Source organism: Cervus elaphus, chromosome 1, assembly GCF_910594005.1.
Source record: "Cervus elaphus chromosome 1, mCerEla1.1, whole genome shotgun sequence".
NCBI lineage: Eukaryota > Metazoa > Chordata > Mammalia > Artiodactyla > Cervidae > Cervus > Cervus elaphus.
In genome coordinates, this window is record NC_057815.1 from 61,192,982 (window position 1) to 61,260,422 (window position 67,441).

The 67,441-nt window shown below is 40.2% G+C and overlaps 1 pseudogene; it reads left to right on the forward strand.

Annotated features, from left to right (window-relative positions):
• The first annotated feature begins 16,973 nt into the window (after positions 1-16,973).
• LOC122694934 lies at positions 16,974-59,461 on the forward strand (annotated as a pseudogene).
• The last annotated feature ends 7,980 nt before the right edge of the window (positions 59,462-67,441 follow it).

The following is a 67,441-nucleotide window of genomic DNA, read 5'->3' on the forward strand; positions in this document are numbered from 1 at the left end:
GAATGACACTTTGGAAGCTTGGTCATACATTCTGTACAATTTACAGAGCACCTATTATGGACAGTGTACTCTGACAGATACAATGTCAGAGTACACTGTCTATGAACTACCACTATTAGTTTCCTATTGCTACTGTAACAAATTGCCACAGATTTGGTGACTTAAAACAACAGGTTATTTCTCTTATAGTTCTAGAGGTGATATGTCTAAAATTGGGTCTTATGGGGCTAAACACAAACTATTGGCAAAGCTGTATTCCTTTTGGAGGCTCTAAAGGAAAGTCTGTTTTCTTGCCTTTTCCAGCATCTAGAGGCTGCCCTTCTTCCTAGGCTCAGAATCTCCTTCCATATTCAAAGCTGTCAGTGACCAGTCAAGTTGTCCCCATGCAACATCACTCTACCTCTGATCCCCACACCTCCCTCTCATAAGGACCCTTCTGATTACATTCGTCACAACCAGATAACCCATAATAATCTCCCAATCTCACTGTCTTAGTCACATCTCAAAGTTCTTTTTGCGATGTAAAGCAATATATTCACAGGTTCTGGGGATTAGAAAATGGATATCTTTTGGGGGAGGGTCCTTTATTTGTTATATCACACCTACTCATAGAATAAAAGAGAAATAACTCTTGGAGAGTCAGGGGGCTATAAAAGTTGTGATTTCTTTAAATCTATTTTTAACTGAAAGACAAGATTTATACTACCAAGACAAACAAACAAACAACAAAACTAATTACACATGAACAGCTCATAGAATTATTCCATAACAAAACACATCAATTTAACCACCATGGAGGAAAAGTTACAGAACATCACCCACCTCCTAGAACTGCCTTCCTCACAACATGTCCTCTTCTAATAAGTATACCCTCTCTATTCCAGAGGTTCAACACTACAGATGAGTTCTGTATTTAAATAGGCAAATTGAATGATTCAGTGTAATTTTTTTGTGTCTGACTTTCATTCACTCAACAATGTTTAGAAAATTTATCTGTTACTAAATGGAGCTACAGTTGGGTTTTTCATCATTGCACAATATTCCATTATATATCACAATTCATTTATCCATTATACTACTGCAAACATTTGAATTTTCTTCAGCTTGTGCTTATTTAAATACTGCTGCTCTAAGAATTCTTGCACATGTCTTTTGTTGCATTTACTCACACATTTCCATTAGGTATATACCAGGAGAATAATTTTTGGGTCATAGTTTATCTACATATCTAGATATCTCTTTAACTTTAGGAGAGAATACCAGTCAATTTTAAAAGTAGCTGTACAAATTTATAACCTTACTAACAATATATGAGTGTTTCCATTGCTTTTCATGTTTATTAACACTATTATCACTCGTTTAAATTTTAGCCAATCTGGACTATGTAGTACTAATAACTCACTATAGTTTGCATTTCCCTGATTAGTGCTGAGACTGTAACTCCTTGTGACTATTTGAATATTCACTTATATAAACTGCCTGCTCAAGTCTTTCATCCATATTCATTTTGTGGTGATTTTATAGTTCTTTCCATATTCTGCATGTAGGCACTTTATCAGATATATGTGTTGCATAATCACTTCTCTACCAAAAAGAAGTACATAAAATTGATATTTGAATGTCAATTGATTTCTTAGGGATCCAGCTCTTATTTCCAAGCTTGTAACTATCAATTCACCCAATACAGGTGCCCCCTAAGCACATAAAGCAAATATTAACAGGCATAAAGGTAGAAATGAATAGTAATACAATAAAAGTACAGGCATTTAAAAGCCCATTTACAAAAAAAATACAAAAAAATAAAAAATAAAAACAAACAAACAAACAAACAAAAAAAGCCCATTTACATCCCTGGACAGATGATCCAGGCAGATAATCAATAAAGAAATATGGGCCTTAAACAATGCATTTGATCAGGTTGACTTTTTAGATATACAAAAAAAATATTTCATTCAAATAAAACAGAATACATATTCTTTTCAAGTGCCCAAGGAACATTCTCAACAATAAATCATATGCAACTCCACAAAACAAGTCTTAATATAATTAAGAAAACTAAAATTACATCAACTATCTTTTCTGACCACAACAGGAGAAAACAAGAATATAACCAAAGAAAAAAAACTTGAAAAACCATAAACTTGTGGTCTAAACAACATGCAGCTAAACAACAAATGGTTCCTTGAAGAAATCAAAGATAAAATTTAAAAAACAATCACAAGACAACTTAAAATGAAAACACAATGCTCCAAAACCTATGAGGCATAACAAAAGAAACTCTAACAGGCAGTGTATAGTAATATAGGCCTACCTAAGGAAAACTCCGGGAGTTGGTGATGGACAGGAAGGTCTGGCATGCTGCGATTCACGGGGTCGCAAAGAGTCGACACGACTGAGCAACTGAGCTGAACTGAACTGAAAGAAAACAAACAAACAAAACAGTCTCAAATAAACAAACTAACCTTATCCCTAGAGGAATGAGAATAAAAAGTACAAGCAAAACCTGAAGTTCATAGAAGAAAAATAATAAGCTTAGAGAAGAAATAATTGAAATAGAGACTGAAAAGCAAGTGAAAAGATCAATGAAACTAAGCTAGTTCTTTGATGAGATAAAATTGATAAACCTCTAGTGAAACACATCAAGGAAGAAAAAGAGAGACAAGAAATCAGTAAAGAAAGAGAAGCTATTAATAATTGTGGTTTTGCATTGCTCAACTTTGCTGTTTTTAGATATTGGAATACATTCTTAAATAAATGTGGTTATATTGCACATCATTTTAAAGTGCATTTCTCACTTTATGTTATTTTGCTAATGATATTACTTTCTGTGTATTTTTTATTTATTTTAGACTATGGAAATTATATTAGACAAAAAGCAAATTCTAGCAATTTTCTTATTCAAATTCAAAATGGGTTATAAAGCAGTGGAGACAACTTGCAATATCAACGCATTTGGCCGAGGAACTGCTAACAAATGTACAGTGCAGCAGTATTTCAAGAAGTTTTGCAAAGGAGACAAGAGACTTGAAGGTAAGGAGAGTAGTGGCTGGCCATTGGAAGTTGACAATGACCAGTTGAGAGCCATCATCAAAGTTGATCCTCTTACAACTACGCAGGAAGTTGCTAAAGAACTCAATATTGACCATTCTATGGTTGACTGGCATTTGAAGCAAATTGGAAAGGTGAAAAAGCTCAATAAATGGGTGCCTCGTAAGCTGACCAAAATCTTAAAAAATCATTGTTGTGATGTGTCATCTTCTCTTATTCTACACAATAACAACAAACCATTTCTCAATCAGATTGTGATGTGCAATGACAAGTGGATTTTATACAACAACCAGTGATGACCAGCTCAGTGGTCAGACTGAGAAGAAGCTCCAAAGCACTTCCCAAAGCCAAACCTGTGCCAAAAAACGGTCATGGTCACTGTTTGGTGGTCTGATCCATGACAGCTTTCTGAATCCTAGTGAAACCATTAAAAAATCTGAGAAATATGCTCAGCAAATTGATGAGATGCACCGAAAACCTGAAAACCTCAATGCCTGCAGCCAGCATTGGTCATTAGAAAGGGACCAATTCTTCTACAGACAATGCCCAACCGCAAGTCACATGCCAGCACTTCAACTGCTGAAAGAATTGCACTACAAAGTTTTGCCTCATCCTCCATATTCACCTGTGTGTGCTCAGTCGTGTCTCTTTGTGACCTCATGGACTTAGCCCACCTGTGGGCTGTCCATATGATTTTCCATGCAAAAATACTGAAGTGAGTTGCCATTTCCTACTCCAGGGGATCCTCCCAACTCAGGAATTGAACCTGCGTCTCTTGCATTGGCAGGCAGATTCTACACCACTGGACCACCTGAGAAGCCCAATATTCACCTGAACTCCTGCCAACTGACTATCACTTCTTCAAGCATCTCAACAACTTCTTGCAGAGAAAAGACTTCCACAACCAGCAGAGACGGAAAAATCTTTCCAAGAGTTTGTCAAAACTTGAAGCATGCATTTTTATCCCACAGGAATAAATAAACTTATTTTTCTCTGGCAAAAACTTGTTCATTGTAGTGGTTACTATTTTGAATAAAGATGTGTTTGAGCCTACTTACAATGGTTTAAAATTCACAATCTGAAACCACAATTATGTTGCACCAACCTAATAATATTGGACAGTTTCCTAAAAGACTATTTATATTCCCTAAGAATTTATTTTATATGTGTATTTTTTCCCAGTGGCTCCCACCCACATCTCCTGCATTGCAGACAAGTCCTTTACCATCTGAGCCACCGTGGAAGCCCATAATATTGGGGAATTTCCTAAAGTTATTTCTTTCCCTAAAAATTTATTTTATATAAACTTTTTCCCTTGTGGAAATATGACCACAATGGATAACTGGCAAGCTTAATGCCTTTTGAAGAATTCCCAGATTTTGTTATGACAGATTTTACTTTCTCCTTAGAACAAAGCCAGACATATTGCTTTGGCCTTTGATAGCACTAATTTGTAAAATTCATTTTGTCATCTTATCACATCCCACCCCTCTATGTCATCAGAGACCACTAGGTTGAGCTTCCTGTGTTATATAAAATAGCAGCTTCTATTTTACACTTGGTGATGTACATATATCTGTGCTACTCTCTTAATTCACCTCTCCCTCTCCTTCCCCGCATGTGTCCACAAGTCCATTCTCTACATCTGCATCTTTATTTCTATCCTGCAAATAGCTTCATCAGGACAGTTTTTCTAAACTACATATATATATGTGTGTGTTACTATATTTGCTTTTCTCTTTCAGACTTACTTCAGAAGGTGTGATACCTATACAAAATGGAATACTACTTGGCCAATTTTTTGCTCTTTAATCTGTGTACCTGCCTGTTGAAGTGATCTTCAGTCTTTACTGTACAGTTGTCTTTCCTGTTGGGATTTTTCTTTTCCTATGACTCTTACTTCTTTTCCCTTGAGAGAAGACCCTTCAGCATTTGTTTCAGAGTAGGTCTATTATTCTAGAATTACTTTAGTTTTGCTTGTCTAAGTTCTTTATCTCTCCTAGTCTAAATGACAGTATTACTGGATAGAGTACCCTGGGTTGCAGGGTTTTCCCTTACACCACTTTGAATATATCATGCCATTTGCTTCTGGCCTGCAAAATTTCTCCAGAGAAATCAGATGCTAGCTTTAGAGAGGTTCCCTTGTATAAAACTTTTTCTCTTGCTGCCTTTAGAATTCTCTTTAATTACTTCCATTATAATTATGATATACCTTGCTGTGGGTCTGTTTGGGTTTATCTTGTTTGGGACCCTCTGTGCTTCCTATACCTGAATATGTTTTCTTCTTCAGGTTTGGGTTGTTTTCAGGCATAATTTCTTCAAATATACTTTCCATTTTCTTCTCTCTCTTCTTCTTCTGGAACATCTATAATGTGAATGTTGGCACATTTAATGCTTTCTCAGAGATTTCATAGATTCCTTACATTTTTTTTAATTTGAATTTTTTTCTGCTGTTCTGATTAGGTGATTTCCATTACTCTGTCTTCCAGATCATGTATGTGTTCTGAACCACTTAGTCTGCTATTCATTCCTTCTAGTGTTTTTTTTTTAATCTCAGATATTGAATTATCTATTTTTGATTGGGTCTTTTAATATAATTTAATTCCTTATTGAAATGATCAATATTTAGATCAATCATCTTCCCTTATTCAGTTAACATTTTCCTACCAATTTCTGAAATCTTTATCTGGTAAATTGTTTATTCATTTTGTTGTTGTTGTTGTTGTTTTCCTGGAGTTGTGTCTTCCTCTTTCATTTGAGAGTAGTTCTTCTGCTTTCTTATTTTTGCTTAATATTCTCTGCCTCTGTCAATTTAGGTGAAACAGTTACTGTGGTCCTGAAGGGGTATTCTTTTGTGGAAGAACTTCTATACATATTAAATGTGTCCAGTGCCTTTGGTGAGGAGCTGAATTTGACATGGGCATCCGCCACCTTTCCTCAGCGTGCACTGGCAGCTATCACCTTGGTAGAGGAGGGACTAGATATGGTGGAGCTACAGCCTACGGTCTTTCTGCAGGCTATAAGAACTTCCTCTCTGCCTGTGGGACTTCTCTCTACTCAGTGGCCATACCACCCTTTCAAGGGTGGGGTCTGATCCCAAGTTGCTGATGTGGAAGTGCTTAGGGCCTGTCTTGTGTTTGCTCTGTTCCCTTAAAGTTATGTTTTCTTTCTCCCTGTTCCAGAACCTTTGCCACAAAGGAAGGGAATGAGGAAGCAAGTGGGGTTTCTGCGCCTACGAGGTCCTATGCTCTGCCTTTGGAGGCATCAGTGTATCCATGCAGATACAGCCCATGGTTACCTTTTCCCCTGTCCTAGCTACCCCAGATCTAATGCAATGTGTAAAGTGTAGAGTAAGTGGATGGAGAGTTTGCTTGGAACGAGGATGCACAATGAGACAGTCATGAGAATCCTGGCAGCTGCACTGCAATCGGAAGTCTGGGCTGCTTGTGGGGCACTCCCTGAGTAAGGGCCAGCAATGGCTGACACCACCCACTTGTGCTCTGCCCTGGGAATGGGTGGCCTCTGCATTCCAAGGTTGAGTATTTTCCCTGGTCCTGGAAGCCCTAGGTTCTGTGCCACCCTGTGAAGGAAAATGCACGGGGCCAGGGTGTTCACTCCAATTGGGGCTGAGGAGTATGGTGAGGCAGCTGCTAGGGTGGATGTCTCTCTACCCTGAGAGAGGAATTGTTCATGAGTGGAACTGAGGTTTCTGTAGCCTTTTTATCTGTTCTTCAATGTTCTCCAAACAGCCAATGGGGCTTGCCCCCTATGCATAGGACCTCGAGACTAGGATGGCAAGTCTGTGACTCAACCTCCTCATGACCCAGAGTGGATGCCCACCTGTGGGCTCTCCCTTTTCCACTGAGTTCCATTCTAAGGGCACAGGTCCCAACACAATCATTTCTCTTCCCAACCTACCTGATAACATGAGATCTTTCTAAGAGCCTTGATTGTATAAGATTCCTTCAGCCAGTTTCACGTTATGTTTTAGTGAGAATTATTCCACATGTACATGAATTTCTGATGTGTTCAATGGGAACAGTGAGCTCCACACCCTCCTGCTCCACATCCTCCTACTCTGCCATCTTGATCTCTCCCAGAATATATTTCATGATAGATCAAATAATTGCTTGAATTGGATATGTAAACAATAAACCAGATTCAAAAATGATCCCCTAAAATTGTATCTCAAATGACATCAAATCCAAATCTCTATTTGACTAAACTAACAAAATCTTGGACCTGTTTCTCCCTCAAATATGACCCCAAGTCCCAGGAGTACCTTTAGTGATTAACAATCTCTTCTAATGCTCTCAATATTCACTGGTGTTACCAGAATGCAAGTGAATCCCCTGCAGAGTCAGCAAAGTCCACAGTGGCTGCCATATTACTGGAAGCGCTTCCCTAAGTCCATCCCCACCACTACCCTGGGGGCTACTTTTTGAGTTAGTCTCCTGACTCAATTGCCCTTTGTCCTTTACCCAGCCATTCTGAAAATTCCTCAGGATCCTCCACAATGGGGGCCATCCTAAATCCCCATTCACTGCAAGTTCTCTACATTGACACTTCCAGATCCTTATTGTTGAATACTGATCCTGGATCCTAGAGTGCTCAATACCATCTATTATAGGAAATTATAGGCTTCCCTGGTGGCTCAGATGGTAAAGAATCCACCTGCAATGTGGGACACCTGGGTTCGATCCCTGGGTTAGGAAGATCCCTTGGAGAAGGAAATGGCAACCCACTCCAGTATTCTTGCTTGAAGAATCCCCATGGACTGAGAAGCCTGGTGGCCTACAGTTCATGGGGTCACCAAGAGTTGGACACAATTTAGCACAGCACAGCATGATGTCTAGAAACGTCTAAGAGGTTTCCCCCTTGGCTTGGTGGGGGAAGTTTCCTTGTATTCCATCTTCTATTTTACGTCCCCACAGGAGGCTGAGATGGAATTTACACTGGAGGGTCCTTTAACCAAGATTTAAATGGGAAGAAGGGATGGAAAGAATTAAATTTTTGAGTCCCTACTTCAGGTAACGCACTGATATTATCTCATTTGATTTACCCAATTTAAAGTGGTAAGAGGAAAGAAAAACTGAAAGATGAAATACAAGATCACAGAGTTAGAAAGTAGTGAGAAAAGAGTGTGGACTAATGATAATAGCTATCTCTTAACTGGACAAATCAGCCCAAATTTTCAGATCCCTGTCATTGGCAAGCATAATGCCACCTGATAATTTCCTCAGAACTCCATGTTTTCTGAAGTGAGTAGGATGGAGGTATGATCAGACAGCAGAAACAGGAAAAATTCAGGGTTCACAGGAGAAGAGGATGCTCTTCCTTTCTACCTCCTCCAGCAAGCAAAGCCCTACTGTTTGCAGCCTGGCACTGCCCTGAGAGGGAGAGACGGCCACTGAAGGTGGGATCTGATGCCTGTGTCTTTCCCTGGTGTGGTATTGTGATTTATAATAAGAAATGTATATTTATTCTCGTTCCTGACACAGGGCTCCTCAAATCCTTTACTAATCACTGAACAAACATTTATGTTAAAAATATTTGTGGGACTTTGACATCTGACTAAGAAATAAAACCAAAAGTCCATTCTCAACATTGGGAGTGGCCCGAGTAACAAGCAGCAGCTATGTGGTGAAATAAACTTGTTGTGAATCTGATTTTCAGTTCAAAGGATTGCTTTACCCCCTAGTTAATTTATCATTTCCTGAAATCTTATCACATATAGAAAATGTGCTCACGTTGTGAGAATCTAAGGTACCTCAGACACAGACTCTATGATCTCTCCACAGCACAGCAATAGAGACGACACAGGCTGATACAAGGCCCAGTACTGAGTACAAAAAAGAAAAAAAAACTCCACTCATAGAAATACTCAGGTTCAAAGTAAACACTGAAGGAACACTGCAGCTGAAGACACTCTATTTGATATCTCTTGTTCGGACACATTTGATCTTCAAACAAATTATGTGCTGGGGGAGAAAAGGATTCATTTTGAATACCAGCTTCAGGTCAAGCACTGGGTGGGACTGACCTATCTCATTTATCCTCATTAATGTTATGTGAGGTAGCTACTGCCACTGGAAAATCATTCCATAGTTGGACTGTTTCTTACTTAGGTAGCCCCCCACACCTAAATAAATAAAGTTATAACTACTAGATCCTGGACGAACTGAAGCAGCACATGTTTTAGGACTCAACAAAGCATATATTCTAACATACCTGAGATATCAGATTGAGGGTTCAAAAAGATTCCCCTAAAATGGTATCTCAAATTACATAAACTCCAAGTCTCTATTTGACCAAATTAGCAAAAATCGTGGATCTGCTTCCCCCTCATTCAGTTCAGATCAGTTCAGTCGCTCAGTCATGTCCAACTCTTTGCGACCCCATGAATCGCAGCACGCCAGGCCTCCCTGTCCATCACCAACTCCCAGAGTTTACCCAAACTCAGGCCCATCAAGTCGGTGATGCCATCCGGGCATCTCATCCTCTGTCATCCCCTTCTCCTCCTGCCCCCAAACCCTCCCAGCGTCAGGGTCTTTTCCAATGAGTCAAATCTTCCCATGAGGTGGCCAAAGTATTGGAGTTTCAGCTTCAGCATCAGTCCTTCCAATGAACACCCAGGACTGATCTCCTTTAGGATGGACTGGTTGGATCTCCTTACAGTTCAAAGGACTCTCAAGAGTCTTCTCCAACACCACAGTTCAAAAGCAACAATTCTTCGGTGCTCAGCTTTCTTCACAGTCCAGCTCTCACATCCATACATGACCACTGGAAAAACCATAGCCTTGACTACATGGACTTTTCTTGGCAAAGTAATGTCTCTGCTTTTTAATATGCTACCTAGGTAGGTCATACTTTCCTTCCAAGGAGTAAGCATCTTTTAATTTCATGGCTGCAGTCACCATCTGCAGTGATTTTGGAGCCCAAAAAATAAAGTCTGACACTGTTTCCACTGTTTCCCCATCTATTTCCCATGAAGTGATGGGACCAGATGCCATAATCTTAGTTTTCTGAATGTTTAGCTTTAAGCCAACTTTTTCACTCTCCTCTTTCCCTTTCATCAAGAGGCTTTTCAGTGCCTCTTCACTTTCTGCCATAAAGGTGGTGTCATCTGCATATCTGAGGTTATTGTTATTTCCCCCAGCAATCTTGATTCCAGCTTGTGCTTCTTCCAGCCCAGCGTTTCTCATGATGTACTCTGCATATAAGTGAAATAAACAGGGTGACAATATACAGCTTTGATGTATATTGTCCTAGTTGGAACCAGTCTGTTGTTCCATGTCCAGTTCTAACTATTGCTTCCTGACCTGCATATACATTTCTCAAGAGGCAGGTCAGGTGGTCTGGTATTCCCGTCTCTTTCAGAATTTTCCACAGTTTATTGTGATCCACATAGTCAAAGGCTTTGGCATAGTCAATAAAGCACAAATAGATGTTTTTCTGGAACTCTCTTGTTTTTTCAATGATCCAGTGGATGTTGGCAATTTGATCTCTGGTTCCTCTGCCTTTTCCAAAACCAGCTGTAACATCTGGAAGTTCACAGTTCACGTATTGCTGAAGCCTGGCTTGGAGAATGTTGAGCATTACTTTACCAGCATGTGAGCATTACTTTACTAGGTTCCCCCTCATATCTGACCCCAAACCCAAGGGATATCTTTAGTAATTAGTAATCTCTTCTAAGGTTTTCAATATTCATGAGTGGTACCAGAATGCAACTGAATCCCTTTCAGAGCCAGCAAAATCCACAACTGCTCCCATATTACTGGGATCTCTTCCCTAAGTTCATTCTTCCATTCTGGACACTCTAAATTAAGCTTCTGACTTAATTTCCCTTTGCATGCTTCCTGGCTATTCTGAAAATCCCTCAAGTTCTTCTGAAATGGGGGCCACCCGATATCCCCAACCACTACAAATTTTCTACATTTGCTCTTCTAGATTCATATTGATGAATATTTACCCTGGTTTCTAAAGTATTTCAATATCATCAATTAAAAAACCTATCATAATGTCTAGAAAGGCATAGTAAGCTCTCCCCTTGGCTTGGTGATGGAAGTGTCCGTGAATTCCATCTTCTGTTTCACACAGTGTGAAAGTGAAAGTTAGTTGCTCACTCATGTCCAACTCTTTGCAACCACATGGACTGTATGTAGCCTGCCAGGCTCCTTTGTCAATGGAATTCTCCAGGCAAGAATACTGGAGTAGGTAGCCATTCCCTTCTCCAGGGATCTTCCTGACCCAGGGATCAAACCCAGGACTCCTGCACTGCAACTGGATTTTTTACTGTCTGAGACCCCTTCAGTTTTGCAGAATTAGTTTCAGTATCTCTGTCTGAGACTGAGATGGAGTTTACACTGGAGATTCCTTTAAGCAGAATTTAAATGGGAAGAAGAGGTGGAAAGAATTAATATTTTGAGCCCCTACCTCAGGTTAAGCCCTGTAATTCTCATTTCATTAACACAATGAAAAGTTACAAGAAGAAATGTTACTGAACCTTTACAATCATGGCCATTAGCACGTGTAATGCCAATCTACTGACACCAAGTTTTGGTGAAGGAAAGTGAAAGTGAAAGTCACTCAGTCCTATCCGACTCTGCAGACTACACCCAGGGACTATATGGTCTATGGAATTCTCTAGGCCAGAATACTGGAGTGGGTAGCCGTTCACTTCTCCAGGGGATCTTCCCAACCCAGGGATGGAACCCAGGTCTCCCACATTGCAGGCTGATTCTTTACTAGATGAGCCACCAGAGAAGCCCAAGAATACTGGAGTGGGTCACCTATCCCTTCTCCTGGGGATCTTCCCTACCCAGGAATCGAACCGGGGTCTCCCACACTGCAGGCAGATTCTTCACCAGCTGAACTGTGAAACATGCTGCATTTAATACAGAGCCATACAAGGAGTCATATGGGCTCAACAGGTCCAGATTCCCCAGTAGATTTCAGAAAAGGCTTTTTTTTTTTTTCTTAAGGCAAAGTGAGGGAAAGAATCACAGGTGTGTGATCAGCTTGTGCATAATTCTATGATTAGCTGATGGTGATATAACTAGTTGGGGTCATAGGGGTTAATACCATCAATCCTCAGACTCCCATTAGTCTGGGGGCCATGTTCTCATAGTCATGATGCAGTTAACTTCTTACATCTGGTGGAGGTTTTCTAGAATTTGCAAAACAACTCAGGAAGTTGTATCAGACACCATTATCTATGTACTTCTGGAAGGAACTAAAGATCCTGTGACTGCTATATTGCTGATCTGTTGTTTAAATTGTTACCATTTCTCGTGACCCATCTGCTATTTTTTGTTACTACAAATTCAGTCTTTAAATCAAGCCTTGAACCAGCATTTTGTGACTCAGGGGAGACCTGGGAGACTAAAGCTTTTCTACAAAGAGGCAGATGGAGCACAAGGGAGGGTGGGCCATTTGGTTTTGGGAAAGCCCTACAGGGTCCACCTTTGTTACTGACAAACTGAGAGAGATTAAATGAGTGATCAAAGTCTGCATAATTAAAAAGTAACAACAATGGAGTTCAGGTCCACCCTCCATGTAAATACATACCTTTAAGGAGACTAGTACTGATAGCCATCCCTAAACTTGACAAATCAGCCCAAATTTTTATATCCCTGTCATCTGCAGGCATAATGCCACCTAAATATTTGCTTAGAAATTCATGTTTTCTAACGGGAGTAGACTGGAAGTAGGATCAGACAGCAGAAGCAGGAAAATCTCAGGGTTCACAGGAGAAGAGGACGCTCTTCCTTTCTACCTCTACCTAGGGCTAACAATGCCCTACTGCTTTCAGCTGGGCACTGCCCTGAGAGGTAGGGGAGAAGCCCACTGAAGGCAGGATCCGATGCCTCTGTGTTTTTCCCTGTGAAATATTGTTATTTATAATAAGAAAAGCATAAGTAATCCTTGTCACAGTTCATAAAACAGGGTTGTTGAAATGCTTATAAATTCCTAAGTAGTAAGAATGGTGGAAGTACTTTTGTTCTAATGAGGCAAGTCTGGGTGGGCCCCTGGATGGGAGATGGTCACCAGAAAGACAAAGCCATGATTAGAAATTTCATATTTTCAGGTGTTCACTTCCCACTGATAGGGGCTGGAAATTAGCTTAATAATAAATAAATCCTATGTGAGAAAGCCTACATTAAATCCCAAGAGCATGGGGTTTGGAGAGCTTTCAGTTTGGTGAACACATCCACGTGTACCAAGAGAGGGATGGACCCCTACTCCACAGGGACAGAAGCCACCCAGCCCTCAACCTATGTATCTCTTCATCTGTCTGTTCATCTGTATCCTTTATCACATTCTTTACTCAACTAGTAAACATAAGTCTTTGCTGAGTTTTAGAAGTTGCTCTAGCAAGTACATCACACCTGAAGGGGCAGCATTCGGGAACTTCTGATTTATAACAGAGGCATACAGAAGTTGAGAGTAATCTGGGGACCTACTGCCTGAAATTGACAGGTGAAGCCAGTGGTAGTCTCCTGAGACTGAGCCCTTAAACTGTGGGACCTGACAGTACATTCAGAAAGATACATAGTGTCAGAATCAAGTTAAATTGTAAGACACCCAGGTAGTGCTGCAGAATTGCTTGTTGTGGGGAAAGCCCCACACACATCTGGTGTTGAAAGAAAGGAAAACTGTTGTTTGTTTGTTTTTTTAAACACCTAGGTTGTCTGATTTTTTCTTCCTCTTATTCCTCTCTTTGATGGGACACAGTGCAGGTGACCCAACATGTGCCACTTCGGTGTGTAGATTATTTCAACATGAAGGTAAGGAAGTTCCAAAAGACTCAGAAAGAAACTTTGAATCTCTACCTAACTGCCTAAGAGAACAGAATATAGAGCCTGTTCCAGGAGGGAGATACCACCATAGATAACTATACAACACTGTATATCACTATAATATACTATGAACTAGGTGTGCTAAACAGGGAGGAACTTAGCAAGGCCAGTTTGATGGAAGTCCTCTCTGTGTCCTATTCTCTCTAGATTGACCAGCGAACATTTCTTTAACAAACATTAAATCTCTACGTTTTCCTGTGAATTACTTTACTTCCCTTTGAAGTCACAGACTCGACCTCTTTCTCCTTAGTCTAGTATGATATAGAAGTGTACCTCACCTTGCCTTAGTATCTTTCAAATTTCTCATGCCTCCATTAATTCTCCAGACATACGTATTAAACTTATTTTCTACTGTGAATGTCTTATGTCATTTTAATTATTTGACTAGCCAAAAGAAATAAAAGGGGAAAAAGGAAAATACCACCACCCCTTTTTTGTTGGCAAGTATCACCCACCTGATTTCAAAAGAGGCCAACGGAGTCCCTTAACGGACATATTCTTTTAGTCAAAGAAGAGCCAATTAGAAGGAAAGAATCAGGAGGAAATATCAGACAAGAGAGACCCAGTGATCTCAGCTGCCCTGTTCTCTGCAATCAATGGGTTGGAGATGGATTGGTTCATGCCAGGATTTTTAGCTGAAGCTAAAAGGGCTGAAATTCGGGTGAAGCAAGTGAGGCACCCAGACCACAAAATTCAAATCTCTCTCACTCGCAAGTTCCCTTGTACCCTAAACTCTTGCCTCACCCTAGTTCCAGCCCTGGATGCTGGGCTCTCTCTGTTATCACTGTGGAGGACTGGGTGATTTCCTTTTTGCTCAGTTTATTCAGAATAAGACTATAATCTTTCAAAGAGAACTTAAGTTAAAAACTGGCAATAAAAAAAGAAACAAAAAAGTCCAGAGAAAACATCTTTCAAAAAACATTTACTAGTCATTTAAAAGAAGTTCATGTTAAAAACAAACATTTCCTGGAATTGAGAGAAAAGTGAAAAAGATAGCAAAAGTCTGTTTTCTGTATTGGGCATTGACATGGAGTAATGGGAGGTAAATGTGTGGTGAAATAAACTTGTCTTCAAATCAGAATTTATTCTAAGTGATTGCTTTTACTCCTTCATTAATTTATACATTTACTGAAATCTTACCAGGTACAGAAAATTTACTCACTCTGTGAGAGAATCTTAGGTGCATCAGACAGACTCTATGATCTCTAGACCAAAAGCATAGCAACAGAGCAGACACGGGCACTGACGCAAAGCCCAGCACAAGAATCGCAAAGACACGCACGTGACAGAAATACTCTAGGTGCAGGATGAACAGTGAGGGAACTCCGCCGCTACAGACACTTCCCTTGATATTTCTTGTTCTGACAGATTTGATCATCAAACAAATTGTGTGCTGAGGAAAAGAATTCATACGTGAACGTCTACTTCAGTCCAAGCACTGGGTGAGATTAACCTACCTCATTTTATCCTCAATAATAATATGCAAGTGGATGGTGCTACTGACACAAATTCATTCCACTGTTCGATGGCTTCTCATTACTTAGGTCACCCTCTTCACACTCATAAGCAAATATAGCTAGGAACTGCTGGATCCTGGACTCAAACTAATGGCTGACATTTAAACTCTGGCCTACTAGAAAACACTTTCATTCCTATTCTAAGAGTAGGAAAAGGGAAGTCTTATTGGAAGGGTTCCATTCCAGCCCTTCTTATCCCTTCCTTGTGTCTCATGTCACTCACTGAAATAGCTGTTAATATTCTCACATATAACTGAAGATACAGGCTCAAACAGACCAATCATTTTGTTACTCAATCATGACATTTTGTTCATCTATATGGTTCATGCACTATGTGTGGGATACAAAGATGAATAAGACAGATCCCCCACACCTGGGAGGAAGACAGGGAGGGGGGAGGTCTGCGGTTGGGGGAGACGTGAGTGGACAAGCACAGTGAGAGAGCAGCGCACTGACAGGAGCGTCGGCAGTGGGGTCAGCGCTCTGGGCGCACACCCGGCCAGCTCAGTGAGGTCCCGGCAGGGGAGACGCACAGGTGCCCTGGGGGTGGAAGGGGAAATATGAGATGGCGTGGGGAGACCTTCTAGAGGTCCTGGGAAAATGAGTATGAGGTTCTCCTCCAGGAAGACATGTGCAGACACATACAGCTTGAAACAGAGGAACAATGAAGCAGGCAGTATTGTTTACAAGCAAAATCATAATGAATTAAATCATGGGGTAAGATAATAATGAAACAAAATGCTTTACATGAGATGTGTAAGAGAAAACAGATTTTTAACATTATTCAAAAGCTCTGCTTCCCTTGTAGCTCAGTCAACGAATCCATCTGTAATGCAGGAGACCTGGGTTCAATTCCTTGGTTGGGAAGATCTCCTGGAGAAGGAAATGGGGGGTCTTGCCTGGAGAACCCCATGGACAGAGGAGCCTGGCAGGCTACAGTCCATGGGGTTGCAAAAGTCGGACACGACTTAGCAACTGAACTACTACAAAAGCTCTAATATAAAATTAGAGAACAGTAAAATTCTCTTTCTCACTATAAACACACAGTATGCTTTTAAGAATTTAGCTCATGGTAGTGTTGAATCATCCACATCAGCTAATACAATTTTGAAATTTTGTTAATTTTCAAATCAATCACACAGCGAGAACAGTAAAGCAGTTAAAGCAAGTTCCCTGAGGAAGACATTCTAATGCGCCCTTGTCTCTTTTCTGAAATTCTTTCCCTATCCTGTTTCTCCCATGTTCTTTATCTGGTGCTCACCCCAGGCCACCATAAATAAACATGCACACACACCACTCCCCCCGAACATTAGTCTTCTGTTTGCAATAACCATATCATCCAGGAATCACAATGTAAACACAATTATAAATCACAATTATCTAATCATAATTATATAAATAAATATAAATCACAATTATAAATGAATGAATGAACAAATAAATAAATGAGTAGGATTCCTTAAAATCAGCTGATCTTTTAAAAGAGGGGAAAAAAAAACCTAAAGTGAAACCAGTTTTTCACTTCCTGCTTGCCCTTTTACCACAGAAGGAGCTGAAGTCTAGGCTGCAGATTTCAATAAGCAGACTGCCAGACTCAGGGAAGGAACCTGCTCTGCTTTCTCGTTCATCTCTCTGGAGCAAACTGAAGACAGGAGCTTGGCCTCAAGGAGACAGGTAAGTGGAGGAAAAGGAGAGAAATGGGTAGACAGAGAGATACAAGCACATACTCAGAGACTAAAATAAAAACAGAAATGGATAGAAACGGGAATAGGGACACACAGAGATCAAAGCAGATTAAGGCATGATGAAAACACAAATATGAATCTAACATTCTCATTCTTCCAATAAACAGCTTCAAATCCGAGGGAAAGGGAGGACATTATCAAAAGAGACAAACAATTTGGTAACTTCTATACTCAAATAAAAATAAATCTACACTGACATAAAAAGAGACTTCATTTGAAAGGATTATTGCAATAAAGGGAAAGAGACTATTGTACTAGAGAAAACAATTCAAACAGAACTGCAAGCATCTCAAAGGACAGGCAGAAAGGAATTTTCTTTTGTAGGGAAGGGTCAACAGGCTAGAAAGAACACAGAATAGAGGGTGTATATAAAAGGAAATATTTTTATTCTTAGGAGAGATCATTAAGGAGGGGTTGTATGCTGGATCAGAACGAGGATGGGTCAACCTTAAGGGGGCTAAAAAGGAGAGAAGTTTAATTAATGTTTAGTTTCAAATACTCCAATTGATCAGGGGGACGAACAGCTCAGTGAAAGTTTCATGAGGCAAAGAATGGAATTTAAAGGGTCTTTGTCTAATGGTATATTTCAAATACATAACCAAGAAAGATTGACTGTATGGCAGTAAAGAAAGAAAGAAAGAAAAGCAGTTAATTTTTAAAAAGGGGGTCTGTGTCTGGCCTCCTTATAAGTAATAGGGGAACACAAAAATGAGTCGTACCTAAGTCATATGCAAAAAAGCGGCTCTTTGCAGTAAGTTAATTCTCAGAACACAAAAGGTTGCATGGATTTCTTTTAACCATCACTGCTTTCCAAGAGCAAAGGACTCATGAAAAGTTGAACTTTATTATGACTCACGTAAGCAAGAGGTGCTATGGTAAATACAGAGTAGAAGGGAACTGACCTGGAAGAATAAAGGAAGGCTTCACAAATAAGGAGAATTGGGTTAGGAGTATAGTGTCCGGGGAAATGCTCATCTAATATAATATTTTGCTGATCTAATATTTGAATTGATATAAAACATTAACAGGACAAAGTTAAGTTTAATTACATACTTACAGAATCCCCACCAAGACTCAGAGATTGTCTGGCAATTGAGGCATATATACCATCTCAAGCTAAGGAGAAGGCAGTAGGGGTCTGGGGCTTCAAAGAGGAGGGAGACAATTAAGAAGATGGGAAGAGCAAATGATTGGTAAGCAAATGTTTGGGATGCCGTGCAAATATGTCTTTCTGATAAAAAAGCTGTCTCTGGTAATAGCTCTGTCTGGTACAGTGTTAGTCGCTCAGTCCCTCCAACTCTTTGCTACCCCACGGACTGTAGCCCACCAGGCTCCTCTGTCCATGGGGTTCTCCAGGCAAGAATACTGGAGTGGGTTGCCATTTCCTTCTCTAAGACTTTCTGGTACAGGCCCTCTATATAATTCTTTTAGGCAGCTCAAGGAGAGGTGAAAAAGCTTTTCCTGAGTCTGCTGGGTCTTAATTGCCTTCTGCTCTGAGCAATCCACATGTCAAAGTGGCAGATTTGGAGGTGGCATATTCTGCTCCACCTCAACATACAGGGTTAAAAAAAATATCAGACTGAGGAAAGCTTTTAAGGGAAGAAAGTGAACCAGAAGTTTGGAAAAGGAAAAAGAGTGATTGTAAAAAGAATTGGGTTGGTACATCCCTGGCAGTCCAGTGGTTAAGACTTCGCTTTTTGAGGTTTGATCCCCAGTGGGGGAGCTAAGATGCCACCTGCCTTGCAGCCAGGAAACCAAACCATAAAACAGAAGTAATATTATAACAAAAGGTTCAGACGGTAAAGTGTCTGCCTACAACGCTGGAGACCCGGGTTCAATCCCTGGGTCGGGAAAATCCTCTGGAGAAGGAAATGGCAACCCACTCCAGTACTCTTGCCTGGATAATCCCATGGACAGAGAAGCCTGGTAGACTACAGTCCACGGGATCACAGAGTCAGACACAACTGAGTGACTTCACTTCATTTCACTTCAAAGAAGAAAAGGGGGGACTGGGTTGATTTTTGCCAGATTGTGAGGGGGATTGAATGCTAGGGCCAAGTAATTTGATCATATCATAAACCAATGAGGACTTTTCAAGTTTTGTAAACAAGTAAATGACTTACCTATGAGTTTCAGGCTGCACTGTGAAAGGTGGAACATACAAGGATAGAGATACAGATTCAAGAGCTCATACAGAGCTGTCTAATAGCGCAAGCTAATGCCTGGCATTTAGTAGGTAACTAACAGGGACATAGTTTAGGTGAAGAAGTAGTTAAAAATGGCTTCCAAGAAATAAAAGGTACCCACATCACCATTTGCCCATCAAAATGGAATCATACCCCCAAAGGGCCAGAGTTAGGAATTCAAAATCAGTTTCTAACTGGATAAGCCATTCAACACCATAAATCCAAGTCCAAAGAGGAGCTACAGAAATAGTAAAATCTACAATAGGAGGTAGAGATTAAGAGGCAAGCTAACATTTTGTTACGTTTTTCTTTTTTATTGAGATATAATTCACATGTAATATTAAACTATGCAACATGATTCCATATGTGTATATATTGCAAAATGATAACACACAGCAAGCCTAGTAAACATCCATCACCACACAGTTATAGTCTACTTTTCCTTATGATGAAAAATGTTAAGGTCTTCTTAGCAACTTTCAAATCACAATACTGTATTATCAACTATAGTCATCATGCTGCACATAACATTCCCAGGACTCATTCTTTTTATAACTGGAAATTTCAGCATTTGTACCTCCTTCACCCATTATCTGTCCTTCTCCCCCAAACTCTGGCAACCACCAACCTGTTCTCTGTATCATTTAGCTTGTTTTTGGTTATGTTATGTTTCATTTTAGCTTCCATATGTAAGTGAGATCATATGGTATTTATCTTTGTCTGACATTTTACTTAACATAATGCCCTCAAGGTCAAACCATGTTGTCACAAATGGCAGGATTTCTTTCTCTCTCTCTCTCTTTTTTATTTTTTGCTGAATAATATTCCATTAGAAATATACCACACTTTCTTTATCCATTCATCCATCAATGAACATTTATGTTGCTTTCAACCTTCATTATTGTAAATAATGCTGGAATGAACCTGGGTAGGGGTGGGGAGGATCTTTTCAAATTAGTATTTTCTTTTCCTGTAAATAAATATCCAATGGTGTCACTGGTGGATCACGATATTTTATAGAAACTGGAAAAGGCTAGACACTGCATAAAGAGCCTAAAGCAGCTCACGATTAGCAGCAGAGTCTTTGAACACGTGTTCTCTAACTACATGATCAAAAGCAGTCTCAGGTTACTCTCCAACCAATTATCTGATTGTTTCTTTGCTAACACTTAACCTGAAATTATTTTCCTTCTCCAAATATTTTTAAGTTTATGGTCTGCTTCCCTCAGGTAGAGGTAAACACTGTAAAGGCAGGGATCTAACCTGCCTTATTCATTAGTCAACACTCAGTACCTAAAACGTTTCCCAGCACGCTGAAAGTCCTCAATAAATACATGCGAAATAAATGCTGACATTTAAAAAATCTTTACCAAACTTCCAATCAATGGTATTTGTATGATCTCATTCACTCAGAGGCACATTATCATCATGGGTACAAGAGAGGAGAGATGGTCAACAAAGAGGAGCTTCCAGATTTAACAGGATAGAAAGCTGGAAAGGCTCCCTGGACTGGATAATTAGAATGTGAATATCAGGCTTCTAGACAACTTCTTCTAGAAAAAGGTGAGGGCACAAGTGAAACTAAATAATAATAAGTGGATAGGATGTATTCGGCAATTTATTTCATCAACAAACATTTACTGAGCCAGAAGTGCTAAATTTGAAATTCCTTTTTGAGAAATCTGGCAATAAAGAAATACAAAGAAAAGGTTATGGAGGAGGCAAGATCCACTCTATATTTAAACAAAATGGGAAGATGTATGTATTTTTATTCAAAGTGAAGCAACCACAAAATTAAAATACCCAAGATATTTTAGACCTAAGATAAAGAAAAAGGTGAGTAGCAGCAGGATTTAGAGGACAGAGTTAGTACTGCAGAGGTTAGGGATGCCTCTTCCTTAGGGACCAGAGGGAAGAACACAAGAATGGATCATAGAGTGTTAATTTGAACATGACAACCTTTGAAGATGAGGAAGGTTTGACCACATAGCTTCTACACAAAGGGAGGCCAACAAATGTGAGAGGAGCCTCAATTGATGCTCTCTTTGATGTAATCTTTCCTGCATTCATAGACCCCTCTCAATGCTTCTGGACTATCATTTCAAAGAAACTTCTCAGCCTTTTTCTTATTTATCTCTCTAACCGCATTTGTCTTGAAAAGTGCCTGGCACTTAGGAGTAGACCAGTAAGTGCAAATTATATGTAAAATTATGAAGATGAGTTGTTTGATTGTGGGAAGTGAAGAAGAGAATGAAGAAGAATCAAACTAGACTTTTTGGAGGCCTGAGACACTGGAAAGATGGCAATAGAATGGATGCATTGAGAAAACAAAAGGCAGAAAGAGGTTTAAACAAGTTACTGGGTGCAAGTTGGGATGCACTTATAGTCCACCTCAAGGGTCTCACCTGCTAGTAAGAAGTACAGCTCTGTCCTAGGCTGTTCCCATGCTGCTTTCACATTCCCTTGGGCCGCCAGGGATTCAAATTGTTTCTTCAGTCTCCTCAGTTATCCAAAAACATCCTCTACACACTTGGCTGCTCCTGGTTCAAGTCCCAGTTCAGTTTCTTTCTGTCCTCAAGACAATGCCTCATGTTTCAACTATAGCTAAGGCATTTGCTACTAATAGCTAGGTACATGAAGACAAAAATGTAAAAACCAAGGAAAGGGAAAAGATTTTCTCTTGCTATGTGGTTTTAGAATGCTCCCAGAAGCCTCACTAGTCTAAAAGCAGATTAGAATATGGGAATAAAATGGTCTCAAGGAAGTCATGTCTAAGTGTAAGCGTACACTCCCACATAAATGGGCCCTATGTTCTCGCACTTGAAAGGTCCCACAGAAGATGGAATCATGTGGCTTCCTCTATTCTAATTTAAAATTATTTTCTTATTTTTATGTCAACTTTACTGAGAAAAAACCTAGCACCAAAAAATGCATCCATTTAAGGTATAGATTTGATGAATTTTGCTAAGTTGAAACTACTAAACTATTCAAACAATCAAGACATAAAATATTTTCATGATCCCCAAAAATTTACAGTGCCCCTTTGCAGTCTTTGCCCCTCCCTCTGCTCCCGTCCCGGGCAACCACTGATGTGCTTCGGCTCACTATAAATTAGTTTGCATTTTATATAAATGGAATAATACAATAAGTATTCTTTCATTGATGGCTTCTTTCACACAGCATAATATATTTTAAATTCAATCACGTTGTTGCTTGCATGAGTAGTTATACATTTCTATTACTAACCAGTATTTTATTGTATAGCATGTTTTGTTTAGCTATTGGCTTGGCCAGAAAGTTCATTCAGGGCATGTTACACAAAAACCCAAAAGAACTTTTTTGCCAACCCTGTATCTACCTATTTATGGACATCTTGAGTATTTCCAGTTTTTAGCTATTATGCAAAAATCTCCTATGAACTTCTATACACGAATCATTGTGTGGACAAGAATTTTTCATTCTTTTGGATAGATACCTAGAAGTGAAATGTCTGAGTCATATGGTGTGTGCATGTTTCACAAGTGCCTAACAAGTTTCTAGAATGGTTACTACCAATAATGAGGCACGTTCTAGCTGCTCTATGTCCTCTCTGACACTTGATATTCTTGATCTTCTTAATTTTAGCCTTTCTAATGAGTTTGTTCTGTTTTCTCATTGCAGTTTTAATTTGAATTTCCCCAGTGACTAATGATGTTGACCATCTTTTCATGCACTTACTGACCACTCAATATCTTCTTTTATGAAATCAGCTATTCAAACACTTTGCTCTGTTCTTACTGCATTCTCTTACATATTATTAAACTGTATGAGTCTTTATATAATTTGGATACCAGCTTTTTGTCAGATATATTCATTGAAAATATTTTCTTCCATTCTTTAGTTTGACCTTTAATTGTATTAATGTAATTTTCAGAGAGCCAAATTTTTCATTCTGATTGTCTAACTGATCAGTTTTTTATGGCTCATGATTTTAGTGTCCTAAGAAAGTTTTGCCCACTGCAAGGCCATGAATATTAATATTTTACACTCTTCTTTCATCCAGAAGTTTAATAGGTTAATTTTTACATTTAAGTTTTCATCTATTTTGAGTTATTTTGGGGGTGGTGTGATGAGCTATTTTGGGTGTGGTATAAAGCAGGATGAATGATCATGTTTTTTCCACATGGATATCCAATTGTCCCAGCACTATTTGTTGAATAGACTTTCCATTCCTCTTTGCAAATTGGTGTAGCATATATGTACAAGTGTATTTCTAGATCCTCTGTACTCTTCCATTTCCATTGACCTATATCTATCTTCATTAATACCATCTTGTTCTTGATAGCTGTTTGTAAGCCTTAAAATGAGACAATGTAATGACCTCTTTCTTTTTTACATACACACCCAAACCACATATACATGTGCAATTTACTTAGGACAAAAGAGTCACAAAAATTCCTATTTCTGAGAGAAGACATCTTGAGTTTGAATAGCTCAAAGCTTCTTGACAATCTCAGCAAATTGGAACTAATAGTATTCGTGAACTTTAACAAGCTAGAGATCAATATAGATTAGAAAAATGAACAAATATCTGAACTTTTATAACACATATGTCGTCAACTATATCCCTTCTGCTGAATTTCTGATAAATATGGCTGAGAGGCCTATTCTCCACAGTGTTCCTCTTTAGAACCTGAGGTGTAATAGAAAGGAAACTTTGAGTTAGGAGATGTCAGAGAATAAATCTGAATACAAGTTACCTGACATTATTTTTCTGTCACAGAGTTCCTGTTGTTATTTTTTCTGATCTTTCTGTTCCTGATGTTATTTTTCTGGTGTTATTTTCTATTTAGATGTCCACACAAATTTATCTGTGTTTTTCTTAGACAACAGGAAATTAAACAAAGAATTATGCTCTCCTTTTTTACAGGGGACAAGTCATTTAAATATAAGCCTAAGTTTACCTGCTCGTCTCTGAAAATCTCCGTTTCCCAGTGACCTGACCCTTACCCTAAAGAACTACAAGTCTTTCTCTAGTCCTGTCCAACTATAGCCTCAAATCTGTCTCAGACTGACCACATTCAGGCTTTTTAGCTCAAGAAAAAAGAAACAGGTTCTCAGGGGTTTTTCCATATAAGGTCTGAGATTTTCTGCTTTCTGTTTATGTGACGATGAAAGATTTGAGCCCAATAACCATAAAACATGTGCCTGTGACTTTACCCTAATTAGGAACAACACAGATTAACTTGACAGTCCTCCTGGGATGGGACAAAGACTGCTTTGGTCTTTTCTCCTGGTCTCTTTGATCCTTTTTCCACTGACCAATGACTTCTCAAACCATAGAGAAGATCATGCATTGAGATTAGAGTCTACCAAAATGTACAGTTTAATGAAGTATCACAAATTGACCACATAAGCATGCCCAGATGGAGTATTAGAACACTGCCCATATTCCCGAACAATCTCTGATACACTTAACTACTTCTTATCATTAATCTCTCTACTTCCTAACAGTTTACACTAGTAATTACTCAGACTTGTGATATAATAAATTCATTATGGCAGGTATTTATCTTTCTTTATATGGAATCATATTATATGTATTCTTTTGTATTTGGCTCATTTCAAAACTTAAAATTGTGAGATTTGCCCATATTGTTGTGTATCACCATGATATTGTTTTTATTATTGTATGAATATGTCACTTTTTATTTACCATGTGACTGTGAAAGGACATCAGGATTGTTTTCAATTTTTTACTTTTATGAATAGTGGTGCTATGAACATTCTGATGGATATGTCTTGATGTATGTTTACACACAGTTCTACTGGCATATGCATAAGGATGAAAAACTTGACTTATTCCTGTCACCCATAATTTCTTCTTTAGAATTTTTTCTTATCTACTTTTGTGATATCACCTGAGATTTCTTTATTTCATTATTTCATTAGTTAAGATGATGGACAGAGAAGTCTGGGGGACTACATTCCATGTGGTCACAAAAAGTTGGACATGACTGAGCATGCACACACAGAGAGAGAAAGGAATCACCCTTTTATGTCATTACTAACTTTCATTCTTATCTGTCGCATTCAAAAATAAATTTTTACCACCTTGGTACATTTTCACTCTCACTATCACCAAACACACACACACACATACACACAAAGTATCCTCACCTATTCCACATCATCCTGTATTGAGCTAACTGGAATTTTTAAAGTTTTTATTGACATATAGTTGCTTTATAATATTGTGTTAGTTGCTACTGTGCAACAAAGTTAATCAGCTATACAAATACTTACATCCTCTCTTTTTTGGATTTCCTCCCCATTTAGGTTACCACAGAGCACTGAGTACAGTTTGCTGTGCTATACAGTAGGCTCTCATTTGTTATCTACTTTATACAGAGTATGTGTATGTCAGTGCCAACCTCCCAATTTATCCCATCCCCCTTTCCCCCTTGATATCTATATATTTGTTCTCTACATCTGTGTCACTATTTCTACTTTATAAATAAGATCATCTATACCAATTCTTTCAAATTCCACATATATATATTAACATATGATATTTGTTTTTCTTTTTTTTATTTAATTCACTCTGTATAAAAGATCTCTACAAATGACCCATTTCATTCCTTTTTATGACTGAGTAATATTCCATTGTGTGTATGTACCACTTCTTTATCCATTTCTCTGCTAATGGACATTTAGGTTGTTTCCACATCCTGGTTATCGTAAATGGTGCTGCAATGAACATAGGGGTGCATGTGTCATTTTGACATATGGTTTTCTTTGGGTAACTGCCCAGTAGTGGGATTGCTGGATCACATTTTAGTTCTATTTTTACTTTTTTAAGGAATATTTATACCGTTCTCCTTAATAGCTGTATTAATTCACATTCCCACCAATGGCGCAAGGGGTTTCCCTTTTCTCCATACCCTCTTAAGCGTTCATTGCTTGTATGAAATAGCAAGAATTTTCATTATAACTGTTTTTAATTTTTACCTTATACAATAAAAATCATTTACACTAGTAGCTTTACTTTTTCCTTTACTAATTTCATTGACAGATAATCTTAGTATCCAAATCATATTCCTTAAGAATATTAAAAATAGTTATTTTTAATATTGAAAAATTATGCAGCAATACCATGCTGCTACTGGGAACTCTGACATCTGTCTGCTTTTATTAATAATGTATCTGTAAATAACCAAGATTGTTCATTTGTTTAATATGCAAACTCTTTACTATCTATTCTATGAATAGGAGAGCATTTCCAGAATCTATTAAACAGAGTTGTTTCTGTTGATTTTGTTAAATTCATACAACATTTGATCTAAATTTTCATTATGGACAATCAGACCTACTACAGCTCTGGGAAATATTCTATTTTTTTCTTTGACAATTTCTGAAATTATCAGAAATTTCAGGTAATTTTTCTGACCATATTAGACTCAGTCATATGTCAGCAGCATTTCTGGATCTAGCCTACCTGTCTCCTTAAAAAGCTTTATAGCTCTGCACAGGCCTTTCCATTTCTTTATCCTTTGAAGTTAAAGTCTTAAAAAATTTAACTCAGTTGAACATTCCAGCACAGTAGTTGAATTTTCATGTGTATTCATTCAAATACTGAGACAGAAAGAGTACCTCAACTGGAAACTAAGAAGTAAAGACAGTCAAATGATACATCATCATGTTCAGGCCAACAGAAATGGCAAATTTATTTTTTACACTCCCACCTTCTCTCCACTAAAAAATGTTTTCTTAGAATAGAGTTTTTTTTCAATATGTGATTTATTACCACTTGGCAGCATTTGTAAAATGAAACTTGAGGTGTTTATAAAAACCATACTTCCTGAGCAATTAGCTAGACCCTCCATGTCAGATTCTCTGTAAGTGGGGCTGGGAATCCACATTTTTAGGATTCCCCCAGGTAATCATTGTGCAATATAAAGTCTGAGGGCAACTACTTTGAAAGATTAACTCATGTTTTTAACTTTAAATTGGTTTAAAAGCAAGTCAAGTTCAATCAGACAGAAAAGTGAGGACATTACAATCCTTAACACATGCATTAATTTGCTGTAATTTCTGCCTTTTTGAATAGATTTCGGCCTTCTTTAAATCTGTCTCTATAATGTGGCACTCAAATAGACCAAAACTATATACTTCCCTGATGACGCAAACGGTAAAGAAACTGCCTGAAATGCAGGAGACCTGGGTTTGATCCCTGGGTTTGGAAGACTCCCTGGAGAAGGGAATAGCAACCCACTCCACTATTTTTTCCGGGAGAATTCCATGGACAGAGGAACCTGGCGGGCTACAGTCCATGGGGTCACTAAGAGTCAGACACAACTAAGAGACTAACACTTTCACTTCATTTTCATACGATAAGCAAGGTAGAGAAATCATTGATAAAACCTTTCCAGCACCACGAAGAATGGGTAAATAATCTACCTCTAGCCCAAAAGTCCTTCACTGTAGGCAACAGCAAAGTAGACAAGAACTAAAAGAATCTTTTCTTCTCCTCAACCTTCTTCCTACTACACATACCTCTAATTCTCTTTCATTGACACAACACCAGTACTAGCTCTGAGGCACACAAAGCTACAAAGAATGACTCACTGACATTGGAAACTATCAGAACAAGTGCCTTATATACAAGTGCTCAGATATACAAACTGTTTTATATGTATTTTTCTTAGAGAATAAGTCAGTGAAAGACAAAACAGGATCTTCAACAATGATATAGTTCTATGACTATGACTAGATCCTTGCTGGAACTGACAAACTTGATTTTTATGTGACTTCAAAGGATTTCTTCCCAGACACTCTAGTCAGAGGTGGAAAGGAGGGATCCTGGTATACAATTTAATTGTAAAACTGATTTACTCTTGAGGAAAATACTAGTGTGTTCTGGACCTACATACACCTAGTAAAGGCCTCGGCATTCATCTTCAGCAGAGATCATTTTGTTAGGTTACAACAGATACCAAGGATTCAGTCTTTAGCAAGAATTAAATATATGGATTGATTTCCACATGACACTTTCTGTAGTCAATCTAAAATCTTACTTTTACCATGCTGCTTGGTGATCAAAGGTTGTGTCCATTGGGGTAAAAACCAATGCTCTCAAATCACAGGCAGATCATCTCCTAATGTGGGGCTATATCCATAGTGTGCCAGTTCCCTTCAGGGAAGGTAATCTTGAAAAATTCTGACACATTCAACTCCTACCCAACACTCAGCACAGTTACTCACACAGAATGAAGAATTACAGGAGCCTGACAGTATAACAGGACAGACAGACTCCCCAACTTTCCAGTGTCACAACAATATCTGTCCAAATCTGAACCAGACCGTCCAGTGGAGACAATCATTGAGAAGTCTACCCTCCTCCCTATGTGTCTTTGTCTGTGCCCTCGAACTGACAGCTCTGAGAATTCTAGGTCAGTAGGCTTAGCCTTAAAGTCTCAGAAGGAAAAAGCAGCTACACCTACCGTCCTACATTTGTTTTTCCTTCCCAACCTGTGTGGAGGTCAATGACTATGGGATTTCAAATGCTGAAGAGGCCTTCTTTGGGTTACAATCTCTCACATCTCCTAAAGGAAAGCATCTCCCCATTGTGAGACAACAAGAAAATGAGAGAATTGCTAAAACATTAGCAGAAAAGACACACAGCATCTCCATTAACTTTCAGTCTATACCAAAATGTTGAAAGTTATTTTCCATGTTGCAGCAATTTCCATAACTAATATTTCCTATTATCTCATGGCAGAAGCTTCAGGAGATGGGAAGACACTTTTGAAAGAAAACCTACAGGATCAGTGTTCCTGACTGCAGTTGTGGTATGTAGTTTCTAGTTAAAGTAAAAATCAAACAAAAAAATCCTTGGTCTTAATTTAGACCCTTAAGTCCTGATCTTTCCTTTCATTCTCTAATGTATGTAAGCTTCCCAATCTTTATTGGACATGACATGTTATCATTAAACCCTATATTTAGTCTCCCTGGAGTGGTGGGTCTGACATTCTACTTTCAGTCTTCATGGTTTCCTGGAGACTGGAAGCTGCTTCTCCTTGGAGAGCTTCCCTTTTTCCTACATTTCCATTCTTGGTCTCATAGGATCCTCTAGTCCTTGGAATTTATTCATCCCATTCTAACAGCCTTTTCTCTTTTCTTGATATTTTCCCTGATACACTTGCCACTTTTCAGGTTACTTTAGTTCATAGGCCAATCTTAACTGAATATCATCTCTTAAAATTTGCCTCTACCACCTGGAATAGGTATAGGCACCAAATGTATTCCATGTATAGAATAGCTCAGTTATAATCCTAAGCTACCTAAACTCCAAGTTCCTTTGGTCAACTAAAAGGATATCTTGAAGGTTATATGCATCTCCATATAACAGCCATCTTACTTGTTTGGATGGCATACACTCCCTGGGCTATGCTTCTCTCTTAATTCCTTTCTATACTCTACCTTGATGCACTAAAAAATTCCCTGGAACCTAATCTGCATATGTATTCCCTCCAAGTTCTCTGGTTTAGGTCTTCAAGTCTCCACTAACAGTTCCTCTCTCCAGATTTTTGTAAACTGTGAAGCATGCTCTCATAAGAAAGAGAATCCGATTCTCCTTTGGCTAGGTGGTGGCAAACTCCTTTAGATCCTCCTCCCCTTCAGTGGGATTTACCTCATTGAGTCCCACATCCCTCTGGGCACTGAGACTGCGGTTCCAACAGAAACTTTAGAAAAATCGAAAGATAGGAGGTGTTAACATTTATTGAGCTCCTAGTCTGTGTCACACACTGGACTGAGGACCTCACACACGTTAGTTACCACTTGGCAGGCAGATGAGGGCAGCTCCGTGATTCCAGGCCCACCTGATGGCCTCCCTTTGCTGCTAAACAATAGAATGTAGCATAGATGAGGGAATTTTCAGATAAAATGAAGGACCCAAACTAATTGATTTTGCTTTAATCAAAAGGAAGATTATCCTGGATAGGCTCAACTTAGTCAGGCAAAAGGCCTTAAAGAGACACTCAGCCCTTCTTTAGAGATAATTTTCCCTCCTGCTGACTTACAGAAGTAAGCTATCATGTTGAGGGAAAGCCTATGGAAAAGATAATGTGGCCAGGAATTGTGAACAGTCCTAAAATCCCAAGAAAATTAATTCTGTCAATATGTATAAGCTAAAAGCAGCTTTTCTAGTTGAAACTTTAGATGAAAATACAGCTCAGTCAACACCTGGAGTGCTGCCTTATAAAACCTCGAGTACAGCACCCAGCTAAGTCATGCCAGACTCCTGACAGAAACTGGGCTATATCTGTGTTTTGAGATACTAAGTCTGTGGTAATCCATTATAAAACAATATAAAAATAATACAGATTTTGATGCCTAGAAGTGGTACCTAAAAACTTGGAAATAGCTCTGAAATCAGTCAAGTGAGCAGAGACTAGAAGAACTTTGAGAGAAAGCCTATGTTTTCAACAGACTGTTGGTACAAATCTAATCTTTAAGTGTGCCACAGTGAGAGTTCAGAAGAAATTGAGGAACATGTTATTAGAAACAGAAGGAAGATTCTTGTTACAAGGTAACAGAAAGATTAGCAAAATTATATCCTGTAGTTATGTTCAAGAAAATACTTAAAAGTTGGCTTTATACTTAGGGAGACTTCCAAGTAAAGAGTTAAAAGTGACTCTTGAATTCTTTTTTCTATTGATGATAATATGTGAGAGGAGAATGATAAATTGAGGAAAGAGCTGTTAAACAAAAAGAAACCAAGACCTTACGATTTTAAAATTTCTCACCATCTGTAAGAATTAAAGAGATTCACAGTCTTAATCTCTGTTTAGTATGATTATACAACTTTTTCCTAAAACTTCAGAAAGATTAAAAGGTGAAAGAATCAGGCACAAAAACAGGCCTTCCGATCATTTTAAGGATAAAGTTTCCTTATAAAACTAGAAATAAAACTACCATATGGCCCAACAATCCTACTACTGGGCTATATATACCCTGAGAAAACTGTAATTGAAAGAGACACCCATACCCCAATATTCACTGCACCACTATTTATAATAGCTAGGGTATGGAAGCAAACTGGATGTCTATTGAAAGATGAATGGATAGAGAAGCTATGGTATATGTATACAACAGAATATTAGTCAGCCATAAAAAGGAATGCATTTGAGCCAGTTCTATGGGGTGTATGAACTTAGAGCCTATTATATGGAGTGAAGTTAAGTCAGAAAATTAAAAATAAATATGGTATAACACATATATATATGGAATCTAGAAAGACAGTATTGGTGAACCTATTTACAGGGCAGCAGTGGAAACAATCCTAAAAGATGATGCTATGAAAGTGCTGCACTCAGTATGCCAGCAAATTTGGAAAACACAGCAGTGGCCACAGGACTAGAAAAGGTTAGTTTTCATTCAAATCCCAAAAAAGGTAGTACCAAAGAATGCTCAAACTACTGCCCAATTGCACTCATCTCACACACTAGCAAAGTAATGCTGAAAATTCTTGAAGCTAGACTTCAACAGTACATGAACTGCGAACTTCGAGATGTTCAAGGTGGTTTTAGTAAAGGCAGAGGAACCAGAGATCAAATTGCCAACATCCATTGGATCATCAAAAAAGCAAGAGAGTTCCAGAAAAACATCTACTTCTGCTTTATTGACTATACCAAAGCCTTTGACTGTGTGGATCACAACAAACTGTGGAAAATTCTGAAAGAGATGGGAAAACCAGACCACATGACCTGCCTCTGGAGAAATCTGTATGCAGGTCAAGAAGCAACAGTTAGAACTGAACGTTGAGAATGGACAGGTTCAAAATTGGCAAAGGAGTACGTCAAGGCTGTATATTGTCACCTTGCTTATTTAAATTATATGCAGAGTACATCATGCTAAATGCCAGGCTGGATGAAGCACAAGCTGGAACTAAGACTGCCGGGAGTAATATCAGTAACTTCAGATATGCAGATGACACCACCATTATGGCAGAAAGTGAAGAAGAACTAAAGAGCCTCTTGATGAAAGTGAAAGAGGAGAGTGAAAAAGCTGGCTTAAAACTCAACATTCAGAAAGCTAACATCATGGCATCTGGTCCTATCACTTCAAGACAAATATATGGGGAAACAGTGGGAACAGTGACAGACTTTTATTTTGGTGGGCTCCAAAATCACTGCAGATGGTGATTGCAGCCATGAAATTAAAAGACGCTTGCTCCTTGGAAGAAAAGTTATGACCAACCTAGACAGCATATTAAAAAGCAGAGACATTACTTTGCTAAGAAAAATCCATCTAGTCAAAGCTATGGGTTTTCCAGTAGTCATGCATGGATTGAGAGTTGGATTATCAAGAAAGCTGAGTGCTGAAGAATTGATGCTTTAAACTGTGGTGTTGGAGAAGACTCTTGAGAGTCCCTTGGATTGCAAGGAGATCCAACCAGTCCATCCTAAAGGAAATCAGTCCTGAATATTCATTACAAGGACTGATGCTGAAGCTGAAACTCCAATACTTTGGCCACCTGATGCAAAAAGCTGACTTGTTAGAAAAGAGCCTGATGCTGGGGAAGATTGAAGGCAGGAGGAGAAGGGGATGACAGAGGATGAGATGGTTGGATGGCACCACCAACTGAATGGACATGAGTTTGAGTAAGCTCCGGGAGTTGGTGATGGACAGGGAGGCCTAGCGTGTTGCAGTCCGTGGGGTCTCAAAGAGTTGGACACGACTGAGCAACTGAACTGAACTGAATGGAAACACAGACATAGAGTACAGATTTGTGGACACAGTAGGGGAAGGAGAGGTTGAGATGAATTCAGAGAGTAGCATGAAAACACACATTACCATATGTAAAACAGATAGCCAATGGGAATTTTCTATATGATGCAGGGAGCTCAACCATATGTAAAATAGATAGCCAATGGGAATTTTCTATATGATGCAGGGAGCTCAACCCAATTCTGTGACAACCTAGAGGGGTGGGATGGTAGGTTGGAGGGAGGTCCAAGAGGGAGGAGACATATGTATACTTGGCTGATTCATGTTTATGTATGGCAGAAACCAACACAATACTGTAAAGCAATTATCCCCCAATTAATAATAATAAATTTAAAAAATTCATTTTAACCACACCCTCCCCAAAAAAGAGGATAAGGGTTTGCCTCACAGATATCAACCAAACTAGAAGTCCTCTAGGGAGCTTCAGGGTACTGTTTCCTACTATTTCAGCAGGAGGGCAAGGCTTAGAGGGTTTGTCTGGAAAAGATCTATAAATGTGGCTTTTGCCTAGAGAAGTGAACCCCACTGACATTTACAGAAGATCCACAAAGTACTTGAGAAAATCTGTTTGGCAGAAACACTACTAAGCTGACGTTGGAGAGAGTGTCTGTTTATGTCTGTCAGATATAGCTGGTTTAGAGTACTGTTCAACTCCCCTATTTGCTGCAGATCTTCTAATTGTTTATCCATATGAAAAGTACAGCATTGAAATCTCCAACTATTATTTTAGGACTGTATATTTCTGCTTTCATTTCTCAATTTTTGCTTCCTATGTTTTAGCGTTCTGTGGTTAGGTTCCTAGGTTTATATCTTCCTTATGGGTTCACATTTTAATCAATATTTAGTGTTCCTCCTTGCCTCTTGTAACAATTTTCAACTGAGTCTATTTTATCTAATCTTAGCACAGATATCTCAGTTCTCTTTCAGTAACTATTTACCTGGAATGTCCTTTTCCATTCTTTTACTTTTGACCTATTTTCTTGGATATAAAATGAGTCTTTTCTAGACAGCATATAAGAGCATTTTGCTTTTTAATCTATTTTGAGAATATTTACCTTCTAATAGAAGAATTTAATCCATTTATAATTACTGATAATGAAACATTTCTGCAATTTTGCTCATCTTTCCTATGTTTCATATCTTGTTTGTTCCTCAGTGTCACCATTAACTGTCTTCTTTTGTGCTTGATATTTTTGAAGTGTATGATTTTGATTCCTTTCTAATTTACTCTTCTGTATATTTAAAACTTATTTTAGCATTGGTTGTGCTGGAGCTTACAATTAACCTCACAAACATGTAATAATCTATTTTCAATTAATATCATATTAACTTTCATAGGTATATAAAAATTCTGATCCATCCATCCAAATATTTCTCCATTCCTCTCCCCTTTATGTTATTGTGTCACAAATTACATCTTTCTACTTTGTGTGCCCACTTAACTTAGACTTATCATTCTATGATTTGTCTTTTTGATCAAACTTGGAAAGTAAAAGGAGTCACAAATGAAAAATACACTAATACTGGCTTATATATCCCTTTACCTGTGTTATTTCTTCACGTGGCTTCAAGTTTACTGTCTAGTGTTCTTTCATTTCCACCTGAAGGACTCTTTTTAGCATTTCTTATAGGACACATCTGGCATCACCAATTCAATGAACATGAATTTGAGCAAACTCCACGAAATAGTGAAGTACCTGGAAGCCTGACATACTGCAGTCCACAGGGTCACATAGAGTCGGACACAACTCAGCAACTGAACAAATAGAACACATTTACTAGAGATGAATTCCCTCAGCATTTGTTAATCTGGGAATGTCTTAACATCTCTTTTATTTTTGAATGATAGTTTTGCCAGGTATAGAATTATGGGCTTTCTCTTTCTTTCAGTTCAGTTCAATTAGGTTGAGTTCAGTCGCCCAGTCATGTCCGACTCTTTGCGACCTCATGATTCACAGCAGGCCAGGCCTCCCTGTCCATCACCAACTCCCAGAGTTTATCCAAACTCATTTCCATCGAGTCGGTGATGCCATCCAGCCATCTCATCCTGTCGTCCTTTCTCCTCCTGCCCCCAATCCCTTCCAGCATCAGGGTCTTTTCCAATGAGTCAACTCTTCGTATGAGGTGGCCAAAGTATTGCAGTCAGCTTTAGTATCAGTCCTTCCAATGAAATGAACACTTTAGGATGGACTGGTTGGATCCCTTGCAGTCCAAGGGACTGTCTTTCATTGGATATTTTAAATATGTCATCTCACTGCCTCTGGACTCCATGGTTTCTGCTAAGATGTCCAGTCCTTTTCTTAGAGAATCTCCCTTATATAGGACAGTCATTTCTCTTTTGCTGCTCTCAAGGTCCTTCCTTTGTCTCTGAATTTTAAAAGCTTTATTACAAGAAGTCTCAGTGTGGATCTCTTGTGATTTTCCTTTCTAAAGTTCATTGAACTTCTTGAATGTATACATTCATGTATTTAATCAAAGTATGACTTGTTGGTCATAGTTTCTTCAAAATTCTTTTACATCCCTTTCTATTCTCTCCTTATGAAACTTCCATTATTTGTATGTTCTATTATTGACAATGTCTCACAAATCTCATAGGCTCTCTTCATTTTTGTTCATTCCCTTGTCTTTATGTTCCTCAGACTGGATCATTTTAAATGATTTGTTTTCAAGTTCTCTGATTTTCAACTCTGACTGCTCAAATCTGATCTTGAAATTCTCAGTGAATTCATTTCCAATATTGTGATTTTTAACCTAGAATTAGTTTGGTCCTTTTTATAATCTGCATCTCTTTAGAGGTGTACACTGTTTGAGGAATATCATTCCCCTGGAGTTATATAATTTTTGTCCATGATTTCCTTTAGTATTTTGAGGATATTTAAGCCAGTTTAATTAAAGGCCTTGCTGAATAACTTCTAGGACTTGATTCCTCATAGATAGTTTCTAATAATTTTTCTGTGAATGGGTTATATTTTCTTGTTTCTTTGCAAGTTTTTAAAATTTTTCATGGAAAACTGGACATTTTGAGTGCTATAATAAGATAACTCTTAAAATCATAAACTTTCTCATACTCAGGGCTTGTTTTGCTTGGTTCCTGTGGGTTTTTGGTTATATGTCTAGCATTTTTCTACCTTTTTCTGTCGAAATATTAGTGGTATGTGCTCTCAGAAATGTGTCCTTTGGTAAGTTTATGCGTTGTTGAATTTTTTTTGCCTTGAGACAAAACAAAAACATACCCAAACAAACAACAAGAAAAAAAAATGCCTCTCTTTGCATACTGGCTCAGTGTTTAGCATGTCTTCAATGCTTTGTTGTTCAGTCACTCAGTCATGTCCAACTCTTTGAGACCCCATGGACTGCAGCATGCCAGGCTTTCCTATCCATCACATCTCCCAGAGCTTGCTCAAACGCATGTCCATTGAGTCGGTGATGCCATCCAACCATCTCATCCTCTGTCATCCCCTTCTCCTCCTGCCCTTAATTCTTCCCAGAATCAGGGTCTTTTCTAATGAGTTAGCTCTTCGCATCAGGTGGCCCAAGTATTGGAGCTTCAGCTTCAGCATCAGTCCTTCCAATGAATATTCAGGACTGATTTCCTTTAGGATGGACTGGTTGGATCTCCTTGCAATCCAAGGGACTCTCAAGAGTCTTCTCCAACACCACAGTTCAAAAGCATTAATTCTTTGGAGTTCATCCTTCTTTATGGTCCAACTCTCACACCCATTCTTTGACATTACCTTTCTTTGGGAGTGGAATGAAAACTGACCTTTTCCAATCCTGTGGCAACAGCTGAGTTTTCCAAATTTGCTGGCATATTGAGTGCAGCACTTTAACAGTATCATCAGATTGTAGATGTCTGGTAGTTTCTTCCTCAAATATTTGGTAGAATTCACCAGTGAATCCCACTGGGACTGGTGCTTTCTCTTTTGGATGTGTCACACGAGTGTATGCTCCTCGGTTTTTGTCTCATCACAACAAATATTTGGAGTGACGGACATTAAAGCCCCCCTTGGCGTGTCACAGCTCTTGGGTCTTGGAAAGACTGTGTTATAGCTCTCAGGTCTTGAATGGACCGTGTTATAGCTCTTAGACAAATCAGTGTAACAGTTCAGTGTTATAGCTCTATTTTATTTAGAAGATAGCAGGAAAATCCATCTTCGAGATGTGAGGGCATGTCGATCCAAAGACACGAAGAGAAGAATGCCCCAGCGCGAGGGGGAGAGAGAGAGAGAGCTAACTTTGGCTCCTCTTTTTATATGTTTTTCCCCCCTGGGCCTGCCCTATGTAAATTGGGCCAGCCAGGAGTGTTGTTTGTTTTACCTGAGGTTCCCACTCCGGTCCTTGGGCCTTCCTTTGTTCTATTTTGCGGGCTTTTCCCTTCCAGGTCTTTCAGCCACCGCCATTCAGGACTCCTTTTCCCTATTCTAACTGCCTAACATTCCCCCCTCAAGAGATGGGAGGCCCAATTCTTTGGGAATAGCGGTGTCAAGGTCTTTCTGGCTACCTCCTGCTGAACTGGGACAGCGAGGGGTATTGGGCCTCCCCCTCTTGCTAGTCTCAAGCCTCAGAGTCCTTATAGTGGTGTCCATCTAAGGGTGAGTGATATTTTCCGTGGTCGGCTGTAGTTTTATATCTTTGTTGAACTGGCACTGCATGTTGCAGCTTGACCTGGGCAGAGACAAGACAGGTTAGACAATTGACAGTACATGGAACAATCATAAGCAGCATCATTATGGCATAACAAGGACTAGTAAGGGCATTAGCCAATTTCAAATTTACATCGCCAGGATGGCTCAAGTCCCTCCTTATTTAGGGATCAGAAGATCTATCTCCTGTCTATTTTTGAGTACTATCTCGGCCAGGCTGTGTTGGCTCTTTAGAGCTATCCTGAGAAATCTTATACCCAGAAACCAGATTTTGGGGGTGTTCATTAGAATGGCACTCATTTGTAGTCCTGAATAGGTATCTGAGACCTCCCAGGGCCTCACAGGTGTATTGAGTTTCTTCTGTTTTCTTCCACAGCTTGACTCGTAAGTAGTGAATCCAGGAGTGAATCCAGGGGGCCCTTCCATGTGGGCTAGAGTTGAGCCTTTGGGGACCCATCTTTCCAGACTTTAATTAGGACTTGAGTCCCTGGAGCATATAGTGATGACTCCTTAGAATCTTTTGGGTCCTGGTTCATACCACACAAGCATATATCCTGTTGGAATTGTCTAATGGCCATGGTATAAGATTGGATGGTCTGAACCTCTGAATCTAGGAAGAGGTCATTGACATAAACAAAAGGTCTCCCATATAGCATCTCATAAGGACTAAGACCAACCTGTTCCTTAGGGGCAAAATGGGTGCGGAGGACAGCTATTGGTAAAGCCTCCCTCCATCCCAGGGAGGTCTCCTGGGTTATCTTTTTTATCACTGATTTTAAGTTGGTTGGCTCTTTCTACTTTTCCTGAAGACTGAGACCTCCAGCCACAATGGAGATAATAAGTAATGCCCAATGCTTTAGAGACCCCTTGGGTGACCTTAGAAGTAAATGATGTCCCATTGTCACTTTGTAATGACCTGGGCAGACCAAATCTTGGAATGATTTCATGGAGCTGTTTTTTAACTACCTCCTCAGCCTTCTCAGTCCGGGTAGGAGAGCCTTCAATCCATCCTGTGAATGTTATCTATCATGACTAATAGGTATTTATACCCTTGAGAAACTGACATCTGGGTGAAGTCCATCTGCCAGTCCTCTCCTGGGTAGGCCCCATGTCGTTGGACAGGCTGGGCCAGCTGGGGTCTTCGAGCTCCTTGGGGGTTGTTTAATTGGCTAGTAGGACAAGAGAAGGCCACTTGTCTTATAGTTGTTTGGAAGCCTGTTCCTCTGAACGACCTTTCTAGTAATCTTTGGAGGACCTTTTCTCCTAAATGAGTGGTGGCATGTAAGGAGTTAACCAACTTCCATTGGAGATTCCCAGCCAGAAAAAGGAGTCCCTCCTTTTGGAACCACCCCATATGATCTTCTTGAAAGCCCTCACTCTTAGCTTTAAGAGTCTCACCTTCAGTATATGAAGGAGTTTCTGGCAAATTAGTCTGTGGAACTAGGATGGCAATCCCTATTAGGTCATAGTTCTGTAATGCTGCTCTCTTAGCTGCCTGATCAGTTGCTTGGTTTCCTCATGCCACTTCCGTGTTCTCTTTTTGGTGTCCTTTACAGTGGGAGACTGAAACCTCAGTGGGCAGATGGACTGCCTCCAAGAGTCTAAGGATTTGATCACCATATTTGATTGGGGACTCTTGGGTGGTCAAGTGGCCCCTTTCTTTCAAAATAGCCGCATGTGCATGTAGCACCAGAAAGGCATACTTGGAGTCAATGTAAATGGTTATTCTTTTTCCTTTTCCCAACTCTAAAGCTCGAGTCAGGGCTATGAGTTCATTTAATTGGGCTGAAGTACCTGATACCAGAGGCTTAGCTGCTATGGTCTCAAAATTGGAGACTACTACATATCCAGCTCTTCTTTTTCCATGCAAGACAAAGCTGCTTCCATCAATGTACCATATTTCCTCAGGATTGGTCAGAGGATCTTCTGATAATCCCTCTCTGGGTTTTGTCCAGTGGTCCAAGGTTTCTAGACAGGAGTGAAAGGGGGGTAGGCAGGAGGGTGGCTGGGTTAAGAGCCTCACAAGAGGATATAGTGAGGCCTGGATTTTCCATCAGCATTACTTGATACCTGAGGATTCTTTGATCAAACATCCATAAATGGCCTCTCCCATTTAGTTGTTGTTTTACTTGGTGGCTGGTAAAAATAGATAGTTTGCCCCCAAAGGAGAGTTTTAAAGCATCTTCTGTCATGATTGCAATAGTTGCAAGACTTCAAAGGCAGGGGGGCCAGCTTTGGGTGGTTGGATCAAGTCTCTTGGATAAGTAAGCTACAGGCTGGGGCTCAGATCCCAACCTTTGAGTTAACACTCCCAAGGCTATTCCCTCTCTTTCATGGACATAAAGTTGGGATGCTTTTTCCAGGTCTGGCAACCTCAAGGCAGGTGCCTGAGTTAAGGCCTGTTTTAGTGTAGCCTCTGCCTTCTTTTGAGGAGTTCCCCACATCAGTAGGACTGAATCATCTTGTCCCTTTAAGCTTTCATATAAGGGCTGGGCAATTAGACCATAGTTGGGTATCCAGATTCTACAATACCCAGTTAGCCCCAGGAAAGCTTGCAATTGTTTTCAAGTCATAGGGGAGGGCAACTGGAGGATTCCTTGTACCTGATCAGAGGACAGTCTCCTAGACCCACGTGTAATCTGAACTCCCAGGTAAATGACCTTTGTCTCGACCATCTGTGCCTTAGCACAGGAGACTTTATATCCCCTTTCTGCCAAAAAGTTTAGAACCTGAATTACATGTTGTTCCGCACTTTTCTCATCTGGAGAGCAGATTAGTAGGTCATCTACATATTGTAATATTTTCCCATTAGGTCCCAGGTCCAGATCTAGGAGATCCTGGCAAAGGGCCTGTCCAAACAAGTGGGGGCTATCTCTGAACCCCTGAGGTAATACTGTCCAAGTCATCTGTTGGTGTTTTTCTCCTGGGACCTTCCAGTTAAAGGAAAAAGCCAGTGGTATGCAAAATAAAATGCATCTTTGAGATCCAAGACTGTAAACCACTTGGCACTGGGTGGGATTTCTCCCAAGATTACATAGGGATTGGGTACTGTAGGATGGAGGGGGACTACAGTTTCATTTATGATCCGGAGATCTTGAACCATTCGCCAGGTTCCGTCCTTTTTCTTTACTGAGAGGATTGGGATGTTACATGGTGAACTGGTGGGGACCAATAGCCCACAAGCAAGGAATTTATTTATTAAAGGCTGTAGTCCCTCCCGAGCCTCTCTTGAGGGGATATTGTTTTCGGTTAGGAAACTGAGTGGGATCCCAGAAGACAATGATGACCGGTTCAGCTTGGTGGGCTTGTCCAGGAATTCCCTGCTCCCACAGCTGGGGGTTAATTTTGTCCTCCCATAGCTTTTGGTCCCTCTCTATTGGAGAAGGTGTAATGGATTCTTCAGTAGTAACCAGGAGCTGTAGAGCTCTAGGGACTGAAAAGCTTCCTATCACAAGGGTGGTCCCCAGTTTAGTGAGTATGTCACTTCCCATTAAGGGAGTAGGACACTCAGGGACCACCAGAAACTGGTGGGAAAATATTTGTCCATCCCAGCAACATAGGAGTGCTTGGGTGAATCTTTTAGTAGTTGTTTTCCCTGTAGCACCCAAAATGGTACAGGTTTGGGAGGAGAAGGCTCTGGAGTAGGAGATCAAGACAGAGTAGGGAGCCCCTGTGTCAACCAAGAAATTTTCGAACCTACCTGCCACATACAGTTGCACCCTTGACTCCAGCCCCATGATGGACATCTGTGACAGGCGGGCTGGCTGGAGCGGGCCACTTCAGTCCTCTTGAACCATCGTGAGAGAAGGCTTGGTGTTTGACCTTGAGGCTCTTGGGTCCCCAGGGCAGAGTGCCGCCCAATGTCCCAGTTGATGGCATTTGTGGCAAGCGTTCTAGGAGACTTGTCACAGTTCAGACACTCTTTGGCCCAATGCCCCGCCTGTCCACAGATTAGGCGTTTGTCTCGTGCCTTGTCCTTCAAGGAATCTGGGTGTGCCATAGGGCTTTCCTGGAGGGTGGCCAGCATATGAGCATGCCTTGTCTCTTTCTTTCTCTCCCTCTCCTGGGCCTTGGCCTCCTTCTCCTGTTCTCTGTTATAAAATGTATTGGTGGCTGTCTGGATCATCTCATCTAGAGAGGCAGCAGAGTCCTGCTGCTGTAGCTGTTGTAACTTAATTCTGATATCTGATGCACATTGGGACAGGAATTTGTCTTTTAAAATCACCTGTCCCTCATAAGAATCTAAGCCCAGATTGGTAAACTTTTGGAGGGCCTCTTTTAGCCTTTCCAGAAAGGCAACGGGGTTCTCAATGGGCTCCTGAGTTATTGCTGAGACTCGGGCATAGCTGATTACTTTTTGTTGGCTGCTTTCAGTCCTGCCTTCACACAGATTAAAAAATGATCTCCTTCCCAGATGTGCTCAGGGTCATTATAATTCCAATTGGGATCAGAGAAGGGGACTGCAATTTCCCCTACTGGGTATTTATCACTTGACATGTGAAGCCCTGTTGCATACCTCTGGGCTTCCTTTAAGACTCCAGTATGTTCAGGGTCAGATAAAGTTTGACTAAATAGGACCATTATGTCCTTCCATGTCAAGTCAAAGGCCAAGGTAATACGTTGGAACGTATCTATAATATTTGCTTGGGTCATCTGTATAGCTTCCCAGGTCTTGTTTGATCTGTCTTAGTTCTAAGAGGGAAATGGGCTTATGGACCTGGATTGGTCCGAATTTTCCTCCAGTTTCAACTAAGGGACATACTTGAGCTGGCCTTTGTGGAGGGTGTACTCCCGGATATGGGGGCACGTTTGGATACAAGGAAGGAGCACCAGGCAACTCGGGAGCTGTGGAAGATAAGCCTTCACGGGGGCGGGGGGGGGGGGGGGGTTCCTTCTCTTGGTTGCCTGTACCTAACACCATTTGCCTAGTGGGCTCACTTTTAGGGCGTACAACAATCCCATACTTAAGACATAGTTCCTTCATATCTCTTAGTCGAAAGAAAATTTGGACATAGGGGATCTCCGTCCATTTCCCTTGTCTTTTGCAGAATAATTCTAGCTGCAGGATGGTATTATAATTTAAACTCCCATCCTCAGGCCAGTGTTCCTCGTCCCCCAGTGGATATTGTGGCCACGCAGTGACACAAAAGAATTTTAAGTGACTCCTCCTCGGAGTTAGAGGATCGAACAGCTTCAGCTATCAAGGATGCATCTCAAGGGTGTCTGCCAGGAAGTGAATTGCTTATTTCCCATCTCAAAGACTGCCGGCAAAGGATTAATCTCAAAAATATACAAGCAACTCCTGAAGCTCAATTCCAGAAAAATAAATGACCCAATCAAAAAATGGGCCAAAGAACTAAACAGACATTTCTCCAAAGAAGACATACAGATGGCTAACAAACACATGAAAAGATGCTCAACATCACTCATTATTAGAGAAATGCAAATCAAAACCACAATGAGGTACCATTACACGCCGGTCAGAATGGCTGCTATCCAAAAGTCTACAAGCAATAAATGCTGGAGAGGGTGTGGAGAAAAGGGAACCCTCTTACACTGTTGGTGGGAATGCAAACTAATACAGCCACTATGGAAAACAATGTGGAGATTTCTTAAAAAACTGGAAATAGAACTGCCATATGACCCAGCAATCCCACTTCTGGGCATACACACTGAGGAAACCAGATCTGAAAGAGACACGTGCACCCCAATGTTCATCGCAGCACTGTTTATAATAGCCAGGACATGGAAGCAACCTAGATGCCCATCAGCAGATGAATGGATAAGGAAGCTGTGGTACATATACACCATGGAATATTACTCAGCCATTAAAAAGAATTCATTTGAATCAGTCCTAATGAGATGGATGAAACTGGAGCCCATTATACAGAGTGAAGTAAGCCAGAAAGATAAAGAACATTACAGCATACTAACACATATATATGGAATTTAGAAAGATGGTAACGATAACCTTATATGCAAAACAGAAAAAGAGACACAGAAATACAGAACAGATTTTTGAACTATGTGGGAGAATGTGAGGGTGGGATATTTCAAAAGAACAGCATGTATACTATCTATGGTGAAACAGATCACCAGCCCAGGTGGGATGCATGAGACAAGTGCTCGGGCCTGGTGCACTGGGAAGACCCAGAGGAATTGGGTGGAGAGGGAGGTGGGAGGGGGGATCGGGATGGGGAATACGTGTAACTCTATGGCTGATTCATATCAATGTATGACAAAACCCACTGAAATGTTGTGAAGTAATTAGCCTCCAACTAATAAAAAAAAAAAAAAAAAAAAGACCGCCGGGACCAGCCGGCAAAGACGACAAGTCCCAACCGCAACAGCACGGAAGCCTGAGAAAAAGCCGATAGTAAAGAATGGGGTCGAGAGGACTGAATGCTCTTTAGGCAAGTCAGTGATTTTATTGAGTAAAACAGCTACCTTTATACTAGTACAAGCAGAAAACATAGTTCATAAAAATGCCATCTGGTTTTTGTCACATCAATACAATTATTTGTCTTAAGTGATTGCAGAAGCTTACATTCCTTTTTTCACATTCCAAGATAAACTGCTAAGTGAAGGTCACTACTATGTTTTTCTCAAGGAAGAACAAAGGAGACCCGGCAAATGTTTTACTACTTTATCATGGGGTGGCGGGACAGGGAATGGCCTCTTTCAAGGCTTTCCCAGGGCCTTTTTGGGCCTTGAGCAGGCCGGCTCCCCGCAAAAGACAGTCATGACAAGGAGGAAAAGGAAAAGAAAAGAAGAACTAATAGGCTTTCTGAAGCTTATCCTACCCAGTACTGTTGCAACCTGAGAGCCAGGCGTCCCCAGGTCAGGGTGCAGATCCCCAGGCAGGCTGAGGCATGACAGCCTCCTAGAGATCGAACCCCTGGGCAGGTCGATGCATGACGCCCTCCTGAGAATTGGGTCCCTGGGCAGGTTGAGGTGTGATGACCTCCTGGGACCCCTGGGACTGGAGGATCCCCGAGCAGATTGAGGTGTGACAACCGTTCGAGGACCAGATCCCTAGGCAGGTCATAGGTGTGATGACCTCCTGGGACCCCTGGACTGGAGTTTGGGTGTCCCCAAGGTCTCTAGCATGACCAGTGCTTGGTAGGATTAAGGGGTTGGATATTATACAGTACTTCCCTCCCAAGGCCAGCTACTTTCTGGTTGTCCCTCTATAAGATTGTAGAGGCAACATTGTGGGCTGGGATGGGGCTGAGGAAAGGAGCATGAAACAGGAGGGAAGGAGGCAGAGCACAATATTTGAAAGAATGACATAGCACAAGGGCATAACCGATTAAAATCAACTGGGTCCAAGATGACAAGTCAAATTCAAGTAAACCTTAATTCCCAATCTGTAAGCCAAAAGACAAACCCAGAGGTGGCAGGACAAAGTTCTAAGGCACTGTCAAAAGATGGAGGAGTGGGTGATTCCCCAGTGGCTGGGATGATCTTCCCACTCATTAGCATATGAATTCACCCCACTTGCAAAAGCTAGCCAGGCCACATTCCATGGCCCCTACCCTGTAGAATGGGTGCTTCTCTCTGAATCTTAACAAGTCTACCTCTTTGCTACCTATTGCTTTGTCTCTCACTGTATTTTTGCAATGAGACATCAGAGCCTGAGCTTCATTAGGTCCTGGAGCCGGGCATCCTGAGTTTTGGTCAGGCTCAAGTCCCGGGAGAGAGAGCTGAAGGACAGGAGGAAAAAGCAGTGGGAAAAACGTGCCAAGGAATCCCCTTCATAGCCCGCTGGGAAATTTGCTAAATATCTGACCGGTGCTCAGTTTTCATTGGTCTGATCCTTGGCACAAAGAAGAATAAGGACAGAAGAACCCCCACCGGCTTGGGTAACTGGGGCTCAGCAGATAGCGCCTTTGGGACATGCTGAGGAGTAGCCTCTCCAGAGTCCCTCAATTGTGCCCAATGCCGCCCACTTGTTCTCAGGGGGTTCAAGGAAACAAGAAACAGAGATTGTAAAGGAATTAATATTTCATTAGGCATATTTCCCTCCAGCCACAGGAGCGAGGATCTCCTACCTTAACTGGAGGTCTTCGGGAATCTGAGACTGAGCCGCGTGAGCTTTTTGCTAAGTTTGTTTTTCGCTGTCCTGATTTCCAGCACGATGGGCCTCTTGTCACTTCCCTAGCGGTGGGTTTTCTTCACTTTCCACTTCTACCACGGGAGCTTCGCTGAGTTGGGCTACTGCTGTGCTTGGCCTCTTCCGCCCGGTGGTTGTTTCCGCCAGGTTAAACCCGAGTCATGGCACCATAGATATCAGGCGAGTGTATGCTCCTCGGTTTTTGTCTCATCACAACAAATATTTGGAGTGACGGACATTAAAGCTCCCCCTCGGCGTGTCACAGCTCTCGGGTCTTGGACAGACCGTGTTACAGCTCTTAGACAAATCAGTGTTACAGCTCAGTGTTACAGCTCTATTTTACTTAGAAGATAGCAGGAAAATCCATCTTTGAGGTGTGAGGGCATGTCGACCCAAAGACGCGAAGAGAAGAGCACCCCAGGGCGTGGGAGAGAGACAGCACAAGATAGCTTTGGCTCCTCTTTTTATATTTTTTTCCCCTGGGCCTGCCCTATGTAAATTGGGCCGGCCAGGAGTGTTGTTTGTTTTACCTGAGGTTCTCACTCTGGTCTTCGGACCTTCCTTTGTTCTATTTCACGGGCTTTTCCCTTCTGGGTCTTTTAGCCACCGCCATTCAGGACTCCTTTTCCCTTTTCTAACTACCGAACAGATGGCTGTTAAATATTGATTCAATTTTTTTAACAGACACAGACCTATTCAGATAATTTATTTCCTCTCATGTAAGCTTAATAGTTTATTGTCTTCCAAGGAATTGATATATTTTATCTAGGCTATCAAATGTGAGAGCAAAGTTTTTCATAGTACTCTTTTTTTCATCCTCAATGTCTATAGAATTCATATCCATAACCCCTATTTTATTTCTGATATTAGTAATTTGTATCTTCCCTCTTTTCACAGTCTGAATTATTAGTTTTGTTGCTATTTCTAAAGAATCGTGTTATATATACTTTTACTGATTTTTTTTTGTTGATTTCCTGTTTTCAATTTTATTGGTTTTTCAGTTCTTATTTCTTTTCTCTTGCTTATCTGGATTTTATTCTCTCTTCATTTCCTCAGATGGATACTTAGATTATTGTTTTCATATAATTATTCTTTTGTTATGTATGCATTCAATGTAAATTTCCCTCTAAGCATGGCTTTCACTGTAGCCCACAAATTTTGATAAGTTATATAATCACATGTTTCTTATTTTATTTTATTGTGTTGACAGTTATATATTCTTGACTCTTATATTTGAGACTGTACTAGAAATGGCAACATATATTCTACAAAATCAATAGAATCTTTGACTTTCCTCTCAAATACCTCAAGGAACTGAGGGTCCTTTAAATCCATTTAGCTGCACACTCCAGCCTAAATGCAATTGCCATCATGTATTTTAAACCCCACTGTTTTATATATTTACTTATATTTTTTCATATATTTATTCATTTGTTGCTCACCATCTTTTCCTGCATCTCTGATTATTCATTGGTGATATTTTCCTCCTCCTGAAAAAAACATGCCTTAGTAGTTCCTTCAATGTGCATTTCCAGGTAACAAATTCTGTTACTGTGCTCTTTGCAATTATGTTTTTCTTCCACCATAATTCTGGAAGGATATTTTTAACTCTGTATAGCATCCAACTTTATCAGCTATTTTCTGTCAGTAGGTTTAATACTCCATCCTATTGCCTTCTGGCTTCCATCAGCACTGTTAAGGTCATCATTCTCTCTAATTATTATTTGAAGATAAACCCTCTTTTCTTAGACAGTCCTCAGAATGGGAGAAAGTAATAGCAAATGAAAAACTGACAAAGAATTAGTCTCCAAAATATACAAGCAGCTCATGTAGCTCAATACCTGAAAAATGAACAATCTAATCCTAGAAAGTGGGCAAAAGACCTAAAAAGACATTTCTCCAAAGAAGACATACACATGGCTAATAAACATATGGAAAGATGCTCAACATCACTCATTATTAGATAAATGCAAATCAAAACCACCATGAAGTATCATCTCACATTGGTCAGAATGGCCATCATCAAAGTCTATAAACAATAAATGCTGGAGAGGGTGTGGAGAAAAGGGAATGCTCTTACACTGCGGGCAGGAATGCAAACTGGGACAGCCTCTATGGAGAACAGTGTAGAGATTCCTTAAAAAACTGGGAATAGAACTGCCATACCACCCAGTAATCCCACTGCTGGGCATACACTCCAAGGAAACCAGAATTAAAAGAGACACATGTACCCCAGTGTTTGGTGTAGCACTATTTACAATAGCTGGGACATGGAAGCAACTAGATGTCCACTGACAGATGAATGGATAAGGAAGTTGTGGTAAATGTACACAATAAAATATTACTCAGCTATTAAAAAGAATGCATTTGAGTCAGTTTTAATGAGGTGGATGAGCCTGGAGCCTATTATACAGAGTGAAGTAAGTCAGAAAGAGAATGACAAATACTGTATGATAACACATATATATGGAATTTTGAAAAACAGTACCAATGATCCTACATGCAGGCCAGCAAGGGAGACATAGATATAAAAAACAGACTTTTAAACTCTGTAGGAGAAAGTGAGGGTGGGATGATTTGAGAGAATACCACTGAAACATGTACATTACCATATGTAAAACAGATGACCAGTGCAAGTTCGATGCATGAAGCAGAGCATCCAAAGTAGGTGCTCTGGGACAACCCAGGATAGGGTGGGGAGGAAGGTGGGAAGGGGGTTCAGAATTGTGGGGGACACCTATATACCTGTGACTGACTCATGTTGATGTATGGTAAATCATCACAATATTGTAAAGTAATTATTATCCAATTAAAATACATTAATTTTAAAAAATCTCCTTTTCTCTAAATGTTTTGCTTTTCCTATTGTATTTTTTACAGTTTCACTGTGATATGTTTGATTGTGAATTTCCTTTGTCTTCTGAGGTATATGCCAAGGTATCCTAAATGTTATCTTTAATTTGTAATGGAAGTGTTTCACTTGCTTCAAATTTATTTACCTCTTCCATCAGATATTATTTCACTATCTATTAAATTCCTTGAGACGTCAAAGAATTTGTCTTAAAAATTTATCTAGATATTTTAGATAACTCAGTTGGAAAGGTTGTTCTCTTTTTCAATGAATTTATGTTTTGGCTGCGCTGGGTCCTTATTGCTGTGTGCAGGCTTTCTCTAGTTGCAGTAAGTGGGGGCTACTTTAGTTGCAGTGTGCACATGCACACTGCGTGTATCTCATCCATATCCTGTCTTCACTTCCTTTGCATACATACCCAGGGCTTCTCATTGTGGTGGCTTCTGTTACTGTGGAGCACAGCCCCTAGGGCACATGGGTTTTAGTAGCTGCAGCACATGGGCTCAGTAGCTGTGGTTTGTGGGCTCTAAGCACAGGTGCGGATGTTGTGGTGCACAGGCTTAGTTGCTCGGTGGCATATGGGATCTTCTTGGACCAGGGATCAAACCAGTGTTCCCTGCATTGCAAGGCGGATTCCTAACCACTGTCCACCAGAGAAGGCCAGAAAAGTTGTTTTTTGAATTACTGAGTCTGCCATTAAATTTAGATTCAAATTTTAGTGACACTGGGGAAGATGGAAAGCACAAAATCAAAATGACTTTAAGATGAGATGACAATTATATGATTCAATAAAGACAAAACGAAGGCAAAATCTAAGGGAGAACTGGTAGGGGATTAAAAAGAATTGAGATTTAGGATAGACTGAAAAGGATAATTTGAAAAGACATGAAACTACATTCACATTAGGAGGAAGAAGGATGCATAGGATTATAATAGTGACATTCAGTAGGACAGGAAATACAAGAAGAGAGGAAACCTGAATTATGTGTGAAGTTGAAACATGTGAAATCTCATCTCATATAATGTCTCAAAGACAGTGGGGTTAAAAACATAACATTGAGAAAACACTGAATATAAGAGAATTTGGTTCTACATACACACATTAAGGTGGCATCAATAGATAAAGAGAATTTGATTATACATATATAGTTTATAATCTAAAATAGACATATATAATATAATTATATTAACTAGTGTCAGAGGAAGAGTGAGTAGTGGGTGTCAAGTATAAATCAGCTAAGAAGTGCATTTTATTTATTGAGATAAATTAACATATAACCTTGCATAAGTCTAAGGTATACAATGTGCTCATATGATACATTTTTATATTGCCATATGACCAAGATAGAGTTAGCTAACACCTCTATCACATCACACTACCATTTCTTTATTGTGGTGAGAACAATTAAGATAAAGTCCCTTGGCAACTTTCAAGTTTATAATACAGTATATTGTTTATAATCACTATGTGTGCTATGTGCTATGCTTAGTCGCTCAGTCGTGTCCAACTCTTTGCGATCCCATGGACTGTAGCCCACCAGGCTCCTGTGTCTGTGAGGATTCTCCAGGCAAAAATACTGGAGTGGGTTGCCATGCCCTCTTCCAGGGGATCTTCCCAACCTAGGGATCAAACCCAGGTCTCCTGCATTGTAGGCGGATTCTGTACCCTCTGAGCCACCAGGGAAGCCTAGATTTCTAGGACTTAATTATCTACTGATGGCACATTTGTACCTTTAAACAGTATCTCCCTAATACCTACACCTTCCAACCCCTAGTAACCACCATACTACTCTGTTCTACAAGTTTGGCTTAGATTCCAAATATAAGTGAGATTATACAGAATCTCTCCTTTTTGGTCTGTCTTATCTCACTTAGCATAATGCACTCAAGGTCCATTCATGTTGTCACACACAAATGGCAGGATTGCCCTCTTTCTCGTGTATAAAATTCCACTGTGAATCTGTGTCTCTGTACACATGTGTGCCTGCTGTGTCGCATATCCTTTATCCATTAAGCCATGGACTGACACTTAGGCTGTTTCCATATCTTGGCTATTGTGAATAACGATGCAGTAATCATGGGGGTGCATATATCTCTTCAATATCCTGTCTTCACTTCCTTTACATATATACCCAGGAGTGGAATTGCTGGGTAATACTGTGATCCTATTTTCCATTTTTGAGGAAACTCTACAATCCTTTCCATAGTGGCTAAACCAACTTAAATTCTCAGCAACAGTACACAAGGGTTCCCTTTTTTCCACATCTTCTCTAGCATTTATTATTTGTAGACTATATGATGATGGCCATTATGATTGGTTTGAAGTGATACCTCATTATGGTTTTGATTTACATTTCCCTAACAATTAACAATGTTGAGTGACTTCATGTGCCTGATCGTCATCTATGTGTCTTCCATGGAGAAACATCTATTTATTCCTTGCCTATTTTTTCCTAATATTCTTTTACTGTAGCTATCCAATTTTCCCAGCACCACTTATTGGAATTATCTTTTTTCCATTGTTTTCTCACCTCTTTTGTCATAGATTATTGACCATAAGTGTGTAGGTTTATTTCTGGGCTCTGAATTCTGTTAAATTGATCCATGTGTTTCCTTTTATGCCAATGCCATGCTGTTTTGATTAATGTAGCCTTGTTGTAAAGTCTGAATAGGGAACGTGATACATCCAGCTATACTTTTTCCTCCAGTCAGCTTTGGCAATTGAGTCTTTTGTGGTTCCAAAAAAAATTTTAGAACCATTTTGTCCTACTTTTGTGAAAGTGTCCTGGGTATTTTGATAGTGATTGCATTAAATCTATAGATTGCTTTGGGTAATACGATGATTTTTAACAACATTAATCCTTCTAATCAAGGAACACAGGATATCTTTCCATTCCTTTTTATCACTTTCATATTCCTTAATCAGTGTTTATAATTTTCAGAATATAGGTATTTCACCTTCTTTGTTAAGTTTATCCCCTGGTATTTTATTCTTTTTACTGTGAATATAAGTGGAAATGTTCCCTGAATTTTTTTTTCTGATAGTTCATTATTACTGTATACAAAAGCAACTAATATCTCTAAATTAATCACAGTATTCTGCATATTAACATGCCACAGGCTACCTGACTGTCTTTTCTTCCCACAGCCATGGACACAGCAGAGTCTATGCCCAATGAACCCCTGTTTAGAGGCAAAAATAGACAAGATCTCCAAGAGATGCTCAGAAAATAGGACTGGCAGTTGAGTACTAGTTGTCAAAGCTGCAGGAACACCTCGGTGTGACTTCTGCCCATGCCTTACAAACACCTAGAAGAAAAAGACCTCCAGAAACTGAAATGCCAGGTGCAACATTCTTGAGAGAAAAAGGCCCTGGAGAAACTGCTTAACTTATCACACTCAAATACTCTTTCAGAGTTACAGGAGTCTTGGGTGGAATCTAAAGAAAAGGCAGGAGGCAGAACAGGCTCCGCAGGAACAAAGAGAAATGCTGTCAGAAGGGAGGCAACAACAGGAAGAGGCAGTGAGGAAAAAGGAAGCAGATCTGAGGCAAACAATGGAGATCCCCAAAGAGTTCAAGCCATCTCCTGAAAAGCCCCTGGGAGAAGTCATGGAAGATATGCAGAGACAACTCAACCTCATGCAAGGGGCACTTTCTCACAGGAAGAATCTTTCAGATAGAGAATTGGTGAGACATGCATCTGGAGGACTAGCCCTACAGGGAATTTACAAAACCAGTGACCAAAGGTGTCTTATAGAGAAGAAAGAAGAGCTAATCTGTGTCCCCAAGGAGTTTGTACTCCGTGGCCCTAATCAGGGTACACGGGTGGAAGTGAAGGAATTTACATCTTCTCAAGAAGAATCCATGTTCACTCAGACTGTAGAGAAGCTGGGCTTCAGTGTAACTGCCTTAGCAAAGTGTGGAGGTTGGGGAATTAGCCTGGAAGCTGGTATGGATCAGAGCATGCATTCAGAATCCAAGAAAATACAACAGTCACATTCTAAACACTCATATTTCTGCTCAACCAAGTTCATCTGTATCCCACTGGCCTCCTGCATCTTTCCCATTGACCAACTCCAACTATCCAATGCTGCTCTCCAGGGTTTAAAATACATTGAAGACCTTTTGAGTCATTCAGAAGACCCAGACAAACTACTCTTGCTGAGGCATAGGACTGAAGCCTTCTTCCAGAGGTTTGGCTCTCATGCTAACCAGGGCCCTCTGCACCTGGGAGGAATCTACTGGTGGAAAGCCATTTCAGAGGGTTTCCAAAAAGAGCAGCTGGCAGAAGTGAAACAGCAAGCAGCAGAGGCCCTGGATATTTACATAAGGGGCAGTTACAGGGGCTTTAGAGTGAACTTTGGTACAGATTTGGATGTGTCAAACTCTCATTCGAAAAAAGCCTCTCAGAGAAAAACCTTCCAAAATCTCCAAACCAAAGTCCAATTTTCTGTGGCCCAGACAGGTGGCCCACCAGAAGCAAATGGATTTTGGGGCTGGAAAGCTGGTCTACTTGACAATAATCAAACCTGGTTTGTCATTGACCATGGACTTCAGCTGGTACCTGTTTGGGACATTGTCCTCTCTAGCCACAGAAGTGATTTTAAGGATCCTCTTAAAGTAGCTAACTGCCTGAAAGACAGCTATACTATTCTGACTGAACTCACCGCCCAGATATAGGAGGGAGAAGAATTACTGAGTATTCAGAGGGAGGCTAGGATTTTCCTAGAGGATGTGAAATCCTGGAAAGTTTTTGATCCTGAAGAACAACTTAGAAGGCTGATAAATTTCATGCAAAGATTGAGTCAAAAAACTGAAAGTTATACCATTTGGACTAATATATGCCTCAAAGACTGGGGTCTGCAGAATTTTCTGGTAAACATTGTTAACTTTTGCAAAAAATCTTCCAGTGATGGAACTGAATTTATTAAATCTCAGTTGAGCAGTCTTTTAGATCCTCACATCTATACAGTAACAAACTTTCCTCAGGCTCATTCCATTATGCAGTGGATATTTCAGTCAGAACCAAGGGAAGACAATGTCCATATCACCCAATTTTCTGAGTTAATTGAAATATTTAAAAAAACACAGAATGACCTTAGGGAAGTAAAGGCCAACTCCGAATCCACAGAGTTGGTGGAGAAAGCTCAAAGAAAGCTGACTTATGAAGTCAGCTTGTCTCTTCGCTCCTTCTTGAAATACCTCCAAGAAACGGGGAAGCCAGACACACACATCTTGCTACTTTTGATAGCATCTGGTGCAGATATCATGTAGTTCACAATATATTTCAGTATCTCCTGGGGCATGATGAGTTAGACTTCCTATTGGATAAAATGCAAATTGCACAAAATAAATACCAAGAGCTCAAAAATATTTGCAACTACAGGGCTCAGGCATTCCTGGTGCTCACAGGTCTGACAGCAACAGTGGGCATCAAAGCTGTTTCTCCAGAGGAGAAAACACAACAGTTGGCATTGATAAAACATCACATGGGACAATCTTTGACTAAAGAAGTTGTATATGTCCTCACCAAACCTGAAGATCATGATTGGGAAAACCTAGAAAAAGATTTGAGACTGCTCATTGATGGGAATTATGAGGCTATTGTCTCTTCATTGCCAGAGGAAGAGGTGAGAAAACAATTGCAAAGTGTCTTCCATGAAAAGAAAGAGCACAATGAACCACAAGATAATGAAAATAAAAAGGAGGAAGTCATAGAAAATGGAGCCTTGCAAGACTTACTCGAGCGTCTAGGCCTAGAACATTACTACCCAAGAAAAATGAGCAGAGCTAACATCCAACTGATCCGTAAGACTTCTGTGTACAACACCCAGCCCTGCTCTGGAAGAGAACTTCCCTTCTATTTCCTACAGAAGTTATTGATGCTGGATTATGGGCTGAGATACCTGATCATCAAACATGAAGAATACACAGAGAACCAAGTCTATTCAAGCACCTCAAATCAAGAAAAGGAGGCTTTTGATCCATATGAAGATCTACTTGAAGAAAGTGTTAGACTTACTAAGCCTTCAGCAGCCACTAATCTCAGACCCTATGTTCACCCTATGGATATTCAGATGGCAATTCTTCACTGTGCAGATGATTTTGCCAGACAATATATTTTGGACAAACTTTCCATTTGTCAGTTTGCACTCCCCCTTCTCATAACTAATCCTTGCAGTGCTCAAATTGAATTCTCTCTCTGGTCTCTCAGTCAAATTCGAAGGAGCTGGCAGCAAGAAGGGAAATCAATAAAAGGGGAGAAGGACAATTATAAGAATCAACGGATGTGTCATGTTTCTGTCCCCATTGTGTCCTTTATTAGAGTTGGAAATGGTTTCTCTGCCTCCAAATCTCAGATCATGAATTGCCTTCTCAGTGAACGCAAACATGATGTCTTTTTTCACCGACATTGCAAAAGCAGCAGCAGAGACTGTCTCTTGATGGGAGGAGTGGTGGAAGTCGCCTGGTTCTGTCCTGGGGGGGAAGAGCAGGACAGATTTGACAAGTGCTTGACCTTTACCAATCTTCATGGAGATGCAAAGGAACATGAGAAGCAGCTTGCCTTTTTTCAGAAAGTCTCTTCCATAATTGTGGTCCTCATGTCAACTTCTGATGACAATAAAGCAAACCGAAAAATAGTCAGTGACATGTGTCAGTCAACGAAACCTTTAATCTTTTGCTTGATGATAAAGGAAAAGTCACAGTTGATAAATCTGGCCCAAGAGTGAGAATTGGGATCAGGAACAGAAATGAGGCAGAATTAATAGGGGAGTTCACAACTACAACTGGACATTTGCTGAAGCTCTCTAACAGTGCACTCAGCCTGGAGAACTGTGCCCAAGTTGCTCGCAAGCAAGGAATGCTTATTGATGAAGACCAGAGAGATTGTAACGAAGCCAAAGAAAAGGCAGAGAATCTAATGACCCTAGTGAGAGAAATGGAAATACATCAGGTCAAGGAAAACTTACTACCTCTTCAGGGAAAACTGTGGCAACGTTGGTGTGAAAAGGACAGAGAACTCTATCACCTGAGAGAAAAGGGGAATTGCAGCATTGAACAACATAAAAGTGAGACTGAGACAGAGAAACAAATGATAAGACAGGAACAGTTGTGAAAAACCTTTCCTCTCAGTGCTTTAATGCATTTTGTCCTTAAAATTCTCCAAAATCATTCAGAAACTCACACCAAACTCTCCTTCCTCCAATGGCTGAATGTAGCTTTGGACAACCTGACTGCACACACTTGGAAAATCTAAATGAGAAGAAAAAGGCATTGGTTCAAAAACAAAAGCAAGAGGCCACAAACAGTAGCTCTCTGAAAGACTGGCAAAAGAGGATAGAAGCTATTTCCAGAGAGTTTAATGACTGTACCTTGGGAATTGAGCACATTCTTAGAGAAGCTGGCCAGATCTATGAAGCTCTGGAAGAAACTTCACCCATGAAAGACACCCTATTTCTCTCCCTTCCCCACATTGCTGCAGATCTGATGATATCTGGTGTTCCCATTGACCTGATGGATGGGGATGTTTCATATGTGCCCGTGAGGTAGGTGGCAGCTGTTTTTGACAAGCTCTCTGAGAAACTTGGAGACAAGCGGCTCTTTGTTCTCTCTGTCCTTGGCCTGAAGAGTTCAGGGAAGTCCACTCTGCTGAATGCCCTTTTTGGGCTGCAGTTCACTGTCAGTGCTGGGAGGTGTACTCGGGGGGCCTACATGCAGCTTCTGAAAGTAGAGGAGACATTCACAGAGGAACTTGGCTTTGACTTTGTGCTTGTTGTGGACACAGAGGGACTTTGAGCCCCAGAACTCAGCAACAAGTCCCAGAATCATGACAATGAGTTGGCAACCTTTGTCATCGGACTTGGAAACTTGACTCTGATCAATATTCTGGGTGAGAATCCATCAGAAATGCAAGATATTCTACAAATAGTTGTCCAAGCTTTTCTGAGAATGAAACAAGTAAAAATCTCTCCCAGTTGCCTCTTTGTCCATCAGAATGTGGGGGAGGTTACAGCTAAAGACCAAACTATGGAAGGAAGAAGGCAGCTAGAGCAGAGATTGGACCAAATGGCAGCATTAGCAGCTGAAGAAGAGCAGTGTTCTGATGTAAACTGCTTTAGTGATGTCATTAAGTTTGATGCCAATACCCACATCTACTACTTTGCTCACCTCTGGGATGGCAATCCCCCAATGGCCCCACCCAATCCTTGCTACAGCCACAATGTTCAGGAACTAAAAAGCAGAATTCTTGGGACTGCCCAACAGGAATCTAGGGGAAGCATCATGAAGATATCAGATGTAAAATTCCGAGTTCAAGATTTGTGGAGAGCCCTACTGAATGAGAACTTTATTTTCAGCTTCAGGAACACTCAAGTCATGGCTATGAGCAAACTGGAAACCATATATAACTACTGGACGTGGGAGCTGAGGAGTCATGTGCAGAAATTACAGGACCAGCTGATCAACCAGATTCAGAATGGAAAAATCCAGACACTTGAAACATATACCTTGGAGGCTCCAGTTACACAGATATATGAAGCCATCAAGCAAAAACTTGAAAAATATTTTAATGAAGACCCAGATAGTGAAGTACTGGTTCAGTGGAAAGGAAATTTTGAAAATAAACTAATAACCCTTAAAGAGGCACTAATTTTAGATGGCCAAAGAAAAGTCAAAGAACTTTTTAGTTTCAAAAAAAATCAAGAAAAACTGGATAACAAAAAGTCAGGTTATGAAAAGGAATTATTGGAAAAAAGCCAGAATTTCACTTTATTGCTAAAGGGCACCCAACTGAGTGAGGAAGAGCTCCATGAGAAATTCAACCCATTTTGGGAAAAATGGGTCTATGACGTGTCCTCAAGTCACCCTCCAGCCAAAGAGCCTGCAATTGAAGTGGAATCTGAGGACATCCTTTTTGATTATTTCAAAAAGGAAAAAGACATGGCAATCATACTGAAGAACTATTCTGGAGAAGAGTTTGAAATCAATTATGACAAACATGTTAAGATGAACAGGAATTATTGGGGACTCTCAACAGTGAAAATAGATGCCCAGGATATACACTCCACAAATATGACTACTGACTGCATTATTTCAAAAGTTAATGAAACTGTTAATAAAATATCTCAGCAAAAGTGTGATTACAATCAAATTTATTTCTATGAAATCCTGAGAATAATAGAAGAGGAGGTGAAGTCTGCACACACTCAGAAAAGATACACATTTACAAGAAGATATGAAATAGACTTATCATTGTGTTTATTCCAAAGAGCATCAGTGAATTTTAAGGAGATGCACAAGGCATCCAAGAGGACAAATGATCCTGTAAACTATCTGCAAAGCAAGAAAGATGATTTCTTCATGATCTTTAAGATCTCTTATCAAGGAGCAACTTCAGTTTAAACATTTGTTGATTTTCTGTGGAACAAACTCACACCTGCTGTCTCCAGCACCATAAGGAAAAACATGGCCCTCAAAATTGCTGGGGACATTCGAACCACCTGCCGCGCATTCAATGAAAACAGAGCTAACCTGGAGAAACACATTCTCATTTCTCTGGCAGAAGAGGAAAATTTTGATAACTACTGGCAGTGCCTTCATCATCCAAAATCACTCTTTAAGAATTACATTGAAAAGCATGTTAAAACATATTTTTCTGACACAGGAAGTAGAAAAATAAAGAATTTTCTACAAATGAGTTTAGATGACATCAAGAATGCCATCCTCTCAGCTATACATGCATCTACAGCAATATAAAGATAAAAGGAGCACAGTGTCTGGGTAGTTAGATTTGTTCTGTGATCACCTGGGGAGTAATTTGATCTTCCCATGAAAAGACTTGATAAGCATTGAACACCAGGAGATAAAAGATATCAAGTTTCTCAAAGAGGCCATGAGTAAAGCTTTGGATCCTGAAATGAAGAAGGTAAAACAGAACTGTTTGTCTAGACTTGTAGAAGAAATGATTCCTGAAATCCAGAAAATGCTCTCTGAACATCTCTATGGCTGCTAGAAATAGTGTCCCTTCTGTAAAGCAATTTGTACGAACACAATCCCTACCCATGAAGGAGACCACAGTGTTCCCTTCCACCATCCAGAGGCTCTCGGTGGATGGTGGTGGTATCAAACAGACCAGTTTGTCATTGATTACTATACTAGTCTGTTGGCAAGTGATTCTTTTTGGTTTTCAAAGACGGCAGGAGAATCCCATATAAAACCTATCGAGGAGCAGGAGCATCACCCCAGACACATCCACCCAACCATACTGGAAATGGTTTGTCTGTCACTTCAGATCAAAGCTAGAAGAAAAATATCACAAAAGATTTATCAATAAAGGTGAAATTCCTGACGCCTGGAAGAAAATCACAAAGCAGGATGTGCTTGATGACTTGAGAAAAAATTAATACTCAATGATCAGATAAGAGTTCCAGTATCTAAACAAAGAAGGCACATCACCAGAACAAGCCTAAAATACCACCCACTCAGAATGAAAACCTTCCTTATATCAATTTTTTTCAAATGAAACATCTAAAACTAAATCAATCATACCAAGAGTTGAAGATTTCTTGAGTAAGAACCTTATTTTTCTTTGCCTCAATTCCTTCTTCTTTAAAAACAGAACAGATAACATGTCAATGTATGACAAAAACCACTACATTATTGTAAAGTAATTAGCCTCCAACTAATAAAAATAAATGGAAAAAAAACACAGATAACTGATATATATGCTGCTGCTGCTGCTAAGTCACTTCAGTTGTGTCTGACTGTGCGACCCCATAGACAGCAGCCCACCAGGCTCCCCCGTCCCTGGGATTCTCCAGGCAAGAACACTGGAGTGGGTTGCCATTTCCTTCTCCAATGCATCAAAGTGAAAAGTGAAAGTGAAGCCGCTCAGTCGTGTCCAACTCTTTGTGACCGCATGGACTGCAGCCTACCACACTCCTCCGTCCATGGGATTTGCCAGGCAAGAGTACCTGAGTGGGTTGCTACTGACTTCTCCTGATATATATAAGTACATGATAAAATCAAATAAAGTCCATTTAATATACCAACTGCATATTTTATATTATTATTCTGAATGTTTTTATTTTTAAATATGTAATGTTATATAAAGCTTCAAGAAAGTCATTTTCATAGAGGGAAATTAAAACCATTGCAGACTGCTACAAAATCTATAGAATAACTATACAAATATTATTATCAATAGAGTTATTGACTGAAGTTACAAATTCTTTTCATTTCTAAGTGTATTTTTTTCACTCTATGAAATTGTGAGGAACAGTTATAAATGCTTGAATGCAAAAATATTCATAGAAAATTCAAGATTTCCAATTCTCAAATATAATGCCATTTAGAGCTATTCTATTATAGGAATTTAAAAAAAAAAAAAAGCCAGAAACTTGGCCAAGATAGAGCCTGCATCAATTTGGGAAACAATATTATATGAAAAATAGAAATTAAACAACTTTTTGTAATTTAACCATTTTTCTCTTCTTCCTGGGCACTTTGGCACTTGCCTGAGCATGTTTTCTAGAAAAGGTAAAGAAAAAATTCACAGGAGTTTAGGTATTCAAAGCCTAGAGCACTGTACAAGTCTGAGAAGGACCCGTTTATGGAACAAGATTCATGACCAGGGAAAAAGGGCCATTTTAATCAAGGCTGTGGACCAGGTCGGGGCTTCCCTCCTAGCTCAGTTGGTAAAGAGTCTGCCTGCAATGCAGGAGACCCGGGTTCGACTGCAAGGTCGGAAAGATTCCCTGAAGAAGGAAATAGCAACCCACTCCAGTATTCTTGCCTGGAGAATCCCATGGGCAGAGGAGCCTGGCTAGCTACAGTCCATGGGGTCACAAGAGTCTGACACATCTTAGTGACTAAACCATAATGATAATTCAATAAGAAATGTTTCTGTATATTAAAATAAGAAAATGCTTATCTCTAATCAAGCACCTTTGTGATTTTTTCACACTAATTGAGCCATAGAGTCATGATCAGAAATAAAAAAGGAGAACATGCTGAAGCCAACCAAGGACCTAAGAGGGGAGGAAATCTCCACTCTGCAAACCTATACCTTCTGAAACAATGACTTATGCTAGGTTCTCAAAGCTGATGATCTGAAGGAATCCTGATGCAAAGAAAAATGTTACTCATGTCTGACATAGGGCCATTCATTGGCTTCCATTTAAGGGTACACTCTCTACCCCTCCACAGCCTGTATGAAAACATACAGCACAAAGAAGAACAATCACAGAACTTGGATCTTCGGAGCTGGGAGACAGGAGTGCTCACTCTGCTATCTTTGTGCCCCAAGCATACTCTTCAGTTTCAGGTCAAATGACCATGTCTCCAGAAGAAATCATGAAACAGAAAAACTATACAGAAAGCAGATGTTCTTTAATAGATGGATTTTCCTTTTGTTCTTTAAAAATAGTCTCACTGAGAGTTTCAGGAGCCTCCAAATAGGGTAAAGTTGAAATAGTGATAAAAACAGAACCCATGCACAATATAGCACCTGTCTCTGACATCACTGCATCCTCGATAACTGTGAGATATTAACATTTGTTGAATGCTGTTCATATTTGTTCAATACGTCCATTAAAACTTTTAACTAAGAAGGATTATATATTAAGTTTGATTTTCAGGGCAAAATTCTTGTGTATAAGCAAATAATTTTTTATCAATTCCTCTGGCATTTAAATAGAGTGATTACTAAATGCAATTCAGAGATGGTATCAAGAGTTCCCTACATAATGGCTAGATATAAGTTGGGAATGAGGGTAGATGAACACATATGAATGTGGTTTTCTCTGATAGTAGTGGAGAGTAAAGTGCCATCAAGGTGGGGTCAGGATCAAAGTGTCAATGGGTTGAGGTCAGTGAGGGAGATCTTAGGAACACTGGAGTAGGATGATAGAGTTCATAGGGGTGAGAATCACACGATCATGAAAAGTGCAAGATGCTGGGCCCAGTGTAGGTCACAGGGATTAGAGATGGCCAGCGTTGTGAGGTCACTGGAGGTAAGGTTCACATGATGAGTAGAAAGAGTCTCTCAGAGTCACTGAAACTGTGTATCACAGAAACAAGGGAATTGGGGGTCACCACATCAATAGCCGTAGCAAATTTCCAGAGTGATTTAAGCAAGAGAGGAAAACTCCTGCAGGAATGGGGCTAAGAGAGTGATGGATTCTAGGACAAGATAAATAACACAAATACGATGTGAGTTGCTTCTCAGGCGGCACCAATGGTGAAGAACTCACTTGCCAATGCAGGAGATAAAAGAGACGGCGAAGTTCAATCCATGGGTTGGGAAGACACCCTGGCGAAGGAAAATGGCAACCCACTTCAGTATTCTTGCCTGGAAAATTCCATGGACAGAGGAGCCTGATGGGCCACAGTCAGTGAGGCCACAAAGAGTTGGACATGACTGAGCACCAGCATATGCTTTAAAAAAGATGGAAATTTGCACTCAGAAGATTTTCACTTAGGTCTCTAAGTGAATGAAGTGAATTGTGGACTATTACAGACTAAATATTTCTGTCATACTTAAATCCTTAGGGATTTAAGACAGACTCATATGTCTTTTCATCTGGAGGAGATATCAAGATCAAAGGCAAAAGGAGAAGAGGGCAGCAGAGGATGAGATGGTTAGATAGTATCACTGAGTTTGAGCAAACTCCAGGAAACATCAATAATGGTATTCACATGGAGGCTGGGGCTACCTGCTAACGCAGTGTCCTCTATACCTGAACAAGATGCTGAATTTCTCCAAGGTCCATGGGATACAGATTGGATCCTCTGCCCAACAGTTTCCTCATCCCTTCCACCATTCATCCCTCCCACGCCCAACCCCTCCCACTGCCCACTTCTGCAGAGACAACTGGAAATATACTGCCAAAAACAGGAATGAGGGAAAGTCAAAGAGGTTACCCTCGGATGTCAACAAAGTAGGTCACCAAACAGTACACTGTCAGGTCATTAAGTATATGGGAGCATTCTGAAGACTCCACAAAAGCACAGTCACAAGAAGCAGCTATTGTATATTCAACAACTAAAAGAAAAATCACAAATAGCACCACAGCTACCCTTCGGCTCTCATCCCTCAAACCAAATAATGAGAGTAGGAGGAGGAAAGGAAGTAAAGAAATGAGAAAAAGAAAACAGGCCATGACATACTTATTCCCTACTATCTGATGAAATTGTAAATCAGGCCTGAACTTGATGGGGCTGATGAATGGTGGTCCAAGAGCCAGCTTAGGATATAATGAGAGATGGAAGTTTTGATAGTAGATAGGACTAAACTTATTAACACTGAAGACTTTAGATATTCTAATACCAAGTTCAGTTCAGTTCAGTTCAGTCACTCAGTAGTGTCCGACTCTTTGTGACCCCATGAACCGCAGCATGCCAGGCCTCCCTGTCCATCACCAACTCCTGGAGTCCATCCAAACCCATGTCCATTGAGTCAGTGATGCCATCCAACCATCTTATCCTCTGTCATCCCCTTCTTCTCCTGCCCTCAATCTTTCCCAGCATCAGGGTCTTTTCCAATGAGTCACTTCTTTGCATCAGGTGGCCAAAGTATTGGAGTTTCAACTTCAGCATCAGTCCTTCCAATGAATACTCAGGATTGATTTCCTTTAGGATGGACTGGTCGGATCTCCTTGCAGTCCAAGGGATTCTCAAGAGTCTTCTCCAACACCACAGTTCAAAAGCATCAATTCTTCAGCACTCAGCTTTCTTTATAGTCCAACTCTCACATCCATACATGACTACTGGAAAAACCATAGCTTTGACTAGATCGACCTTTGTTGGCAAGGCAATATCTCTGCTTTTTAATATGCTGTCTAGGTTGGTCATAACTTTTCTTCCAAGGAGCAAGCGTTTTTTAATTTCATGGCTGCAATCACCATCTGCAGTGATTTTGGAGCCAGAAAAATAAAGTCTTTCACTGGTTCCATTGTTTCCCCATCTATTTGCCATGAAGTGATTGACTAGGATGCCATGATGTTAGTTTTCTGAATGTTGAGCTTTAAGCCAACTTTTTCACTCTCCTCTTTCACTTTCATCAAGAGGCTCTTCAGTTCCTCTTCACTTTCTGCCATAAGGGTGGTATCATCTCCGTATCTGAAGTTATTGATATTTCTCCCGGCAATCTTGATTCCAACTTGTGCTTCATTCAGCCCAGCGTTTCTCCTGATGGACTCCGTATATAAGTTAAATAAGTAGGGTGACAATATACAGCCTTGACGTACTCCTTTTCCTATTTGGAACCAGTCTGTTGTTCCATGTCCAGTTCTAACTCTTGCTTCCTGACCTGCATACAGGTTTCTCAAGAGGCAGGTCAGGTGGTCTGGTATTCCCATCTCTTTCAGAATTTCCCACAGTTTATTGTGATCCGCACAGTCAAAGGCTTTGGCATACTCAATAAAGCAGAAATAGATGTTTTTCTGGAACTCTCTTGCTTTTTCAATGATCCAGCAGATGTTGGCAATTTGATCTTTGGTTCCTCTGCCTTCTCTAAAACCAGCTTGAACATCTGGAAGTTCACGGTTCACATATTGCTGAAGGTTGGCTTGGAGAATTTTGAGCATTACTTTACTAGCGTGTGAGATGAGTGCAACTGTGCAGTAGTTTGAGCATTCTTTGGCATTGCCTTTCTTTGGGATTGGAATGAAAACTGACCTTTTCCAGTCCTGTGGTCACTGCTGAGCTTTCCAAATTTGCTGGCATATTGAGTGCAGCACTTTCACAGCATCATCTTTCAGGATTTGAAATAGCTCAACTGGAATTCCATCACCTCTACTAGCTTTGTTCATAGTCATGCTTCCTAAGCCCCACTTGACTTCACATTCCAGGATGTCTGGCTTTAGGTGAATGATCACACCATCGTGATCATCTAGGTCATGAATATCTTTTGTGTACAGTTCTTCTGTGTATTCTTGCCACGTCTTCTTAATATCTTCTGCTTCTGTTAGGTCCCTACCATTTTTGTCCTTGATTGAGCCCATCTTTGCATAAAATGTTCCCTTGGTATCTCTAATTTTCTTGAAGAGATCTCTAGTCTTTCCCATTCTATTGCTTTCCTCTATTTCTTTGCATTGATCGCTGAGGAAGGCTTTCCTATCTCTCCTTGCTATTCTTTGGAACTCTGCATTCAAATGGGTATATCTTTCCTTTTCTCCTTTGCTTTTCACTTCCCTTCTTTTCACAGCTATTTGTAAGGCCTCCTCAGACAGCCATTTTGCTTTTTTGCATTTCTTTTTCTTGGGGATGGTTTTGATTCCTGTCTCCTGTACAATGTCAGGAACCTCCGTCCATAGTTCATCAGGCTCTCTGTCTATCAGATCTAGTCCCTTAAATCTATTTCTCATTTTTGCTGTATAGTCATAAGGGATTTGACTTAGGTAATACCTGAATGGTGTAGTGGTTTTCTCCACTTTCTTCAATTTCAGTCTGAATTTGGCAAAAAGGAGTTCATGATTTGAGCCACTGTCAGCTCCCGGTCTTGTTTTTGCGGACTGTATAGAGCTTCTCCATCTTTGGCTGCAAAGAATATAATCAATCTGATTTCAGTGTTGACCATCTGGTGATGTCCATGTGTAGAGTCTTCTCTTGTGTTGTTGGAAGAGGGTGTTTGCTATGACCAGTGCGTTCTTTTGGCAGAACTCTGTTAGCCTTTGCTCTGCTTCATTCTGTATTCCAAGGCCAAATTTTCCTGTTACTCCAGGTGTTTCTTGACTTCCTACTTTTGCATTCCAGTCCCCTATAATGAAAAGGACATCTTTCTTGGGTGTTAGTTCTAGAAGGTCTTGTAGGTCTTCATAGAACCACTCAACTTCAGCTTTTTCAGAGTTACTGGTCAGGGCATAGACTTGGATTACCATGATATTGAATGGTTTGCCTTGGAAACAAACAGATCATTCTGTCATTTTCATGAGCGGGCGGCTGTGACAGTGCAGAAGTGTGGGCGGCTGCGATGGCACACAAGCGCAGCCAAGAGGAGCTACCCAACGTCCAAGGACAGGGGTAGCGGCTGGGAGGAGCTACTCCACGTCCAAAGTAAGCGGCTAAAAAAGCATGATGGTAGGCTTTGAGAGAGGGCATCAGACGGCAGACAGACTGAAACCACAATCACAGACAACTATCCAATCTGATTACATGGACCACAGCCTTGTCTAATCAATGAAACTAAGCCATGCCATGTGGGGCCACCCAAGATGGATGGGTCATGTTGGAGAAGTCTGACAGAATGTGGTCCACTGGAGAAGAAAATGGCAAACCAGTTTAGTATTCTTGCCTTGAGAACCCCATGAACAGTATGAAAAAGCAAAAAGATAGGACACTGAAAGATGAACTCCCCAGGTTGGTAGGTGCCCAATATGCTACTGGTGGTCAGTGGAGAAATAACTCCAGAAAGAATGAAGGAATAGAGCCAAAGCAAAAACAACACCCAGTTGTGGATGGGACTGGTGATAGAAACAATGTTTGATGCTGTAAAGAGCAATACTGCATAAGAACCTGGAATGTTAGGTCCATGAATCAAGGTAAATTGGAAGTGGTCAAACAGGAGACGACAAGAGTGGACATCGACATTCTAGGAATCAGCGAACTAAGATGGACTGGAATGGGTGAATTTAACTCAGATGACCAATGTATCTACTACTGTGGGCAGGAGTCCCTTAGAAGAAATGGAGTAACCATCATAGTCAACAAAAGAGCCTGAAATGCAGCACTTGGATGCAATCTAATACCAAAAGTGACTAGAAAAGTCACTTTTCCAAGAATATTACCAGGAATGGGGATGGGGAGAACCAAAATAACATGGTGACAAGCAGGGAGTAGAGATAAATAAAGGAATATTCCAATTATACACCACTGAGTCCGGCTCATTCAGTGAACAGGTTACACACAGATGAAGAAAAATGAGGAAGAGGGGCAAGAGGAGAAATAAACTGGCAACACAGATGAGTCTCTTCTGGAAAAGGAAGGGGCTGCTTCCACGAGATGTTTTCAATCACTTCTCGTTATTAACTAGTACAATATTGTGAAATAATAATAAAGATATATCCAGACTTTGTCCAGGTTTCTGGAGCATAGCTCCTAGAATTCTTGGAACTTCATGAGTTACAGGGATGAGAGGAGCCTCTTTTGTTACTCCTAAAAAGTCCCTGTCAAGAATACTTGAGTTTCTGTTAATGAGGTGACTCTATACGAGCCCCCTAGATGGTTTCAGGATGGAGGTTGCCTGCCAACAAAACCTTGTGATTACAGGGTTGGAACTTTCAGCTCCAAATCCCCTCACACCTCCAGGAGGGAAAAGGGATAGAGACCGAGTTAATCCGGAGTTGCCAATGATTTAATCATGCTTATGTCATGGAACCTCCATAAAACCGTAAAGGAAAGGATTTGGAGAGCTTCTAGGGTGGTGAACACCCCCACATGCAGAAAGGTGGTGTACCTCAACGTCCACAGTCACAGAAGCCCTTGTATACAGGACACTTCCACACCTCATCTTATGTGCCTCGTAATCAGGTTCTTCATTTATATATTTTCTAACATCCTTTATAAGGATATATGGGCTTCCCTGGTGGCTCAGAGGGTAGAGCGTCTGCCTGCAATGTGCGAGACTGGGGTTCGACCCCAGAGTTGGGAAGATCCCCTGGAGCAGGAAATGGCAACCCACTCCAGTATCCTTGCCTGGAG